General features: G+C 35.2%; 7 protein-coding genes and 1 pseudogene across 10 annotated transcripts; 6 read left to right on the top strand and 2 right to left on the bottom strand.

Moving 5' to 3' along the window:
- Nucleotides 1–1513: 1513 nt before the first annotated feature.
- Nucleotides 1514–4499, top strand: LOC132166105 (uncharacterized). Of its 2 annotated transcripts, none has more exons than XM_059576865.1 (5): nt 1514–1604; nt 1694–1987; nt 2734–2885; nt 3813–4157; nt 4289–4499. In XM_059576865.1, exons 3-5 carry the CDS (start codon nt 2842–2844, stop codon nt 4341–4343), a joined length of 444 nt encoding a protein of 147 aa, XP_059432848.1. In that variant the 5' UTR covers nt 1514–1604; nt 1694–1987; nt 2734–2841; the 3' UTR covers nt 4344–4499. The 2 variants fall into 2 exon arrangements, with proteins under 2 accessions (XP_059432848.1, XP_059432847.1); XM_059576864.1 differs by having other exon boundaries at nt 2731–2885.
- Nucleotides 4500–10980: 6481 nt separating this feature from the next.
- LOC132166108 (uncharacterized) lies at nt 10981–14708 on the top strand. Its single transcript, XM_059576871.1, has 4 exons — nt 10981–11080; nt 12779–12933; nt 13923–14270; nt 14403–14708. The coding sequence occupies exons 3-4, from the start codon at nt 13927–13929 to the stop codon at nt 14434–14436; spliced, it is 378 nt and encodes a 125-aa protein (XP_059432854.1). The 5' UTR covers nt 10981–11080; nt 12779–12933; nt 13923–13926; the 3' UTR covers nt 14437–14708.
- Nucleotides 14709–18628: 3920 nt separating this feature from the next.
- On the top strand, nt 18629–21397 carry LOC132166103 (uncharacterized). 3 transcript variants are annotated; one of them, XM_059576862.1, is made up of 5 exons: nt 18629–18756; nt 18855–19145; nt 19807–19974; nt 20682–21011; nt 21144–21397. In XM_059576862.1, the coding sequence occupies exons 2-4, from the start codon at nt 18921–18923 to the stop codon at nt 20712–20714; spliced, it is 426 nt and encodes a 141-aa protein (XP_059432845.1). In that variant the 5' UTR covers nt 18629–18756; nt 18855–18920; the 3' UTR covers nt 20715–21011; nt 21144–21397. The 3 variants fall into 3 exon arrangements, 2 of the variants coding, with proteins under 2 accessions (XP_059432845.1, XP_059432846.1); XR_009438543.1 differs by having other exon boundaries at nt 18649–18756; nt 19828–19974; XM_059576863.1 differs by lacking the exon at nt 18629–18756 and having other exon boundaries at nt 18782–19145.
- Nucleotides 21398–22304: 907 nt separating this feature from the next.
- On the top strand, nt 22305–26339 carry LOC132166473 (uncharacterized). The gene is made up of 3 exons (XM_059577288.1): nt 22305–23154; nt 25509–25844; nt 25962–26339. The coding sequence occupies exons 2-3, from the start codon at nt 25513–25515 to the stop codon at nt 26014–26016; spliced, it is 387 nt and encodes a 128-aa protein (XP_059433271.1). The 5' UTR covers nt 22305–23154; nt 25509–25512; the 3' UTR covers nt 26017–26339.
- A 3309-nt stretch (nt 26340–29648) lies between these two features.
- On the top strand, nt 29649–45838 carry LOC132165814 (protein argonaute PNH1-like). Its single transcript, XM_059576499.1, has 24 exons — nt 29649–29838; nt 30717–30806; nt 34864–35216; nt 35370–35578; nt 35726–35872; nt 35991–36124; nt 36238–36347; nt 39358–39464; nt 39569–39707; nt 39789–39905; nt 40292–40399; nt 40492–40563; nt 40669–40791; nt 40914–41073; nt 41356–41477; nt 41615–41752; nt 41833–41975; nt 42928–42990; nt 43609–43672; nt 43811–43946; nt 44201–44274; nt 44882–44976; nt 45061–45092; nt 45526–45838. The coding sequence occupies exons 3-24, from the start codon at nt 34875–34877 to the stop codon at nt 45693–45695; spliced, it is 2805 nt and encodes a 934-aa protein (XP_059432482.1). The 5' UTR covers nt 29649–29838; nt 30717–30806; nt 34864–34874; the 3' UTR covers nt 45696–45838.
- A 5244-nt stretch (nt 45839–51082) lies between these two features.
- LOC132165525 (protein SLENDER RICE1-LIKE 1-like) lies at nt 51083–53026 on the bottom strand. The gene has a single exon (XM_059576133.1). It carries the CDS (start codon nt 52805–52807, stop codon nt 51197–51199), a length of 1611 nt encoding a protein of 536 aa, XP_059432116.1. The 5' UTR covers nt 52808–53026; the 3' UTR covers nt 51083–51196.
- Nucleotides 53027–61434: 8408 nt separating this feature from the next.
- LOC132165523 (GDP-fucose transporter 1) lies at nt 61435–63228 on the bottom strand. The gene has a single exon (XM_059576126.1). It carries the CDS (start codon nt 62642–62644, stop codon nt 61589–61591), a length of 1056 nt encoding a protein of 351 aa, XP_059432109.1. The 5' UTR covers nt 62645–63228; the 3' UTR covers nt 61435–61588.
- Nucleotides 63229–66679: 3451 nt separating this feature from the next.
- Nucleotides 66680–68938, top strand: LOC132166315 (pentatricopeptide repeat-containing protein At1g31430-like; annotated as a pseudogene).
- The last annotated feature ends 1799 nt before the right edge of the window (nt 68939–70737 follow it).

Below are 70737 nucleotides of genomic sequence, written 5' to 3'. Positions count from 1 at the left end.
TTGGTGAATAGAATCATATTGTGATCAAATTTTCTAAAATACCCTTATAATACAAATACAAGTTATATTATTAAGGGCTTTCATTCTTTTTTTTTTTTTTTTTTGAAACATAAACAATTTTACTATAATTTCTTTTTTCTTTTTAATTATGTTAGGTATATGGCCTTTTTTTTTTTTTTTTTTCAATTATGCTACAAAATTATTTATATAAAAAAATATAGTTGGAGAAAATAGAATCAAACTCAATCTTGAAATCAAAAAAATATAGTTGGGGTATGTACAAAGAATCAAAAGATATAAAAAAATAGATTATATATTTGTATTTTATAGAAAACTTAGAGATTCTGTTTCTCCGTCAAAGAAATAAAAATAAATAAATAAACTGAGAAACGTTACAGAGAAACATAATAAAAAAAAAAAAGGTACATAAATTAAAAAAAAAAAAAAAACAAAGAGGCGGAGAGAAGCAAATCAGAGAGAAACGGTACAAATAATCCAAAAAAAAAACTGTATCAGAAGAATCAGAGAGAAAAGAAAAAAAAGAATGAAATATAGAACCATAGAAAAGATAAACAGAGAGATAGAGAAAGAGAGAGAACGAAATATATAAGAATTGGATAGAGATAACGAAATTTAATTCCCACATGTGGGGTTTTTTGTGGCAATTTACACGATTAATTTAATCCCACATGAAAGAATTAGGTAAGCCACTCAGTTTTTAGTGGCTCAACTACGCCTGTGTGTATGAGATTAGTAGTCTCATGAAAATAGACTATTCTCAGAAATAGAGTCTTACCAAACAAAAGACTAGCTATACCTAGTGTTAGTTAATCCAATTCAAGGGTCTATTCCGTAAACTAAACGGGACCTAACTTTTGACAAGTGTTATGAGCAGTAATTAAATCTTTTGGTCATACAGTAGCAATAACTTCAATATCAAGTTGGTTATAACAGTGTAATAATAAAAAGTTCATGAGAATAGCAAGAAACAAAGGTAAAAAAGGGCTAGATTCAAGCTAAGATCCAAGAAAGCCAAAATGGAGAACCTCTCTGGAGAGATATTTTTGCATCTATGCATTCTCGTAAGAAGTTTGAAGCAAGAGCAAATGGCACTCCATGTTTATAGAGATGTTTGATAAGTAGATTAGCCTCGGAAAATAATAAACAGGAAGAGGATCAATCTCACATTGCTAAAAATATGGAACCCTCCAAGCTTGCTTTTCTACATGAGGATCAGTCCCTTATAGACTTATATGAGTCCACAAATTTAGTGATAAATTCATTGAATTTGTTAAAAAAATAAAGAAATATGTTTTCCATTTTTCTTTGTTTGGGCTTTTTCTGATTTCTGGGCCTTATTTGATTTCACTGTATTCAAGCCCATCCAAATACAGTTTGGGCCTAAAACAGGTAGCATGGGCCTATATGGATCCAGCAAGGTGAGGAATTTGGAGTGTAAATAATAATAAAAATTGAGATAGTGGAGTCTGGAGCTTTTGACAAGTGTCCTCCTTATCAGTTAACTTATTACAGATCGGTCTTCGAGGACTTCAGTTTTAGTGAGTGACCCTCGAGATTCACGCTCTGGACAACCCTTCTTGAAGGTAGAAATCCTTTTTGTCTGAAACATTTTTATTGTTGCTTTCTCATTGATTCAAGTTTTTCTTGCTCTCAAACTCCTCATACTCTGCAGCTTGATCTGCGTCCTGACTAGCCTGATCCAGTAATCCTCCCTCTTCCTTCCGTTGTTCTTGCCGATACGCATTCTGCTGCTCCCCCCTTGGCCCCTATGGGAGAGGACATTTCTGGTCAATTATTCGTGGTGTTGGATCGCGCGGGTGTGGATCTCGATGAAGGTGCTGCTTCCGAGAACAACAACCTGTTACGGCGGTGGTTTGGGCTGCAAGCGTTGGCGATAGCTGAAGGAGGATCTGGAGCACTCAGCAGTGTCCTCCGTTGACGAGTGAAATGGCTTCTCTTCAAACAGGTTGGAATCTTTGACAGCGGGTAAATCGAATGGGCTTCATTCTGTTGACTTGGGTTTGGCTAAGGCCACAGCTGTGCCAGGAGGTCCTCTAAGCCCAAGATCTGAGCCATTTAGGCCCGGGCCACCATGATAGAATGGTAATTAAGGACACCAGTTTTCCTGCACAGCCACAGCCCACAGGGCCTTCTAGAAGGGAAACGGATCCTCTCCCTTCTCCATCGAGGGGCATTTTAATGGACCTTATCCATTTCATTTGGAATGGACAGATCCGTCCTCTTCTAGAAGAAGAGGAGGAGCGAATGAGTGATGTCACTTAACGCTTTTTTTCTTTCGTAGTCTTTCTGTGTCTCTCTTCCAGAGCAGAGCAGATAAATTCTAGAAGAGTGGTGTTTTATATAAAAGTTTAATATACAATTCCGCTGCTTGAGTCGATTGCAAATTGCAATCCTATAAATGTTGTTCATACGGACAAAAAAAAAAACACTAAGAAAAATTGTAATTAATCATCATTAAAATTTATTAAATATAATTATAAAGAGATTAAAAAATATATATTTTACTATTTTATTGTATCATTTTAATTTTGTTCCTCTTCGGTCCTCACACCATATCTTGGCTCTGTCACTGGTCGTAGACTTATATGAAAGTGAGTCAATGATAATGACACTACATTTAAATGATTAAAAATGCGTAAGCACGTAACAAGTCTAACATCGTATTCTCTGTATCTGTATTGGATATAGCAGTGTGATTGTCAATCTCAGAGTAGAGAGAGAGAGAGAGAGAGGGCAGTTGGGGGAGGGAGGAGATATCGACAAAGTCCCTCGCTGCCGACCTTCAGAGCTTGTCTTCTGATGCTGTTCGAGGAAGACCTCCTCAGAAACGAACACCGAATCAGGTATTCCTGCTGTAACCCCATTTGATTTATACCTTATCTCTTCATTTTCTTTGAATAATCAGCTACAAGGATCCATGCACATGTCTTTTGTTATTTTTCTGAGCCTAAAAAAGGCCCTTCTCCGAGAGGATCCAGTTAGGACAAATCCTAAATCCTCTCCACTTCATCTTTTCCAATTATTTCACCCACGTTGTTTACGAAGTTATCTTTCTTTATTTTTCAACGCGTTTTTTTTTCTTCTTTCTTTCTTTCTATGCCATTCCTTGTGTGGGAGGGGATCTTTCTCTATGGGACCGGTGGTTTACAAACGCGCCAAACGGACATGTTAATGAAATTATCTTGATCTTCTCTTTCCTCACTTTTTTCTTTTTCTTTTTCTTTTTTATTTTTTTATTTTTTTTGCGTTACTGATGAGGAACCCCACAGACATTTTGAGAGAGAGGGATCAAGATCGATAGTCATATATTAAATTACTCAAAAACCAAAAAGACATCCGATGACGACATGAATTTAGTCATATGGGACAGATTCAGTTACAGGTAGTGCAAATTTGACGCCAAAAAATAAAAAAATAAAAAATTTTGCCCCTCAAATTTGCACTAACTTGATTCTCTCCATTGGAAACGGATCATTTCCGGTCGAAATCAACTAAATAAGGTCGTCTGCTAATAAACAGTAGCATAAATTTCTATAAGCTATACTCTTATAACGGTGTGATATGCAATGTTATCAACTTTATTACTGATATTGATGGTATCACCAACCCTTAGGTCATGGATTAACCTTTCTTCTTTCATAATTATTATTATTATTATTATTTTTGCTGAGTTATCCGAAGATATTGGATGATTTGTTTGAAAGTTCAAAGTTTAAAAGTGGGTCGATCTAGTAACTTTTTTGTCTTATTTTACATTTATTGTGTCGCAGTTCCATGGACAAACAGCCCAAACTCTTTTCAAGAAACACTAGGGTTGAAAACGTGCATGATAGAGCAATGATGGTGGAAGTGAGACAGACTTCTCCCGATGTTCTAGTGATGACTGTGGAAATTCCACCTGGTGAGCACGAATATATTTGCCATGAAGATATTCCCGGTCCCGCTGGAGGCCGCCCAGGATATGTAATTGTTTACATTGAAGGTGCCAGGGAAATGAGTAAAAAATATATTCATCCTATTGATATTATGGCAAATGAGAAACTAGAGTTGAACTACTCGAGTGAGGGGGGTTTCACCATCACCCTTACCAGGGGAAATTTCATCCGGAGGCTCGGGTACTTTCCTAGACTACAACCTTTGATCAATTTCCTTTCATTGTTCTTTATACTTCATTTGCTGTGTTAATATATACACTTTTTTCTTATTCTATTGTTTACTTACGTTGTGGTGGTTTCAATTTTCACAGGTTTATTATCCGATTGAAACGAGTAGCTCAACAGATTAAGTCACTGGGGAAATAGATTGGGGACGCCAGATTCTTAAATCATCACTTCTTTCCTTGGTTTTCCATAGATTCTCCATGTTGCATGATTTTATATATTTGCTTTGTGTTTCCTAATTGTCTTGCTATAAGCTAAAAGGTTACTATGTTTCAAGCTTTTATTGGCTTTCTCATTGATTTTTGTTTCATTTTAGCGATTGTTGTTGGAGTTAGGGGTGCAAAGGCGGTTACGGTTAGCGGTTAGTGGCAATAACCGCTAACCGTAACCGCCCTAGCGGTTAGTAAATTTCACTAACCGCAACCGCTAACCGCCTAGCGGTTAACGGTTAGCGGTTAGTGGCCGGTTAGCGGTTAGTGAAATAGATAACCGCCCGCTAACCGCTTTTTTAAAATTGGGCTTTTTTTTTTGGCTTTTTTTTACCCTCATTTTTTTTTCTTGTATTTTTAATATCTTCTTGGGCCCAATTGCTATAAATATTTGAATTGTCATTGGATCATATGATTAAGTGTTGATCTTATAAACTTACAAACAAACAAAAATACTTCAATTGTAGTTATAAGTAACACATTGTTTAATCCAATGTCAATTACTTAATTTGATATTATATGAATCACATTGTCATTGTCATTGTACATGAATAATTGATTAAGTATTGGAATTGTAATTGGATCATATAGTTAAATATTTATCTTATACATTTATATTATTCAATATGCATATAATATATATATATATATAATTCAAAATTGTTCAAAATTGTTAATTTTCTTTTTTTTTTTTCTTTCAAAAAATGGTTAAATTTCTTTTTCTAAAAAATGTTCAAAAAATACATTAATACTTCAATTGTGATTATAAGTAACACATTGTTGAATCTAATGTCAATTACTTAATTTGATATTATATAATCATATAGTCTCATTAAATTATATCATATGATTCATATGATTAATTATTTAAATTCTTATCATATTTACTTATAATCTTTTTTCTTTGAATTGAACTTAATATCTAATGGTAAATGGTAATGTTCAAACTCCTAAATCCTAAATTCCTAAAGTATCTAATAATGCTTTAATTAAATTGTAGACTTGTAGTTATAAGTAACATATTGTTTAATTCAATTGAATCAATTGTGATTATCATTGTACATGAATCATATGATTAACTTGTAGACTTATGACTTATGAGTTATGTCATATTATATATGTATTATTTATTATTATATAATCATATGATTTAATGATCAAGTCATCATGTGATATAATCATATCAATTATAGTGATAATATATAAATTACTAAAATTATAATGATAATACATTAATACTTAAATTATGTTTATAAGTAACACATTGGTCATTGTTTAATCCAATGTCAATTACTTAATTTGATATTATACGAATCATATCATCATTGTACATTAATAATATGATTCACTTGAAGTCTTGAATAAAGTATTTGAATTGTCATTGAATCATATGATTAACTATTGATATTATACATTTATATTATTCATATACATATGTAGACTTATATAGACTTATAGGTTTATAACATACATTGGAAATAAGTCTCTAGATATTTAATTGTTGTATTAGTATGAATTAGTATACTTATGAGTTATGTCATCTTATATATGTATAATTTGTTATTATATAATCAAATGATTTAATAATCAATCTCATGTGATATAATCATATAAATTATAGTGATAATATATTAATACTCAAATTGTGATTTAATTATTTTTTAAAAAAAAATTGTGATTTAATGATCAAGTGATTATATGATATAATCATATAAATTATAGTGATAATATATTAATACTCAAATTGTGATTTAATTATTTTTAAAATTGTGATTTAATGATCAAGTGATTATGTTATATGTATAATTATAAAAATATATTATATAAAAAGGCGGTTAGCGGTTAGCGGTTACGGTTAGTAGACCCAATAACCGCTAACCGCTAGGCGGTTATGGCGGTTAGGCGGTTAGCGGTTAATGCGGTTAAACGGTTAGGCGGTTAGGCGGTTGGCGGTTATAGCGGTTTAACCGCCCGCCTTTGCACCCCTAGTTGGAGTGAAGTCTTGGATTCAAGTTTATAGATTTGATTTTATCTGTCTTTTTAGTTTTCTGCTTGGAGTCCTAGCTAGATACGGTAGTGATTACTGTGTATAACAGGTTCCCCTTTTGGTTTACGGGGATTTCCAAATTCATATTCAATGTTCACTATGTGTTTACTGCCGGGCACACAGTCAGATCACATTCAGATCTGACGGACATTACAGTGTTGCTCCTCTTTTATGATTCTGTTCTAGACATTTACAACGCTTTTCTCTTTGTTGTGACTCACACGTCTTCTTATAATTACAATGGGTGTCTCATGCGGCAGTTATCTACTATCTTGTCTAAAAAAAACAGCCACTTTTGGCTGGGCTTCAATATTGGCCGGGCTACTCGTATGCCCATTACCAGTTTTTTAGCTTTATTTGTGCATGTAATGTTTATACTGGGGTCAATGTAGGGGGTGGTGCTTTGTTGTTGTTGTTTTTTTTTTTAGAATTAAATATCTTTTTGTCTGGTTTAACAACTTTATTCGACAAGGGATGATAGTCATGATACGCATTGATTGACGAGTCCTGGTCTATGTGGCTTTGGGATAATAAATGGGTAGCTTTGTGTGAGATTTTATCTTTGTTGTCTCTTTGTGGTGGAGTTCTACCGAGCTTCTAAAAGGAAGGAGTTTTATATGTGCCTTTTGTTAATGGGCTTTTGAGTTGTTTGTTGGGCTCCTGTATCGGATTGCTCAGGGATTTGGGCATGTCTCTTTTAATTACACACAACGTGGTAAGGTGTTTAAAATAAGTGGGCTATGTAATAGTACTAGTAGCAGCTTATTTTTAATTGTTTTTAAGCTTAGGGTACAAAATTATTTTTTTGATTTCTTATGAAAATATATTTCATAATAGCTTTTCTTTCATTTTTTTACAAAATACAAGTTTTCTATCTACCCTTACTTGTATGTTTTTACCTTGTTTGTTCACTTTTCCATTGGTATATGAACTATATATAGATTTTGGTTTGGTTTTTGTTAATTGTTAGGGAAGCGTGTGATTTGTAAGTTGTTGGAAGGGGGAAAGTGTTACATTTTTAAAGTTTGGTGGTCCAAGTGCCTGAGAGTTATAGTTTGTGGATGTGGACACCAAAGCTATCCATGATGTTTTTGTCATTTTCTTTTTCTGTTTCAGCCCTTGGATTTTGTCATGCTTCATGATGGTGATGTCTCATATGCATATTTTATGACTCCTCTAGTAAATTCATATCAAATTGCATTTTTAAGATATAGCATTCATCAACATTTTTGTAGGCTAATACATGGCACTTTTCCTCTCTTTCAAAGAATATAGGTATAAGATTTGTGTACATTATAAAATTATGTAAGATAAAGGTACTTATATTTTTTGCAAACACAAAAATAGAAGATACTAATTTGATGGGGAAAAAATTTATAGTTGTATAATGGTAGTTTTATGGATTTTTCCATGGTGCTTAATTTTAGATAAATTCTCCATCATTGATAGTGATGCATGTTCTGGGTATGGTTTTAAATAGACAAAAACCTTTCAAATACTTGAGAAGGAAAATTGGTATGTTCTAATAATCACTATATTTAATTGTCTAGAAGCTTGGCAATGCTTTGTGCTTCTTACCCACTTTCTCTTTATCAGTCGATGGATCTTGGTGTGCTCTCAATACAGTCCACTTTTAACAGATCCAATCCACATCTTTAAACATTAGCACCTTAATTTGTCAGGAAAAAAAAATTAAAAAATAAATACATAGTACCTTAAGATAGAATTCATTACAATTTTTTTTTTAAAAAAAAAAAAATTTATATTACCATTTTTTTTTCTTTTTCTAATTTGAGTATGAGGACACTGGACCTGAATTTCATGAAGAGAGACCCAATGGGCTCTACAATAAAACAAGTTTTCCAATTAAAGAGAAGGCACATGAATTTCTGATATTAATGTTCTTGCTTTTTGTCCTAGTCTCAAAACCAATAGCAGAAGATGGATCATCTATCACCTTTGATTGTATAATTTGCATGACATTAGGACGTAGGATGCACGCATACGAGTAATGCTATTAAGAAGCATAGTGTGCTTACATCAACCGCTATGAGAGTAATTACAAACTGGGAGCACCATCCTCTTGGGATTTCGCATAAACCTCCCGGTAAAAGCTTTTAAACTTTTTAATCTTCATACATACATATACGTATATTTTTATATTGCTATAAGCTTAAAGGTTACTGTTTTAATTTGAAGCTTTTCTTAGTGAAAAATATACCAAAGAATCCAAAGAGGGTTGAATAGGTGTATGTAAAAGTAACATGAAATTTAAAATTTAGCAATGACACAAAAATCACAAAATATAAAATATAAAGAAAGCAGTAAATCAATCAAAACAAGTAATTTAATGATAAAGTGGAAACCTTCTGAAGAACTTTTTAAAAATAAAATAAAAAACTAGAAAATGAATTAGAAATTATAAGATGTTCGTACTTACAAAACTTTTGCAATTGACACATGACTATTGTTCCAGACAAGCGACTCACTTGCCTGTTATCGCGGTAGTTCTCTCATAACTTTTGGATAATTCTTCTACCTGATTTCCTTTACCAAAATTCTGATAGATTGAATGTTTTTTATGAAAGAAACACGGCTTTTTAGGTTTTGTTTTAAACCTAATTGGTTACTTCCAATTACATAAATCAATAGCACAAACCAAAGTAAGACAATTCCAATTTTTATAGGAACTTTTGTACTAAAAACAATGGCATCTTCAATTATAGCCCATTTAGGATGTAAAATATATATTTTCTCACCATCTCCATAGTGTATGAGACAAACAGGGCCGGCTCAATGGCTAGGCCATTGAGGCGGTCGCCTAGGGCCCAAAGTTAGTAAGGTCCAAATTTTTTTTTAATAAGGCCTAACAATTTTTTTAATTTTATTTTAACTTAAGGCCTAATTTTTTTTTTTTTTTTAAATAAGGCTCACAACTTTTTCCCATAAAAATTTAAGGCCTCTAAAATAATGCCCCAATATAATAAGCCCATTATAAAATAAGACCAATTAACCCAAAAAAACAAATATGCCACATCAATTTTTTTGGACAACTAGTTAAAAGTTAAACTTAAAAGTCATGAAACAACAATGAGAATGAAAATAATAATAATATTATTAAAATTAATATTATTTAATTAATATTTAAATATTAAAAAAAATAAGGTCCAACTTCAAAATTTCGCCTAAAGCCCCCAAATACATTGAGCCGGCCCTGGAGACAAATGTATGTATTTTCAATTAGGGTCGTATGATTCTACCATATATGTCTTTGGTTTATCAAAATAAAACTGTAAGAGATAAATGCACAATGTATTATGGCCTTTTAGTCTCTTAGAAAATGGTGCTCTAAGAGCCTTTTAAATGTAGTTTTGAAAACTAGGTTTATTAGAACAATTAAGAGACCAAATAGGAAAAAACCGCGCGCAGCAACATTCGAACAGTTCAATCCATCGTTCGAACGAAACTAGTTATTTTAAAACCTTTGTTCAATGCAGCTCAATAAACGGCAACCTCTCAATCTTCAAAGCAGCATGCCGTTTGGACGGTGTACCTAACGGTGGCTTTAACTCTTCAAAATAAAACACTGTATTCAAGCCCAGCCAAATCATATTTGAGCCTAAAACAGGTAGGATGGGCCTGCCTCACTCTACACAACCTCGGCCTATATGGATTTTGTACTGTACGTATTGGATAGGAGGGCAAACATGTAAATAAAACGAATCTTGGCAGATTCTATCCGGACGTTGACAACAAACCACCTCCTTAAGTCCTTTATCAATTGACAATTATCATCGATCGGTCTTCGCAGACTCTCACCGACTCCTCGAGCTTCACTCTCTCGGCAACCCTTCTTGAAGGTAGAGGTGGAAAGCCTTTCTCACAACTTTTGTTGTTGCTTTCTTTCCATTGATTTCTGTTTTTCTCTATCTCAACCCTCCATGCGGCTAGCCTGGTCCAGTGGTCCTCCCTCTTCTTTCCCCTTGTTCTTGCCGTTATGCAATCTGGTGCATGCTCCCCCTTGGCCCCTAGCCCCTAGGCCTAGGGGAGGACATTTCCGGTCAATTGCTTGTGGTGTAGGCTTGGATAGCTCAGCTGCATGTGGAACTGGTGGCTGGGGCTGCAAGCGTCGGATCTGATGCGGCGCCGGTGGCTTCTCTTCAAACGGTTAGAATCTTGGAGTGCACAGGTCCAAATGGGCTGCCTGCTTATGACTTGGGTTTGGCTAAGCCCACGGATGGGCCTCTTAGCCGAAGATCTGAGGCAGGCGGGACCCACTTTGACTTTGCTGACATCAGCCCAATGATTATTGAACGACACTACGTCACGCTTGTTATGGGGAGGATTCAAGATGCATTTCGTCCTCAGCAAGAAATATTTTGCGGAACGGCATCACTCCCCGCACGCCAGCTCAGCAAGGGAAATACTTTGCGGAACGCATCACTCCCCGCACGCCAGCTCAGCAAGAAATACTTCGCGGAGGACCGAGCGGAACGCATCACTCCCGCATTATATAATTTATATATAGTAGGAACGCTAGAACGGAAGATCAACAGAGCAAGAGAAAAGAAAAAAGGAAACTACAAAATCCTTCGCTGACACCAATCCTCAGAAACGAACAGGTATTAATCCTGCCTTAACTCCAGTTGATTTATACCTTATCTCTTCATTTTCAACTATCATCCCTCTCTTTTCTTCTTTGCTTTTGTTATTTTTCTGATTGCAATTTGATAGAACCCGCTGCTTCCTATCGAAGAAGCTGAGCTTCGAATGGGAATCTTCAATGGTTAGAAATTGCCTTTTTTTTTTTTTTTTTTTGGTTGCTGTGTTGTTTGGTTTGTGTTTTGATCTTAATGAAATTACTCATTCATCCAAAAAAAAAAAAAAAATGAAATTGCCTTTTCAGCTGTAACACTATAGGTATTTCAACCACGTTCTTTACCAAGTTACCTCCACATCTTGATCTTCTCTTTCCTCACTCTTTTTCTCTCTTTTCTTTTTGTCTTTGATGAGGAACCTCACAGACTTTTTGGGAGGGAGGGTATGATGAAGATCAATATTCATGATTATGGGATCTTTAACTTCTCATATATTAAATTACTCTTAGAACCCCAAGGGGTTGGCTTATGGCATCTATAAATCAAGTTTAAAGTTCAAATCCATTTTTGTGCAAACAATTTTTTTGGAAGCGCTTTAATTTGCACGGGTTCAAGGCTTGCTCGATAAGAGTGGGGTACACCGTACACAGAGTGGTCTTGCCTTAGACAGGCCCGTCATCGTAAAAAATAAAAATAAAAATAAAATTACTCTTATAAATCCATCCATCCATCACAAAAAGACCCAAAAAGACATCCGATGCAAAACTATAAATGCAGGATTGATCTTACGTTTATTTCCTATTTTTAGAGAACATGGGAAATATGTATAAATAGGTAGGTCATTTAGAGGTAGCCTGGGCCTCTTTTTGGAAAAAGGATCTTGTTTGGATTATTGGGAATAAGATTCTTGGAGAAGCTAACACTAAAGTTAATGACTATTCCATTTTTAAAAATGAATAGCTTTTATTAGGAGTGCAAGAATGTGGAGTAGAATAGCCTTGGTGGTAGAGTATATGATAAGGATCTAACACTTGGAATAACCATTCTTATGGCCAATGAAGGAATTAATGACTCCCTTCATCTTCATCAACCCAACTGCATGCAATTCATTTACTTGGAGTACCTCTATAGGATAGTGATCATTACTTTGTCTAGAATCAAATGGATCAAAATTTTGCTTCTTCTTTACTTTGGAAGTAACACTCTGCACCCTCTATAACAACACAATGCAAATGAATAATGTATTTGAGTGAAGACAAGCTTGTCTCTCTAAATTGACCTTATCCATTTCATTTGGAATGGATAGATCCGTCTTCTTCTAGAAAAAGAAGTTTACAATTCTAGAAGTATATGAGTGATAATAGTGTTTTATTTCAATATACATTTTAGTATAACAATTAACAAATGACGCACGACTCTCAAATTTTTATCATTATACATAATTTCTGTTTTTGTATTTTATAGTTTAACATAAGTAATTAATCATCATTAAAATTTATTAAATATAATTATAAAGAGATTAAAAAATATGTATTTTACTATTTTATTGTATCATTTTAATTTTGTCCCTCTTCAGTCCTCACACCATATCTTGGCTCTGTCACTGGTCGTAGACTCATATGACAGTGAATCAATGATAATGACACTACATTTAAATGATTAAAAATGTATAAGCCCGTAACAAGTCTAACGTCATATTCTCTATATCTATATTGGATATAGCAGTGTGATTGTCAATCTCAGAGCAGAGAGAGAGAGGGCAGTTCGGGGAGGGAGGAGCGATCGACAAAGTCCCTCGCTGCCAACCTTCAGAGCTTGTCTTCTGTTGCTGTTCGAGGAAGACCTCCTCAGAAAAGAACACCGAATCAGCCAATCAGGTATTCCTACTGTAACCCCATTTGATTTATACCTTATCTCTTCATTTTCTTTTAATATTGAGCTATAATCCCTCTCTTTTCTTCTTCTCTTTTTTGCTTTTGTTATTTTTATGATTGCAATTGTTACGATTCTGTGTCCCACACCACATGTCTTTTGTTATTTCTTTTTTTAGCCTAAAAAAGGCCCTTCTCCGAAAGGATCCAGTTAGGACAAATCCTAAATCCTCTCCACTTCATCTTTTCCAATTTTTTCACCCACGTTGTTTACGAAATTATCTTTCTTTATTTTTCAAAGTGTGTTTTTTGTTTTTTTTTTTGTTTTTCTTCTTTCTTTCTATGCCATTCGTTGTGTGGGAGGGGATCTTTCTCTATGGGGTTTACAAACTCGTCAAAATGATATGTTTACGAAATTATCTTGATCTTCTGTTTCCTCACTACTTTTTTCTCTTTTTTTTTCGTTACTGATGAGGAACCCCACACACTTTTTGAGAGAGAGGGATCAAGATCAAGAGTCATATAATAAATTACTCAAAAACCAAAAAGACATCCAATGAAGACATGAATTTAGTCATATGGGACAGATTCAGTTACAGGTAGTGCAAATATGACACCAAAAAAATAAAAAAATAAAAAATTTTGCCCCTCAAATTTGCGCTAACTTGATTCTCTCCATTGGAAACGGATCATTTCCGGTTGAAATCAACTAAATAAGGTCGTCCGCTAATAAACAGTAGCATAATTTTCTATAAGCTATACTCTTATAGCGATGTGATATGCAATGTTATCAACTTTACTAGTGATATTGATGGTATCACCAACCCATAGGTCATGGATTAACCTTTTTTCTTTAATAATAATAATAATTATTATTATTATTATTATTTTTGTTGAATTATCCGAAGATATTGGATGATTTGTTTGAAAGTTCAAAGTTTAAAAGTGGGTAACTAGTAACTTTTCTGTCTTATTATACATTTATTGTGTCGCAGTTCCATGGACAAACGGCCCAAACTCTTTTCAAGAAACACTAGGGTTGAAAACGTGCATGATAGAGCAATGATGGTGGAAGTGAGACAGACAACTCCCGATGTTCTAGTGATGACTGTCAAAATTCCACCTGGTGAGCACAAACATATTTGCCATGAAGATATTCCAGGTCCCGCTGGAGGCCGCCCCGGATATGTAATTGTTTACGTTGAAGGTGCCAGGGAAATGGGTAGGAAACATATTCTGCCTGCTGATATTAGGGCAAATGAGAAACTGGAGTTGAACTACTCGAGTGAGAGGGGTTTGATCACCATCACCCCTATTAGGGGAAATTTCATCCCGAGGCTCGGGTAGTTTCCTAGACTACAACCTTTGATCAATTTCCTTTCATTGTTCTTTATACTTCATTTGCTGTGTTAATATATATACTTTTTTTCTTATTCCATTGTTTACTTACGTTGTGGTGGTTTCAATTTTCACAGGTTTATTATCCGATTGAGACGAGTAGCTCAGTAGATTAAGTCACCGGGAAAATAGATTGGGGACGCCAGAATCTTTAATCATCACTTCTCCCATGGTTTTCCATAGATTCTCCATGCTACATGATTTTATATATTTGCTTTGCGTTTCCTAATTGTCTTGCTATAAGCTAAAACAATGTTCTAAATTCAGATTGGATTTGGTTTATAGGGATTGGATTTGGATTTGGATTGGATTTGATTTCCTAATTCAGATCACAGTGTTGCTCCTCTTTTATGATTCTGTTCTAGTCATTTACAGCGCTTTTCTCCTTGTTGTGACTCACAAGTCTTCTTATATAATTATGGGTGTCTCTTATACATTTTGCCCACACACAAACACACGGATATTTTCCTTGTTTTGATTTTTGATTTTGTATCTAACAGCGTGGATTAGATATTTAAAAGGGAAGCTGAGAAGGTGCTTAATTGTTTCATATAACACTCGCTAGCAAATTAGCATTTAAAGCATTTTCAAGTCCAGGTGAAGCATTCGTTGTTCTATAAATTTTGCTATTAATTCTGATTGACCAAATTCGTTTTTCTTAAAAAGAAGGGTTATAAGTACTTGGTGAGTATTTCTTGAAGAGGGTGGCCCAACTACCTTGGAGTTGCAGGGTTAATTTAGGTACTGGCAAAGTCGTCTTTTGGATGGTCGAATCATCCTTTCGAGGTTTCGCCCAAAGGGGTGGCTCGGTCTCTAAAAATGTTTATTGTATTTTTTTATTTTATTTAAAGGATAAATATGATAGGCAATTTCTAATGAAAGGGATGACTAGTGGATGAATGTGGAAATGATAATGGAAATAGTATTGATAATGAACTCCAATTAGGGTTGGAGACAAACTACAAGTGAATCCAATTGAGGTTGTACAAAGATGTAAGTCTAATTCATTCTTATGGTCTTTAAGTAGAAATACATAAAGCTTAAAGTGATAACACCTAAAGTTCTAATATTCAAATTCAAATAAACTCTAATTCTAATAACCTAATCTTAATATTAAATAAGCTAATACTAATTTAAAGAATTTAATCCTAGTTAAATTGGAATTGCATTCCAATTCAACTATTATTCTATCTAATTATTACTTTATCCCTATCAGGTAGATAAAGACCTAAACTTCTAATATTCAAATTCAAATAAACTCTAATTCTAATAACCTAATCTTAATATTAAATAAACTAATACTAATTTAAATAATTTAATCCTAATGAATTGGAATTGCATTCCAATTCCTATCAAAATACGGTATTGTATTTCTTAAAACCAAAGCATTTTTGGTATTTTAAATAAAACATTCACACATGTGGGTCGGGTGACATCTTCCATCTATTTTAAGATAAAGTGCCAATTAAAAAAAAAAAATAGTAGTTTGAGGGAACAAGTGTCACAAATAGCATTTTAAGGTACAAGTGCAAATGAGTTGTCGGTTTGAGGGATAAATTTATTTATTTATTTTCTCTTGTTTTGAGAAGTAATTTACAATTTACGTTTAAAATGTAATTAATCTAAATTAATGAAGATGCTGCATTTAGGGAGATTTCAAACGGCGCGCTAAAGAGAGGCATTATTATTCTTATGAAGCGAGAATGTTTTATAAAAAGCATGTGCAAGTCTTTGGTGTGGTAGATGGTGTTTTGATGTTTTATCCATGTGCAAGTCAACTGTAATTGGCATGTGTCGGCTGAAACCAAATCTTGAAATTCGGATGAATATGGAATAGCGTGTGTGATGTTGTGTGAGATTTTATCTTTGTTGTCTCTTTGTGGTGGAACTCTACCGAGCTTCTAGAATGAAGGTTTTTTATATGTGCCTGATCCTTTATTTTTTATTTTTTATTTTTTGGACGTCCTGATCCTTTGTTAACGGGCTATTGAGTTGTTTGTTGGGATCCTGTATCGGATTGCTCAAGTAGATGTCAATATGTCATCATGTCACATTGGAGTAATTCTAAATAGCTTATTTGTATTCTATTAAGAATGATATGGCTATTAAAATTATTATTGGGCATGTGATTGATCATTATTAAATTTTGATCTAAGAATGATTTTAATAATCACATCATTTTTAATAGGCCATTTAAAATTACTCTGTCACACAGGGTTTTGAGCATATCTTTTTTAATTACACACCTTGTGGGCAAGGTCTTTAAAATAAGTGGGCTATGTAAGAGTACTAGCAACAGCTTTTTATTTTTATTTTTTATAAGTTTAGAGTATAAAATTACTTTTTACTTCCCTATGAAAATATATTTCACAATAGTTTTCCTTACCTTTTTATATACCATTAAAATATTATTTCTATACAAAATACAATTTCCCTATCTACTCTCATTTTTTTCACAAAATTTCAACACAATCCCCAATTAAAGACAAAGAGATAAAAAATGAGAGAGAAAAGATGAATGTTTATATTAAAATAATGTACGGGGAACATTGTACATTAGGAAACATCGTAGCAACCCTTGAGAGTTGGTTAAATGTAAGAAATCTGATGTGAGTATGTTTTTGTAATTTTTCTGAAAATTTCCTAAACATAGAAAAGTGAATTACATATAAAGCATCTGCAGCTAGTGTGCTCTAATAGGTATATTAGATGAGTGACACGTAACAATTGTATGAGAAAACCACATGGCAAAGGAATGGTTACAGCAGGAAGTAGTCAATTAAGATGTGTTTTACTTGCTTGTAATAAACAGTTGTAACCGAGTGTGGCTAGTAATTCTATTAGGAAAGCTGTTAAGTAGTTGGGCGAAAAATGTAAGTATAAAATGTTGAACTTAGAATGAAGCCTTATCAAAGAATTTGTAGAATATTTATTGGTAACTTTGAAGGTTTAAGCATTCTCGAAATGCTTAGTTTTATACAAATAGTTTATATTTCTACCAATTCATCATCTAGCTTCTTTCTTTTTCATCCATTTTAGTCAATTACAGTGTGTTAGAAGTACAACACTGTTATAGAACACTACCACATCAATCTATTAAAATACGAGTAATGTGTAACAATTCTCAATTTTTAGAGGTATACTCTTATAACGATGACAAAGGCATTGTTATTGATTATTTCAACAGTTATCAACTATACTGTTGATGATGGTATCACCAACTCATAGGCCACGGGTGTTAGCCTTCTTCTTTGATAATATTTTTTTTCTTATTTTTGTTGAATTGTTCGAAGGTATTGGATGATTTGTTTGAAAGTTCGAAATTTAAAAGTGGCCACTAACTTTTCTTGCTTATTTTACAGTTATTTTGTTGCAATTCTATGGCCAAACTCTTTTCAAGAAACACCAAGGTTGAAAGAAAGTAGTCGCTTTAGAATAAAGAAAAATGGCAAGCAAGCTCTACATTAATGAAGAAGTCATACACATTTTTAGATTGTTTCTCCTTTGTTTTTTAGTTGGTCCGGCCACCCCCAAGGGCCAAACAATTTTTATTTTTATTTTTTTAGATTTGGCCATTAGGGGTGGCCGGATCACCCCCAAGGGCTATGGGGTGGCCGAAGCCAACCCCCAGCCCCAACTGGGGTGGTCCGACCACCCCCAATGAGTGGCCAGTCACTCCATAATTTTTTATAATTTTATTTTTTAATCATTTTAAAAAAATATATATAATATTTTATTATTATTTTTATTAATTGGACAAATCTCCTATTTATGTTCTTATGATCTCTCAAAGAGATCCTGACAATTAATTGGATATTCTCCGATCCATAATTATTTTAAAATAAAGAAAAATGGCAAACAAGCTATACATTAATGAAGAATTCATACACATTTTTAGATTGATCCTCCTTTGTTTTTTAGCTCATTTATAAATAGTTTTAGTTTTCTTTTAAAAATGGTAATTTAAGTTGGCGTTTATTTTGTTCAGATATAAGCACTCTATTTTTCGAGAAATGATAAAAATTATTTTTTTAATTATTTTTATTCATCTCTGTATAATAAGTGAGTAAATCAATCGAGTCCACAAATTTGATGACGAATTGATTGAATTTATAAAAAGAGAAAAGAAATATGTTTCCCATTTTTCTTCGTTTTGACTTTTCTCATTTCTGGCCTTACTTGATTTCACTGTATTCAAGTGAATCAAGCCCAGCCAAATACTGTTTGGGCCTTAAACAGGCAGCATGGGCCTATATGGATCCAGCAAGGTGAGGAATTTGGAGTGTAAATAAAATGCGAATATATATATAATTAATTGAGATTGTGGAGTCTGGAGCTTTTGACAAGTGTCCTCCTTATCACAGATCGGTCTTCGCGGACTTCAGTTTCAGCGACCCTCGAGATTCACGCTCCCGACAACCCTTCTTGAAGGTATAAGGATCCCTTTATTCCGAAACATTTTAATATTTTATCGTTGCTTTCTCATTGATTTCAGTTTTTCTCTCTCTCAAACTCCCCATACTCTGCAGCTTGATCTACGTCCTGACTAGCCTGATCCAGTGATCCTCCCTCTTCTTTCCGTTGTTCTTGCCGATATGCATTCTGCTGCTCTCCCCTTGGCAGAAGACATTTCTGGTCAATTATTCGTGGTGTTGGATTGCGCGGCTGTGGATCTGGATGGATGTGCTGGTTCCGTGAACAACAACCTGTTACGGCGGTGGCTTGGGCTGCATGCGTCGGCGATAGCTGAAACAGGATCTGGAGCAGTAAGCAGTAAGCAGTTTCTCCGTCGACGAGTAAAATGGCTTCTCGTCAAACAGGTTGGGATCTTTGACAGCGGGTAAATCCAATGGGCTGCATTCTGATGACTTGGGTTGGGCTAAAAGCCTATGTATGGGCCAGGTGGGCCTCTAAGCCCAACATCTGAGCCGTTTAGGCCCGGCCCACCATGATAGCATCGTAATTAAGGACACCGTTTTCCTCCACAGAGCCTTGTAGAAGGAAAACGGATCCTCTACAAAACATATGTTTTACATCCGTCTTCCTTCTAGAAGAGTGACATGCCAGTTGCCACTCACGCATTATGCAGTCTCTCTCTCTCTGCTAGAGCAGAGAACAAAAATTCTAGAAGGAGAATCTTAGTAAAACAAATGGCGCACGACTCTCAAAACATGACGGCCAAAAATCAAGTTTTTATAATGTTTGTTATTGTATTTTATAGTTTAACATGAGTAATTAATCATCATCATTGCCTTATCTGTGTACAAAATATAGTGTGTTTAAAATTTTACTGTACAATTTCGCTCGAGTCGATTGTAATCCTAAAATGATGGTGATGTGATACTACACGCACAACTTTTTCTATTTATTTTTATTGTTGTTAACTTCCAAACTTACACCATAAACTAAAATGAAACCATTTATATATTAAAATAATTAAATATGTGTAAGATACCTCTTATGGCTCCATCTATATAACAGTCTAAATTGTCAATCTTGGAGGCGTGGAGTACACAGAGAGAGAGAGAGAAAGAGATAAAGAGATCGAGGGGGGAGTGGGAGCTGGGTGGGGGGAGCCAAGTCCCTCGCTGCCTACCTTCAGAGCTTGTATTCTGTTCGAGGCTGACCTCCTCAGAAGCACCGATTCAGGTATTCCTGCTGTAACCCCACTCGATTTATCCCTTATCTCTTTGAATATTGAGCTATCATCCCTCTTCTTCTTTTTTCTGATTGCAATTGTTACGATTCTATGTCCCACGTCTTTTGTTATTTTTCTGAGCATAAGTATTTCGTTTTAACCGTCGTTGATTACGAAATTATCTTGATTTTCTCTTTCCTCACGTTTTTTTTTTTTTTTTTTTCTGCGTTACTGATGAGGAACCCACGGACTTTTTGAGAGTGGGATTAAGATCAAGAGTCATATATTAAATTTCTCTTATAAATCCATCCATCACAAAAAAACCCAAAAAAGAGATCCGATGAAAAACTATAAACTCTCTGTTTTTCTGTACATTTAAGTTGAAGATTTCTACGATCGATGAAGACATGACTTTAGTCATATATCATCTGACCTTCATTCATCATACGCTACTTAAATTAGCATGTCATAATGTATGATGCTCATTATGTTGTCATGATGGCCACATTTAATTGTATATTTCCAGCACTTGATTCCCTAAATACCCCTTGGCTAATAAACAGTAGCATAAATTTATCAACTTAATTACTAATGATATTGATGGTTTCACCAACCCATAGATCATATATAATTGGATGATTTGTTTGAAAGTTCAAAGTTTAAAAGTGGGGTAACTAGTAACTTTTCTAGCTTTTATTTTACATTTATTGTGTTGTAGTTCCATGGCCAAAGTCTTTTCCAGAAACACTAGGGTTGAAAACCTATATCATAGAGCAATGATAGTGGAAGTGAGACAGGATCCTGGCAATTGTCTAGAGAAGATGGTCGAAATTGAACCTGGCAAGCACAAATATGTTTGCCATGAAGATATTCCCCTTGGATTGCGCCCTGTTCGAGTATTTGTTTACATTAAAGATGCCAGGGAAATGGGTAGAGAACATATTCTGCCTGCTGATATTAGGGCAAATGAGAAACTGGAGTTGAACTACTCGATTGAGAGGGGTTTCACCATCACCCCTATTAGGGGAAATTTCATCCCGAGGCTCGGGTACTTTTCTAGACTACAATCTTTGATCAATTTCCTTTCATATATTGTTCTTTATACTTCATTTGTTGTGTTAATATACACTTTTTCTTATTCCATTGTTTACTTACTTTGCTATGGTTTCAAATTCCACAGGTTTATTATCGAATTGAAACGCTTGGGAAATAGGCTGAGGAGATTCTGGTGACGTAACTTAAATCATGACTGGTGATGTCAAGTGTATAGTTAATAGACAAAAGAACCTTTTGAATATTTGATAAGGAATATTTGTAATTTCTAACATCTAAGTACTGTTTCAAACACTGTATATAATAGCGTAGAAAATATGGGAAATGATTTGTGGTGCTTACCCACTTTCTCTTTATCAAGTGATGGACATTGATGGGACATGCTTTGTGGTTCTTGATGTTACGTGATAGAGCATGTTATTTCTGAATGGTACCAGGTATTTTGGAGTAAAAAGTGCACAATAGCATACTATTTGAAGCGTGAATAACAAAGACATTGATAAAATGCCCAATACCATCTTAACTTGCAACACACAATCAGAAATTCTGCCTACAACATGAATTTTTTATTTTTTAATATGTCTGCACAAGAGGGGGAAGAGGAATTTGAATTAATGATTTTCACTTCATGAGACGTGGTCCTAGCCGATTGAGCTATCTCTTGAGGATGGCCTACAACATGATTTTATACTCAACCCAAAACAACTTTCATTTTGGTCTGATTCAAGCACTCCATTGTGTTTTTCTACATAATTTCATTTTCTTCTACTCTCCCAGAAGTGTCTTAAAATTGTGACATGTGGCGTGAACCCTTTTTTTTTTTTTAAAAGGCTAAACTAGTTTTTTAACCAATTTTTTTAAGAATAAACCGGTTTTTTCTTTAAAAACCGATCATTAATTGTGTTAATTATATTTCAAGAGTTTTTCATATATAAATTATTCAATAAATTAAGTATTATAAATATTCGAATCAAATAAGAAAACAAATAGTATAAATCAAATTATTATGTATTAATATGTTTAGTCAATTTAATATGTATATTAATAATATTACATTTATTCTCACTTTCTTACACTCATTTCTTGACACTCATAAATCATTTTAAACCACCATTAGATTAAAATCTAATAAAAATTGAGCTGATGATTGATTACTTCTTTTCTTTTGTTCTTTTGTTCTTTTTTTTTTTTACATCGATAATTTATTTGAAATTTTTGGACATGAATAAGCTTTAAGGTCCGTAGCGGCGTAGTGGTTATCGAAGAGGCAATCGAGTCGCTTAGAATAAAGAAAAATGGTGAATATTTTAACCATTGCAAGAATGCTGTAACATTAATGATGAAGTCATAAGCATTTTCAGATTGATTGTTCCTCCTTTCATCTTTGGCATTTCTTGCATAAGGTTTGCTTCAATTCTGCGTTGACTTTCTACTACTCTCTACATTATTTTTCCTTTTTGTTCTTTTTTAGATTGATTGTTCCTCCTTTGTTCATGAACCACATTTCTCTTCCACTGACCCCCATATCTACTACGGCTAGATCTGCGTCCTAAGAAGCCGGCCTGATCCTCCCTCTTGTTGCCTTTGTTCTTGCCGATGAGCATTCTGGTGCTTCCCCCATCGGCCCTAGTGGAGGACATTTCTGGTCAATTGTTTGTGGTTTTGGATACTGGATAGCGCGGCTATGGATCTGGATGGAGGAGGTGCCGCTTCCGTGAACAACAACAGGGTTACCGTGCCGGCTGGGGCTGCAAGCGTCGGACCTGATGCTGTGGCGTCTCTCTAACAGGTGAATCCAATGGGCTGCATGTTGATGGCTTGGGGTTCGGCTAAGGCCACAGCTGGCCCAGGAGGGCCTTTAAGCCCAACATCTAAGGCGTTTTGGGAGGCCGGCATAGAGGAAGACGTGCGTTTTATTTTTTATTTTTTATTTTTATGAAGAAAGAAAAAACACGGATTCCCGTCTGGCGCCTGGGCCTTCCTCCAACTGACACCTGTCATGCACGCTCATGCATGTGTGTATAAACTGGTGAGGAATCCGCAGTGCGAAGACTACAGAGTCCCCCGGCGCCAACATTTGGAGCTCGCATTCCGGTGCTGTTCGAGGAAGACCTCCTCAGAAAAGAACACCGAATCAGGTATTCCTGCTGTAAACCCCATTTGATTTATCCCTTATCTCTTCATTTTCTTCGAATATTCAGCTATCATCCCTCTTCTCTTCTTCTCTTTTTTGCTTTTGTTATTTTTGCCCAGTGTTGACTTCTTCTGGAATTTCAGCTTGTTTTTGTATATATTCCTAAGAGGTAGAGCTCAGTGTAACTTTTTCAGGAAAATTTACATCTTTTTCTGAAAAGCATTTTTATACTTGAATATCGGAGACAGTTTTTAAATCCAAAGTTTATGTTACCATAAAGGAAAAGGTAGGGAAAGGGTAGAGCTCGGTGTGCTTTGAAGATTGACTTAATGAAAGCTTATGATTCCTTGGAATGGGACTTCATATTCAAATGCTTACTCTGTTTTGGTGTGCCTACTGGTTTCGTTGAGTGGATCAGAGAATGCATAACAAATCCCATATTCTCTGTGGCTGTGAATGGGACTTTAGTGGGCTATTTTGAAGGCAAGAGGGGTTTGACAAGGGGATCCCCTTTCCCCTTTTTTTTTTTGTCATTTCTATGGAGTTTTTTTACTGGATTAATGCCAGAAGTAGCTGTGGAAGAAGACTTTTGACTTTTGAGTTTCATTCTAGATGTGCAATCGTATGGAATTCTATATGAGAAATATGGTTTTAAGGCTATGTGTGATGCTAGTAATAACCTAGAAGTAAAGGTCTCGAGTGTGTTGAAAGAACAGAGATTGTGTTGGCACCCGGCAAGGTCAGAAAATTTAATTCTTATACTAAGCAAACTTCATCTTGTGCCCATTGGAGAGATGGATCACATGTGTGGACTGTCAAAAGGGTGTTTATGTAACATCCTGGTCCCATATTAGGAAGTTGAGAAGAAGCCCACATAGGGTGGGTGGTTTATAAAGATAGTAATGGGTACTAAGTCTCACATTGCCTAGTTAATAGGTAAAACTGGGCTTTATAATGAATTCTAGGGAAGCTCCAAATTGACTAGTTATATTGTGGTGATAGCGCAGATGTGGCTAGCGCTTTTCCCTGGGTCGTTACAGTTTATCATTGTGTAGAAACTTGGGAAGAAATCCGAATTAAGTTTCCAAAAGTATCATGGTGGAAGCTTATTTGGTTTTCCATGGTCATCCCTAAAGCTTTTGTGCTTTTGTTGACCATAAGGGATGCTTTGTCAACAGGGGTGAAGATGTTAAAACGGGGTTATCAAGGTGATGCTGTAATGAAGATAGAGGCCACATTTTCTTTCAATGTGGTTTCAATAAACGTATCTAGAAGGAGCGTTTAAAATGGTGTGCAGTTGATGTTATATATACAGATTGGGAAGATATTCTTCAATGGCGTATATGGCAATTGAAGAGCAATTCAATGAAAGCTGCACTCTGTAGATTAAGTGGGAGTGCTGCAGCGTATCAACTGTAGAAGCAAAGAAATGATATTATAAGGCATGGAAACAATATCAGATCAGAAGAACATGTGCTTAGGCAAATAAAATGGGAAATAAGATCAAGGGTAACTGCGAAGGGGAGATTTCGGAAAACCAGTTAGAATGTAATGCTGCACAACAGTTGGGACATTTCTGATCAATTGCTTGTTTAAATCTCGTTAGTAGGTTGAAATTAGGATAATTTAAGAGATGAGGTTACGGAGCTTACCTGCTCTGAATATGTAGGTTTCACATTTTTAGTTGTTACTTATCAAAAAAAGTTGCTAAGAGTTGTATATGCCAGTCTTTCTGGTTTGTGGTACTGCAGCTTATAGTTTTTTTTTTTTTTTCTGGTTTGCTGTACTGCAGATTTGTTTTGGTTTTGGTTAGAGTTTGGGTGTATAGCATGTTATAGTGTTTGTTGTTTGCTTTATTTTGCAGCTTGAGGTCCAGCTTGTTTAAAAAGCTGGAGTGGTTAGTAGCAAGTGTATATGCAGTTTTCTTTGTTTTGTGGTGCTGCAGATCAGGAATTGTGCAGAATATATCTAGTCTGTTGTATCACAGCTTTAGATTCTGCAGATTTGTTTTGTTTTTGGTTAGAGTTTGGTTGTAGCAAGTTGGAGTGTTTGTTTGTTGTATGCTGTATTTTGCAGCTTGATCCAGTTTGTTTAAAAGTTGGAGTGTTTTGTAGCGTGTTTCTTTAATGAAATTTTCATTCATCGAAAATAATACACTATACACTTATAAAGATGAGATAGGCGATGTTATCAACTTTAACATTGATATTGATGGTATCACCAACCCCTTCTTCTTTGATAAGTTCTTATTGTTTTGTTGAAATGTCTGAAGTTATTGTATGATTTGTTTGAAAGCTCCTAGTTTAAAAGTGGTCACTAGTAACTTTTCTGGCTTATTTTACATTTATTGTGTTGTAGTTCCATGGCCAAGTCTTTTTCACGAAACGCTAAATTTGAAAATGCGGCTGGTAGAGCAATGAAAGTGGAAGTGCGACGGGATCCTGGCAACTTTCTAGAGTTTGAATTTGTAATTCCATCTGGTGACCACAAATATATGTGCTATGAGGATCTTCGCATTGAATATAATCGAGACCGTCCTGTAGATGTAGTTATTTACCTTGAAGGTGCTAGGGAATTGGGTGAAACACATATACTACCTGCTGATATAAGGGCAAATGAGAAACTCGAGTTTAACTTCTTGAATGGTGCTATCACCATCACCCGTACTAGGGGACATTTCATCTCAAGGCTCGGGTACTTCCTAGACTACAACCTTTGATGAATTTCCTTTCCTTGTTCATTTGTGGTGTTAATATACACTTTTGCTTGTTCTATTGTTTACTTGCTTTCATGTGGTTTCAACTTTCACAGGTTAATTATCAAATTGAAACAAGTAGCTGAACAGATTAAGTCGCGGGGGAAGTAGATTGGACAGATTCGGAGGAAACATAAGAAGTTCTATGAAAATGATATCACATACACATACTTGTATGTTTTTACCTTGTTTGCTCACTTTTCCTTTGGTATATGAACTATATATAGATTTTGGTTTGGCTTGTGTTAATTGTTAGGGAAGGGTGTGATTTGTATGTAGTTGGAGGGTGTTACAATTTAAAGTTTGGTGGTCCAGAGGGGTGTAGTTTGGGGGTGAAAAGTGTGTTTTCCTTATTTTTTTGGTGGAGATGAGGACACTAAAGTTTTCCATATTTGTTTGTCTTTTTCTTTTTTGTGTGATGTCTCATATGCATATTTTACGTCTCCTTTTGTAAATTCATTTCAAATACCATTTTTAATATATAACATTCATCAACATTTTTGTAGGTTAATAATTGGCACTTTTACTCTCTTTCAAACAAACGCATAAAGAGGAGATACTAATTTGAGGGAAAAAAAGAAAAAGGAGTAAAATTTTATAATGGTAGTTTTATGGATTTTTCTCCATGCTGCATAGTTTTAGATAAATTCTCCATCATGGATAGTGATATTATGGGTATAGTTAATAATAGATAAAAGAAAGCCTTTAAAATATTTTAGAAGTGAAATTTGTAGTTTATAGCATTTTTTTTTTTTCTATTCAAATTCGGGAAGAAAGAAAGGGATAACTAATTATATAAAGTGTGCTTTCAAAAAGTCCACTCTTGAACGGATCCAACCCACATCTTAAAACTTTTTTTTCCTGGCCCACATCTTAAAACTTTTTTTCTGGGCCACTGAATGTTGTCAGGAGAGGGCCTGAATGAAAATATTACAATTTTGAAAGGAAAAAATTAACAAGAAGTTCTAGGGAGCCAAATAAATAAACTCAAAAAAAATTTCAAACTGATGTGGCAGACTGTAGGTGACAGACAAGGGAGAGAGAATTGTATTTTTTTAATTTAAAAACTCTTGCCACATCAGTTTAAAATTTTTTCTGAATTCATTTATTTAGCTTCCTAGCACTTAGCAAAATTAACAATTTTATACTTATTGGATTTGCATCTTCGGGCCATGCATCTTCACCATTGCTTTGGGCTATAGTAAAATCCACTAACAAGTAAGTATCACACCAAGCTACCCTTTTTATGGGATTTGCTTGTCTTTGCTGGACAATGATTACAAAAGATATATTCCACATCGTTCACGACAGAGCTACAATTATGTTTGGCAACAAAAAGAATGTTTTATAAAGGAAAAAAGGTAAGGAGGAGAGAGTTAAAAGGTTGTTGATGATGTGTAAATTATTTTACTCCATCATCAAAAGTTTGCATCACTAGTCCCTTTCAAGGAGGACGACAAATTAGATTTCAAACACACTAGGTCTAATCCCCCTGATAATGCATCTGTAAAGTTCATTATTACTCTACAAATTGCAGCTCATTCACCTCATCATGCTGCTTTTAGGGAACATCTGGTCAGAGTGAGTGGCCGGGATCAATCCCACAATCCAGTTACTTTGATTCACTTCATTTTATCTTTTTCCCAATCATTTACATTAGAATAATGCTTATATCTCATAAAGATCAGTCATTATTTAAAAAATCTAATAGTCGATAGGCATTGTCATATCAGCTGAGTATGATAATGGTACGATAATCCAGTTGATGTAGTCGTACTAATTAACCTTTGTTAAAAAAATAAAAAAAAATAAATAAAAAAAGGTGATAGGCACTCTCACATTAATAGAGTGAGATAATGATAGGATAACTCTTCTGACATGACAGTACTAATTAACTACTATTAAAAAAAAAATTAATAGCTAGTTGATACTGTACTTATATTAATATAATGAGATAGTTTCTACAAGAAAAATATAGTTTCTAACCTTACTCTTTATATAAAGAGTCAAAGTTTATATATATATATATATATATATGCAAGGCAGTAATTTTATTTTCTTATTCACAAAAGATGAATTGATGATTTAATTAGTACTTTAAAAGTAATACTTATTTGACAAGACCTCAAGTTGGATGGTATATAAAAGATTCTCCACGTAGCTATAAGACTTTTAACATATGAGATTCATTTTATTTGATAAATAATTGCAAGGAGGAGATTCATAATTATGTGAACTTCCAAATGCATATTAAGACTCAGAAGAGTTGCTAGAATTGGAAAACTCGTGGGAGGCCCGGTGTGAATAAATTTTGTTGAATCAAACTAATTTTTACGTACCATCAATTGTGTAAATTTGTTGATCTCAATCTCTCTTATTATTGTTATTAATTAATTAATTGGTGTTTTTTTTTTTTTTTTTTTTTTTTAAGAAGAACAATTCAAATGTCATATATCATATCACAGAAAGAGTGGTTTGCTCTTTCAAAATTACATCACGGATACAATCTAGGGTTTCCTTCAACCAATCCTTATTCATGAAAGACTGTTTTGCCACATTTGCTAGCAAATGGGCTGCACCATTAACATTTTTATGAACAAAATTACATTTTCACCCTCTAAAAGATTGCAATATGTTCTGCGTATCCGCAACTACATGTCCAAATCTTGTCATGTTAAATTTCTGTTGAACATATTGCCTTTGTCACAACTTGGACAGGATTAATGTGGGGGAGGAATCAACCTCGTTATGTTAACATGTTAATTTGATGAAACGTAGCTAGTAAAAATATTATCAAGTTGACTGCCCATAAAAATTTAAGTATTATTACACTTTGTCAAAGGACAATTTTGCCAAATGACATTTGTTTTGCAATTTGATGAAGTTGTCCTCACAAATTTCGTATTCATAGGCAAATGTTAAGCTTGTAAAATATTTTATATAAAAAAAAAAAAAAAAACCAATTCTTATAAAGTGATGTGGCACAATATGATTGAGAATGAGATTAATCCTCATATTCTAAAGGTAGTAGAGAGAAATATCAACAAGAATTAAGATAGTTTGGCATATAGTATACGTCTACACCCCTTTTTTTGGTTACATCTCTCCTTAATCATTTATATTTATAGATAATGAGTATGAATATTACATGTCCCTTCGATCTACTTTTACATTAACTCGACCATGTTTGATCTACTTTATTCGATCTTTGAGATTTTGCAACTCTTATCTTAATACTATTGTTCATATCTTTTGCAAATCCACATTTCAATCTATAAAATCCATACGTGAGTTATATGGATTTAATTGTGAATTTGCCTATCTCTTTTACTTATATGATGAATAATATAATAAAGAATATATAAATAAACCCAATATAAAATAAATATATTATAACAAGTAATGTTCCAAATTTTTATTTATTTCATAATACCGACGTATATATCTGTCCTTGTGTTATCATAGCCAAATCAAATTAATTGAAACGAAGAAGTGTTTTAAATGCTTTAAAAAATACATACATCAATTGAAAATGTCATCAATCATCATTGTTACGTATGATGAAATGTTATTGCCATATTGTATTTTTTTGTTTTTAATGAATTTAGCCGTCAACAAATTGATTGAGGCTGTAATGGACTCCGTATAAAAGTCTCGGAAGTCGTGCCTACCTCACCTCCTCCTTTTTAAAAGCTAAGCAGAGACGTTTGGTCTCTCTCAACTTCTCTTAGCTAGATATTTCTCTCGCCGGAGCTCCTTTTTCCGGTGACATTTCCCTGACACAAAACCCTCTTTCTCCACTCAATTATTCAGCTAAATCTTTCTTTATATTTGACACACCTTCACCCAAGAAGGAAAGGAAAAACAGAACCAGCTCGGAAATGCACTGAAAGCTTTGCTGAGACCACAACATCTCGACTACTTTCTTTCAGAGTATGGAATCTCACACCTTTATCCATTTCTTTAATCTCTCTCTCTCTCTCTCTCTCTCTTTCTCTCTTTTTCACAATTCAGTCTTTCCATTTATCCAGTTTTCTTCTTTGCATTATACACAAAAGCGATGTTGTTTTTCCAAATGCATTCAATCTATACACACCTCCTGCCACTCTTTCTCGTTTAAAGCACCTTTCTCAAAGGCTGTGAAAATATGAGGAGAATGATATTAATTGCACGCACACTTTCTTCCATATATAAAAAAAAAAAGTAAGCCAATACACCAAGACAGAATGTGGGTTTTGATTATTATAGCCATAGAAAGTAACATTTCCCAAAAATACTCCACCCCCTACATTCTTTATACTCCCACAGCCTGTCTCCGACCGCCGACCACCTTGTTCTTTGTTGCTTCTTATCAAAGTTTTTCTTCAACATTTCATGCATGATGAGTTGATCACTCTCCACTCTCTACTCTCCATTCTCCAGGTCCGTTTTGTTGGTGTTTTTTTTTTTTGAAAAAGTTTGTGCTGTTGTAAAATTCAACCGTCCAGCAGTTTTGTCTTAAATACCAAGAGATCTTTCAGATCTTCTACATAAATCTCGTACATGATCTTTTTGGTGTTTTTGTGTAACTTTTTTGTCAGCTAAATATACCCACAAAGACCAGCCTACTCACTAGCAAGTCAAATCAAATCTCTGAGACTTAATTGTCACCATAATGTCATGCCGTTTTAGCTTCACATTCATGTATATATATTCTCCTCTAGATTTCTGACTCTTTCAGTCTGAGATTCGGCCTATATATCCAGCATTCAGTAGCCGCACTTTTTTATGTATATATATTTATTTGTTTATTTTCCCGCTGTTGTTTGCAGAGTCGGCAACTTGGCGTGGCGGAGTTCCTTCTATGGGAGGCAGATAGAAGCATTAAAGACGAGAGCACAATACATTGCGTAAAGCAAAAGGTTTGTGACTTCTGCTGTTTCTCACGCATTTCTTTCTTTTCTGCATTTATTTTTCTCTCTCTCTCACACACACACATACAACAAAGGATTTCTCTCATGATTGAAATGGGTGTCGGTAAGAGTAATTATATTCATCATTTTTCGTGTTATATAGTCTTTAAGATTGGATTTTTTATAATTTTTTTTTTAAATTTGAAATTTAAAATTCATAAATTTTAATCGTTCATCTCGTTTAAGCGGTTAAAATGAGTTGAGGAGCTGAAGTTTATAAATTTAAGAATTTCAAATTTAAAGGAAATTAACATTTCATGCATAAAAATTATTATTATTATTATTTTTTAAAAAAAAAATTAAGATCACGTCATGACATTAAAGTTGATGAGAAGAAAACAATGAAATTATTTGGCGTTTGGTTTCCGACCGTATAAATCTTGTGGAGCCGGAAATTATGTGGATGTTGGTCTCTGATTTTCTGTTCTGGGCAAGTACGGATACTCTTCTTTGTGTCATCCTCCCACGTGACCAGAGTTTGGAGCTGGAGCGGTGGGGGTTTGATTTGATGGGTGGGGGAGCACGATAGGTCTCCCTGCGCTGTTCTCAGGCTTCCTAATGGCCGGTGGCGGTGATATCTCGTGCGTACACTTCAAATAACCTTTTTGAAGATACTAAAATGATCAATGGGGTCGTAGTTTAGCATTTTTTTTTTCCCCACAAACAAATAATTGTAAAAAAAATTATATTCGTGTGAAATTCTTTAATTATTCGAGATTAGGGTTACTTTTAATTTTTCCAAAAAAAAAAAGAAAAAGGGTAAAATATAGTTTTATAATGCTAGTTTTGTGATTTTTTTTTCACTTTGCATCACTTATGATAAAAATTATCCTCATTGATATTAATGTAAGGATTTAGATAATAAATTGAGAAGAGTAATTGTAGGAACAAAACTACTTTTTGCTGTCCAGGCCCTTGGGTTGTGAATGTGATTATTATTCTGACTTTCGAGTCGAGGATGATGAATTATCGGCTTGGGGTTCTTTGCTCTCAGGGCCGAAGAATATGCGCTACCTATGTATTAGATTGTGTTTGTTTTGGTGTAGATCTGTTTTTTAAACCTGTTTTTTAGTCATGGGTTAGCAAAAGTTTTTAATGTAACTTTGGCTTCAGCTGTGATTTGCTTCAGAGTTTTTTGCTCTGTTTATAAGAGCTCTTGCCCACAACCTTCTTCAATGGATGAATGTGGTAACCTTTTTTCAAAAAAAATAAAAAGAAAAAACTATTTTTTGCTTTGCTATCAAATATATTTTACAATAGCTTTCCTTGCATTTTCATATACCATTAAAATATTATTTCTTTACAAAATATAAGTTCCCCATCTCCTATCACATTTTTTACAAAATTCTAACACAATTTTTAACGAAAGACAATAAGATGAAAGATGAGAGAGAAAAGATAAATATTTATATTAAAATAATGTATAGGGAAACACTTTTGGTTTTCTACACATTGAAAAACACTGTAGCTATCCAAGGGTATTGGTTAAATTTAGAAAAACCAGTGCTCTGACTAATTGATTTAAGAATCAGTCCTAACTAATTCTTAAATCAATTAATGTTAAAAAAGAAAAATAATTAAAGAATTAATTGTAACTGTCACATCAATATTATAGAATAATTGTGAAATAGAAATGTGGTTCGTAGCATTTCTCTAAACCAAAAACTTATAAATATTCAAAAAGGAAAAAAATTGTAATTTGTGGCATCAATCCTTATTATTAGAGAATGATACGTTACATGTACCACATTTTTATTATACAAATATACTACAACGCTTATATGGCAGTTTTAATTAATCCTTGATCAATATTTGTTAAAAAAAAAAAATCAAGAATTATCTAAAACTTTCACGACTTATAAAATAATTATATAATAAAAATATAATTTTTAGCATTTCTTTTATAATTATTTCCAATAAACAAAACATATTTACTCCTATACCAACTTCTCCCTTGCCAATATGTAGTAAAGCCTGGCAGTGGTTTGTGTTTCTTTTGTACAGTTAGTCAATGGATCTTGGTCGATCCGGAGAGATCCCTGGTGGTACAGAATTGTACCTGGTAATACAGACAATTCGGATCATGTGGGTACATTGACATTTTGACCCGGATTTGATGAGCTTTTTAAAATACGTGTCGTACTTAACTGTCGTGTTCCAGCACCAATAATGTTTTTAGTTCATAGTTATAAATAAGGTTGCACTGTAGAAAAAAAATTGATTAATGTAAAAACAAAAGTAAGAATTTTTTTTTAATAAAAAAAAAAAGAAAAAATAAGAATATTTAGTATGAAAAAATGGAAAAAAAAATTATTTTTAATAATTTTTTTATTTAAATAGTAATAAAAAATAATTGATGTGATGTAAAAAGTAAAAAAATATTTAAAAAAAAAATAAAAATAAAGTGAATAGTATTGAAACCAAAAAGTTTACCAAAAGAGCTAAATAAACTCTAGCTAGAATCCCACCAAGAAAATCAAAGGAGACAACTTTTTCACTCGGGTGAAAGGGCTATGAGTGGGACAACTGACAAGACCTGCATGTGATTATTCTTCATGTCATGTGATAATCCCATGGATGTTGTTAATACAATGTACAACATCTTCATCAATCGTCTACACTTGTGAAAAAGCCACAAGTTTCCATGGAAAAGATGAATCTTTGGTGGTACAAACTGACATGATCTGTAGCCACGAGAAAGAGTTCATGAGCCGTGGCAGGTGAATAGAGAACAAGGAAAAGAACAAGACAGACTCGGATACATACCCCATGGTGCCATTTACCCTTTTTTTTCTTTTTTTTTTCTTCTGTCTTGTCGCTGTAGCTGTGCTCCGGGATGAGTTAAAGCTCCTCTATGTTCGCTGAAAAGGAATTTAAGTGCCATCTTTTAACTTGTACCTGCCATGGACTTCGAGTAATCCAACTATTCCCATGGGACCAGAAGCTCAAAGGGTGTCTATTTTGACAGTAATTATTATCTAAATAGTTAGCAATTTAGGTAAAGAGATTGTTATGATTACACTTGTAAAGTTTGTATCGTCTTATGATAAAATATAAAGAAAATAAGTAGTTAATATATTTAAGTGAACTCAAGTCTATTTGTACTTTTGTTTACTCCATTGGTGTCTCTCTTTAACATAAATAATATGAAGTATATATTTATAAAGTATTGTAAATGCATTTGTAAGTGTTTGAATTTTACATTGAGGAAATATAAAAGAAAAGAATAGTTAATATAACTAAGTGAACCTTAGTTCATTAGCCTTTTAGCTTAGGCTTTTGAACTAAAATTGTGTTCAAATAATTATATTAATGTACTATTGGTAAAAACTTTTTTCTCCCAACATAAAGTGCTAGCAATTTGGAGAAATTTTTTTGCTGTGATGCTTATCTGGATTAACCCACTAGAAATATCAACAAATTTACAGAGTCAACTATAAATGGTGGGATTTGGTTATGCCTATCGAAGAAGACAAACTAAGAAAGCCAATATATATTTTGGAGGGACGTAGCTGGGAAAAAAGTTTTTTCTGCTTTATTTTGGTATACATATTTAATTTTTGTTGGACCAGTTGAATATGTGTGGCGTGGACGCTTACTTTTGCATGTCTGCAAGAGAATATACAGCGCTGGGGCAAGAGAAACACTGTCGAGATATGATGCTAATCCTCTTCCCTTTTTAGCTGCTTTTCAAGCTTGTTGCAGCCGTTACAATGCTTTTTGTCTTTCCCACTTTTACGTTTTTTTTTTTTTTAAAAAAAAACTTTTTTAAACAACTCTGTACGCTCAGAGTTTCTGATCAGTGAAAATGTAATGGTTGTGTCATAACCTTTGAGCTAAAATCTTGAAGCTACCATTTTGTCATATCTTTCCTATTGTAGTGCAGCCTCTCTCTCTCTCTTTAACTGGTAAATATAGTGCTTGAAATCAAATGCTTTAAGAAAATCCAGCTTAATTACTTGATCTTGTGCGTGTCGTGTTGATTAATGTTCTCTTTGTTGAACAGAAGTGGCCCACATGCATATGAAAGACCCTCTGGAGAGCCCTGTGATAATTAGGGAGCCTCTACAGAGCTCCATGAATCAGAAGACATCATCACAGATGGTGCTCAAAAAAGAAGATAGATTGGAAGATACAAAGAATATTATAGCAAGGAGAAAGGGAAGGAGAAGATGTAGAGGACCCAGAGTAGAGAAATTGCAAGAAGCAAAGCTTGAGGCTGGAGTGGGGTCCCTAGCTCCATGCAAAACCCTCATGTTACATCGCAGACCTGGCTATGGGCAGCTGGGGACCAAGTGTTTGGTTAAAGCAAATCACTTCCTTGCAGAGATACCAGGGTCAGATATATGTCAATATAGTGTAAGTTTTGCTTATATTCAATAGCTAAACTATTGAAACTTAAATGATTAAATTTATTATTTTCTATAAGCTTAAACTTTTGAGATAAGTGGTGGACTCACATCCAAATTTAATGTACATATTATCATGACTTAATTATGTTTGTGAGTGCAGGTTAAAATAAACCCTGAGTTTACTTCTCATAAATTGAACAAAGCTATCATGACCCAGTTGGTGAAACTTCATAGAGAGACTGAATTAGGAATGAGGCTCCCTGTTTATGATGGAGGAAGAAACCTTTACACAGCTGGGTTGCTGCCTTTTACCACAAAAGACTTCATCATAGTATTGTGTGATGATGACGAGGGGGCATGCTATACAAGGTTATCTATTAATCATATTTGTTTGTATATATGAAACTTATTGTGTTCTTAATTGAATGATATTTTGCTAGAATTTATGGTCTATTATATATTTTGCTTTTCCATTCAAGTCTATTGGAGATTGACTTGGCTAATTAATCATGTCAGGGAACGAGAATTTAAAGTGACAATCACTTTTGTAGCTCTAGCTAGTATGCACCAATTACGTGAGCTTCTTGCAGGGAAACCAGTTGATACCCCTCAAGTAGCACTTACCATAATTGATATTGTGTTAAGGCAACTAGCAGCCCAAAGGTACATTCCAGTTGTTCTATTTCTTTAACTTTCTCTTCTTTGTTATTTTCAATTAAGGCTACTGCTAATGGATTTCCAATTAATTTGTAGCTATATACTTGATTGTGGGTGCGTGTAGGTATGTATCAGTTGGCAGATTTCTCTATTCTCCTGATATTAAGAAACCACAGAAGCTTGGTGGTGGCTTAGAATCATGGCGTGGCTTCTACCAGAGTATAAGACCTACTCAAATGGGACTCTCCCTGAATATCGGTGGGAGTTCTTCTACTTCTAGATTGTTTTCAATCTTTTGAAACTTTTTTGTACTTTAATCTGTCCCCAGAAGTTGACATTTTGCATTTTTCCCTTTGTTGCTTGTCAATCAGACATGTCATCAACTGCGTTCATTGAACCACTCCCTGTCATTGATTTTGTTGCTCAAATTTTGGATAAAGATGTGTTTTCAAGGCCATTATCAGATGCAGATCGTGTAAAGGTATTGTACTCTATGGTTTGGGAACTAAGTGGTTTTGTTCTCCATATAGAAGCAATTCTGTTCACAATTCTATACCTAATGGTTCTTTTCTAGCTAACTTAGAAAATCCTGTAAAGGTTTTATGCTGTGTTACAACCCTAAACACCCAATCAATCATAGGCCTTGAACTTTCAAATGCAAACATCAAAGCAAGAGTAAGTGCTACACCTAACAATAATGTATGAATTGTAATAGCTGATTCTTCAGGCTTCTTAGCTCTGTTCTCTGGCAGTTGTCTATTGTTGATGCTTGTGACATTACCCATCAAGTTGTTCGGACCCAACATTATTTGTTTCCTTCGCTAAGTAGGACAGAAATTGTTGAGCACCGACTTCTTGTTATTATTGTTACAAAAAGGACACTGCAAAAGATTTTGCGTGGTGTCAAATTAAGATTTGGAAGATAAAAGGAATTAAAAAAGTTCCGCAGATTTAGTCAATTTTGCCAATGACCAGTTCAATGATAGTGAATTTAGCGCAAATCTTCTTTCAACTTCTCCAAGTACAGATTCTCTTATACATTCTTGGATTTGGATTTCATTTGCTCATATCATGTGTTTGAATAGGTAGTGGTTTGAGACGTTTAAATCTTGTAATGATGGTACTGTTCTTACGGGTAATGATGCTATGTGTAAGGCTATTGAAATAGGTACATAAAAGTCAAGATGTTTGATGAGGTTGTGAGGACACTTACAAATGTTAGATATGTTCTAGAACTCAAGAAAAATCTGTTATCTTTAGGCACATTGGATTCTTTAGACTATAGTTATTCAACCAAAGATGTTGATACAATTGTGTCGTATGGGACTTGGCAATTTAGGTGAGCATGATATGTTTGAGCTTCACAAGCAAGATTTGTTGAAATGTATGAAATCATGCAAATTGGATTTCTACAACTATTGTATGTTTGAGAAGTAATGAAAATTCGGCTTTACAGTGGCATCTCATACAAGCAAAGGTGTTCTTGATTATGTTCATTCAAATGTCTTGGGACTAGAGTCAGTATCTTCAAATGGAGGTGTGTATTATTTTTTTAGTTTCATTGATGATTTTTCAAGAAAGGTCTAGGTTTACTCTATAAATCACAGGTTAGGGGGTTTTCACCATCTTCAAGCCATGGAAAGCGCCAAAGGAAAATCAAACTGGAAGAAAAGTGAAATATTTTAAATTTGATAGTAGATTGTAGAATAGGGACGCTAAATATTTGGAGCACTGCAAAACAAAAGGCATTATTTGTCACTTTTCGAACAAAGTGACTCCACAATATAATGGAATTTTCTGAAATGATGAACAAAACATTGTTGGAAAAAGTGAGATGCATGAGGTTGAAGGCAGGATTGTCAAAACGTTTTTGGGCTGAGGCAGTTAATTATACAAGCTTCATCACCAACCGATCTCCATCTGCAGGGATTGATTTCAAAGTTCTAGAAGAATTATAGTCAAGTAAATAGGTTGATTGTTCAATTTTGAAAATATTTGGTTGCCATGCATACGTTTACGTGCAAAATGGAGAACGGTCAAAATTAGATCAAAAGGTAAGAAAGTGTATATTTTTTGGTTTCGAGACTGGGGTTAATGACTATAGGTTATGAGATCTGGTTTCAAAGAAGAAAAATATTAGTAAAGATGTGGTATTTGATGAGTCCTACATGCTAAGAAAACAAGAAAATAAAGTATCAAATAACAACCAGAAAGAGCAGCAAGTCATAGAGGTGAAGTTTGATGATTAGAGTTCATCCATGGATAAGAGTACTAATAATGAATAGTTTTCTAGACACTCACGGCACCACGAAGTGCCTTATTCTTTCGCAAAAGGCAAAGAGAGACATGATCAAAAAGAATCAGAGAGGTATGGATTTGAGGATACGATTTCTTTTGCTTTAGTAGCTGGAAGTGGAGATCCATCGTGTATTTAGAATGCTATGAAAAAGAGGTGAAGTTACAACACAAATGTAAAATTTAGGAGTTGGTACAATTCCCTAAGGGAAACAAGGCTATATAGTGCAAATGGGTGTATTGGAAGACAGAGTTAGCTAAGAAAGCGTTGTGGCCAACGGGACTGATAGAGAAGTGTTGTGTTATGACTTAAGCACGTCCTATACTCATGTTCAAGAAATTCTTGAAATTAAGTGATACTTGTAGATTGTGATTACTCTTTGGGGCTTGGGCACAGGCATCTTGAGGAAATTCGTATTACTAGACTTGATGGGATTCAAGTCATGGTTAGAATTTGTTGACATTTGTGACTTTAATCCATCAAGTTGGTGGGACTTAACATTATTTGTTTCCTTCTCCAAGAAGGAGAGGAATTGTTGAGCACTGACTTTCATTCCTTATTGATGTTGGTTTTGACCAACTTTGCCCATTATAAAAGCATGCTCTTTGGCCAGTTTTCAAAGTACGATAGAGTGAGAAAGAATAGCTGCATAGAGAGAAAAGAGAAAGGGAGAGAAACAAAGTTGTTGCTTGTCCCAGTAAAAGAGAAGTTTGTACTTTTGTTTTCTCCTTTGGGGAATAATCTGTTTTGTGTGAAAGTGAGATCTAAGTGTATTAGGACTTTGGGTTTTGAGTTGTTTGCCGTCCACTATTTTTGTACTTAAGGTTTGGTTAGTGAATTTTTTCGTTATTTCCTCCACCTATGGACTTACTTCACATTGAAGGAATCACGTAAATTTGTTTTGTATTATTTACCATAATTGTGGTCTTTTGCACAACATCTATCTACATTAAGATGTATCTCATTTGAATTCAGCCTTAGTACTGGTAGACATTCACTTTTTGTATTTTGGTGTTCTTGTGTGTGATTGTTTTGTGTTATTTGAATTAAGTACCTATATGTCGTTTCTGCTCTTAGGATCAACCAGTAATGTACATCAAGTCCAAACTATAGATCCTTCAATTTTGCAGATAAAGTTGAGAGGAAATATTTAAATTATGTCTAAACAAGTTACTTTTGTATCAATGATGTGCAGGTTAAGAAAGCGCTTAGAGGGGTCAAAGTTGAGGTTACACACAGAGAAAATGTTCGAAGGAAATACCGAATTTCAGGGTTGACATCACAGCCTACGAGGGAGCTAATGTATCCACATTTGCCCTGCTTGCTCTTTGCTCTCGCTAGTTGTTTTTGCTTTTTTCTTATTGTACTCTTCTGGAAATTATTTCATTTTTTTTCCCTTTAAACAGTTTCCCGGTAGATGAGCAAAAGAACATGAAATCCGTTGTTGAGTACTTTCAAGAGGTGTATGGATATACCATTCAATATTCCCATCTACCTTGTCTTCAAGTGGGAAACCAAAAGAAGGTGAACTATTTGCCAATGGAGGTAAGCTCTGCTCAATATTTCAAACCTTGTGCATGTAGCAATCTATTTTCTTTAAGCCAATACATATGAATCTTATTACAGGCTTGCAAGATAGTTGGCGGACAGAGATACACAAAAGGGCTGAATGAGAAGCAGATAACTTCTCTGCTGAAAGTTTCATGCCAAAGACCCTGTGAACAAGAAATGGACATTTTACAGGTGCGGTTAGGTGCTACTTATTTGAAATTCATAGCTTTATGTTGGTATATGTTGTGACAAATTGATATTTTGGGTCATAAGGAAGTAAAAAGAATAAAAGGATAAAATAAACCAATCACACAAGACATCAAGGTTTACATGGTTAAGCTTGAAAAGTTTATGTCCACTAGTGGCTTCTTCTTGGAGGATACCAAGCCATGTTATCACATTAACTTTTCTACTCATAATGCGTTTACTTGCTTGATTGAAAGAGTTGCCCTCAATATCAGTCAGGCGAAAGACAAATTATTGGGCATTGGAAATAATAATGACATCATTAAGGTGTAATTGGTCTAGGATTCAATTTTGATGCCAAAGATCTGACATTTTTCCTATTGTCTTTGCAGACAGTTCACCAAAATGACTATGAGCAGGATCCCTACGCCAAGGAGTTTGGTATCAGAATAGACAACAAGCTTACATCTGTTGAGGCTCGGGTTCTTCCTGCCCCATGGGTAATTTTCAAGGCCACTTCACTACTTCATGTGACATTAAGCCTTGTACTGCCAACAAGTAGTTCATTGTATCCATTTTCTTTTCTTGATAGCTAAAGTATCATGATACTGGAAAGGAAAAAGAATACTTGCCTCAAGTTGGACAGTGGAATATGATGAACAAGGTTAGTTAATGTCTACTTGAGAAACTTAAAAACTTAACAGAAAACTGATCTCTGGATTTTAAATTCAGATTACTGGTATCTGATAGAAGGTTTGCTTTAATGCAGAAAGTAATAAATGGAAGCACCATCAGATATTGGGCTTGTATCAACTTCTCACGAAGTGTCCAAGAAAACACTGCTCATGGTTTCTGTCAAGAGTTGGTTCACATGTGTCAAATCTCTGGCATGGTAATCTTTCCTGATTTAGTAAGACTGAGTAGTAATACTGTCTAGAAATGAGTGTCTTTTTAACACCATCATTCTTTTTCTACATTTATAATCCTCTTTTGTTTTTTCAACATTCATCTCAGGAATTTAACCGCAACCCTGTAATCCCAATATATTCAGCTAGACCAGATCAGGTAAAGAAGGCCTTGAAATATGTGTATTATGCTGCTACAAGCAAGCTTGAAGGAAAAGAGTTGGAGTTCCTTATTGCCATTCTTCCAGACAACAATGGCTCTTTGTATGGTATGTTGTTAACTTTTGTCATTAGGGTGACATTCCAAGTGTATGGTTACTACAAGCATTAGAGATCATAAGGTTACATAGTGCTAAAAGAAATGTATTTCATTTCTCATGCTTGGACCTTTTAATATGTCTGTAACATGCAAACTTAACTTTTGTTCCTAGCCTTCAACATCTAAGTTGTCATGTAAAACTACTCAAATTTTCCAAATCTGTTGTCCATAACTCTGTAAGATTTGATATGTAACTTGTACTCTGGCTAAAGGCTGCATGATGTGCTTTCAGGCGATCTGAAACGAATTTGCGAAACGGAGCTGGGGTTGATTTCTCAATGCTGCCTTACGAAATATGTCTTCAAGTCTAGCAGACAGTATCTAGCAAATGTGTCCCTCAAAATCAATGTTAAGGTTTGTCATAATTGAATTACTTTCAGGGTTCTACTAGCCAAATACAGAGCTTGCTACATGGTCAATATTTGTACTTATTTGACTCTCTGAACTCAGATTTAGTGATTTCTTTTTCTTTTTTACTTATAATTTTTTAGATGGGAGGAAGAAATACAGTGCTTTTGGATGCTTTAAGCTCAAGGATACCTTTGGTTAGTGACATTCCAACGATAATTTTTGGAGCTGATGTTACTCATCCAGAGACTGGAGAGGACTCTCATCCATCTATAGCTGCTGTAAGCATTTTAAAACCTCTATTACTAGAAAGGTTATGTTTGGCTCCAATTTTGAGCATGCTGGCTATTGTAAAACACAGGTTGTAGCCTCCCAAGATTGGCCAGAAATTACAAAGTATGCCGGGTTGGTATGTGCACAGCCTCATCGAGAAGAACTTATCCAAGATTTGTTCAAAACCTGGAAAGATCCTCTACGGGGTACGGTTACGGGAGGCATGATTAGGTACATATTTTGAGTAATCTTTTCATAAATGTGCATGACTTGGTTGTTGATGTGTTGTGATCACACCATAGTTTAGTGTTTGATTAAACAAAATCTGCAACTTAAAAGACTACCCCATTTAAAGCAATCTCAAGGGAACTACTAAATTTTCTAAAAGACAGAACTAGGCTGGCAACTCTTTAAAACATCCAGATCTGAGACAAGAGTGGTTAAATTAGCTAAAACAATTATTTTTAACTATTTTCTCAGGGCAAGTTCTTAAAATCCTAACAAATTTTTTTGTAATTAAATTAATCAAAAGTTTCCACTTTAGCATTGTACTAATTTATTGCATGTTACCAAGTTATATGTTGTGATGACAAAGTTTGTAGCATTTAATTGAAGACAATAAATAAATATTTTAAAGACTATAGTGGTTTACTTTTTAAAAGCTCTGGATATCTTTTGTTGACCTCAAGTTTGGAAAGTTCAAAGATAAGGCTTTATTGTAGTAGTACTTTTTTCCACTGGGGTTCCTGAGGGTACTTGGTGATGTATGTGTGGGTCATATCTTCTATTTGCTTTCATACTTTTTTTAAGTAGATAGAATAATGATATATATATATATATTGCTAACTTGTATACTTACCTATGGGTCTTGAACCCAGGACCTGCCCCTTAACCTTGTTCTTAAAAGAAGTTGAGATTTTGTTTGAGCTAGAGCATAGAAGTAATGGTTTTCAATACGAGGAATGTTAGGCTTAAAAACAAATTTTATAAAAGAACTTTTACAACATAATTGAAAATGAGATCAATTCAACTTTTAAAAACCCAATCATATTGTGCCACATCATATTGTAAAAGTTTTTTTATAAAATTTATTTGTAAGCCTAGCATTTTTCTTTCAAATATATAGTTGTGTTTATTGATGAGAAATCATGCCTATTAAAAGTTTGCTAATTCTTGAGGGCAGGGAACTTTTACTTTCATTCAAGAAGGCTACTGGACAAAAACCACTAAGGATAATATTTTACAGGTAATTTGATTTAATAATCTATTTAGACTTCCACTCAAACTTCTATTTTTTTCTTTTAACATTGTTAAAATATTTTCTATGTGTGACTAGTCTAGGGTTTTTTGTTCACCACCCTTTAATTCCTCTATAAATATCATTCATTGTAATACAATTCAATATGGTTCAATAGTAAAAATTGTTAAACTACCATTTATCCCAAAAGCTTAAGCTGATAGGAAGAGGTAAATTTAATCATTTAACCATTACTTTAATACTTCTCCTCTCGTGTAGGCTCAAACTCTATTTTAATAGGTGATACCCAACATGTGAAATATTTAATTTTAAAATGGAGGGTGAATTGACGGAGTCAAGGTTCGATCTCATGACGTTTGACTTTGATACCATGTTAAATTATCATTTATTCCAAAAGCTTAAGCTGATAGGAAGAGATAAATTTAATCACTTAACCATTAGTTTAACAAATATATAGCCCTAATTCTCTCTCTACTTTCGCTCTTTCTCTTTCGCTTTATATATTTCTACAAACATGTTTTAGATGTTGATAAAGAAATTATTGTCGAACTGGCAATTAGGTCCAAGAAATAGCTAAGCTTTGGCTTTTATATATAACATCTGTAGGGATGGTGTCAGTGAAGGACAGTTCTACCAAGTCTTGCTATATGAACTCGACGCCATTCGTAAGGTTGGTGAAGTTCTTATCCTCGCTTTTATCATAAATGCTCTCCCTGATCTTACATTCTGGCATGTCTAGGTTTTGCGTTTTTTAATGATTTTTCAATTACTTATAAAAAAAAAAACAAAAACATTCTCACATGTCCAGGCATGCGCATCATTGGAAGCTAGTTACCAACCCCCCGTAACATTTATTGTGGTTCAAAAGCGGCACCACACTAGACTCCTTGCAAGCAATCACAATGACAGAAGTAGCATGGACAAGAGTGGAAATATCTTACCAGGTAATGCTCTTTCTCTGATAATATCTGGGATTTGGTTGAAGGAAAATAATTACTTGGGCTGGAGGAGCTAGCCTAATCTTCCCCCTATGATTTTGAGCTTGGCACACATGAGGTAACTAAGTGAGCACATGCTTTGGGCCAGGGGGTCTGATGTGATTCTGCAGAAAAGTTAGCTATAGCTCTCTCCAAATGTGATGCAGCTGTTATTCTTGAGTCATATATTGAATTATTGTTGTTTTGAATTTCAAATATAGGTACTGTGGTGGATTCAAAGATCTGTCATCCCACCGAGTTCGACTTTTATTTGTGTAGTCATGCAGGAATCCAGGTACGGTTTTGAAATATACTAAGAGCCTGTTTGAAATTGCATTTGAGAAATAGAGTTTTTAAGTCAAAAAAACTTTTTAAACTTTTGTCAAAAGTGCGTTTTGGTCATTGTTAGAGTAAAAAAGTAAAAAAAGTACTTTTTGCTTTTGAAATTTTTTACCAAACATGTCAGCTTTTGTTTGGCACGACTTTTAAGATGCTAAAAATACTTTTTAAACTCTCTAACGCAATTTCAAACAGGCACTAAGAATTTGTTTAGAATTGCGTGAAATAGAGTTTTTTGTTTATAGAAAAAGTTTTATTTTCAAGCTTCTATCAAAACACATTTTTGGACTTCTTTAGAGTAAAAAAGCCAAAAAAAAAGTTCACCAATGGACCCAATTTTTTGTTTGACACTACTTTTTAAGTATTAAACCCAATCACAAACAAGCTTTAAATAGTTCAACATTTGAGAATTGGACCATAATGTAGTTAAAATTTTCCAAAAACCTCAGAGAGAGAGAGTTGAGCATGCAAGGTGAAATTTATATAGAAGCCTAGCCAGCAGGAAGCTGAAGCATATTTGAAGTTTGAACTTATGTTTATATATTGGAAATGGCATTTGACAGGGCACCAGTCGACCTGCTCATTACCACGTTCTCTGGGATGAGAACAATTTTAGTGCTGATGAAATCCAATCTCTCACCAACAACCTGTGTTATACGTAAGAATTTTGGTTCCCCTGCTGCTTTTGCAACTTAAACTTCTTAATTATTGTCAAATAATCTGGTTAATGATTCGGTTTCAGGTATGCTCGATGCACTCGATCCGTTTCTATAGGTAAATTTTTTGACTCATTGTTTACAATCACGACAAAAATTCCCAAGTTTAGGGACGTGTAGCTTAGGGTCGTTTTAACAACCCTATATTGTGTCATTTTGGAGTCAAAACGACGCCACTCAAAGAGGCGTTGTGTAAACAGTGAACGAGAGGTGTCGTTCTAGGGACAAAACGACGTCCCCCACTTGCATACACTTTTTTATTTTTTTTAAGAAATAGGGGTGGGGTGCGGCTATGGCTAGGGTTCTTAGGAAAATATTTTTCAAACTTTATTTTATAAAGTTAACGTACTAATCCATTTAATTATGTTAGTCTAATTAATGATATTAATAACCATGTGATCCACATGACAAGGCAAGAAACAAATTAATTAATGATAATGTCTGTGACATCATGGCAACGTAATACGTACGATTTGTTGTGGATGATGCAGTGCCTCCTGCATACTATGCCCATCTGGCAGCCTACAGAGCTCGATTCTACATGGAACCTGATCTGCATGAGAATGCTAAAATGCGCACCACAAGGACTTCAAATGGGTCATGTGTCCGTCCCCTGCCACCATTGAAAGAGAAGGTCAAGAACGTCATGTTTTATTGCTAGAGACATAGGAGGAAAAACTTGTACATTATGTTTTTTTTTTTTTTTTTAGTGTGTTTAAATTGTAGAGAAATTGTGCATGAAAATTTTGAGAACACGTTTAATTAATAGGGTTTAAGAAATGAAGAGTTTACTAGCATTGTGCTCGTGCTTCTTAAAAAATATTAAAGAATATAAGTACAAAAAAAAAAAAAAAAAAATTTAACAAACTAAAATCAGTGACGGAGGAAGGGGGGGACTGGCAGGAGCCCGGGGCCTCCCAAATGACAAGAAAAAAAAATTTCTAAGGTAAAATTTTTTTTTTTTTATAGTTTTTTTTTTAATTATTGCTAATTGGCCCTTACTAGCTAAATTTTTTAGCCATCGGCCTCTACCCATTTGCAAGGCTGGCTCCGTCTCGGACTAAAATTATATATTTTCACGCAATATGATTTTGTTTCTTTATATTATATCTTCTCTTTATAATATTTTATACAAATGAATTCTCTTGTATAATTTTTCTATTTTCAAAAAAAAAAAAAGAAAGTAAAATACAAATAGAAAACAATACGTTTTCATTTGTCTTTTTGTAAAAGAAATATCAATTTGTTGGCTTTTAAATACGATAAAAAGAAAGATAAAAATTTAAAATTTTCACTCTTAAACATTTGACTTGTGAAAGAAAACAAGTGGCCTAATAAGCAGAATCTTGATAGATTATAATAACAATAATTAAAAATAAATTTCTCACTTTTTTTTGTACAATATAAACTACAAGCTTTGAAATTACATGAGAGTTGAGTGTCAAAACTTCATATATCATAATTAAAAATAAATAAATAAAATAATAATAATAATAATAATAATGAAAACATCAGAAACTTGACAGAGACTGGCATCTGTGGGAGTACTTGTTGACGGGTCGCGTTGATGGAGTTAAATCCATGGACCTGCTTTTTCTTGTTTGGTTAACTACCCATTCTCTGTGATATCAATATATCATTGGCTATTTAATGTTCAGGGGCCGACTCAAGAATTAGTTTGTCTTTTTTTAAAAAAAAAAAAAAAAAAAATTATATATATTTTCTAAGGTAGCTCTCAAAAATTAATTGATTTCCCTCTTTAACAAAAAAAAAAAAAAAAAACCATAAATAAATAATAAACACATGTTAGCCGGCCCTAGGTTTTCTCTCTAGGAGAAAAAACTTATGGGGAGGATACTCCCTCCTCCCCTCCCCTCCATTTTTTTTTTCCAGTTTATTTTTTTTGGATTTTCCAACTAGTTCATTTGCTCTGCCCATCCTTTTGCTTATGTTAGGCTGCCTCCGTCCACCCTCCACCGTGTTGCGCCACTCTTTGCCTCCCTAAAATCAGTTGTACTTTATATCTAGTTTTTCAAATCTAGATTTAACATCTTCAATTGGTTTTGCTCAGCCCTACGCTGACCCACTGTGCTCGGGGCTCCTCAACTACCCATCGGCGCAAAACGGCTCCATCTCTTCAACCACGCGCCGATGCGCTTCGCCTCCCTCACCCCGATTGTTGAAGTTGTTTGTTGGGTTTTTTTTTTTTTTTTTTAAATAAAGGTTTGACTTATCCTTATAATTACTTTCAGGGTCGAGGATGATTAGTTTCTGTATGAAAAAATTTCTCCATGACCAAGAAAATAAAAGTTGGAAATATGGACTATCTATGTATTAAATTGAAGAGTAATGTTATAAGTCATTTTAAAATTACCGTTGAATTTAAAATATAATTTATTGACTTTTTATCTATTAGTAATTTTAAAGACACATCACATTTGTGAGGACTATAAGAGGACTTTTAGAAAACTTATAACATTAATTTAAATTGAGTGAGCTAACTAAAGTTTGGATATGGGTTAACGAATGTTGAAGTCATAAATATGACTTAATTGTAAAGTTTTTATGTTTATCTCTATGACGTTGTAACCTTATACCTTTTGTTATGATTTACCAAAATTTTATATTTTCTGGTATAAGAGCTTTAGATAATTAATAAATAATAAAGACATGTTGTTAGTCAAGTAGTGTACCAATAAAGATTCGAAAGTGGGGCTATAATAATTATAATAATTAGGACAGTTAACAAATGTGATTCAGTCTGCTAAGAAAATAAAATATGTGGACCACGATTACCTTAAAACACCGTAGGACCCGCAGGTTTGAAGGCTCTTATTATGTGTTCCTTTAATTCATGAGAGGTCTTTCTCACACAAGATTTGACCCATGAGAGAGAGAGGGGGAGGTAATATCGTTGTCGACACGTGGGGAATAATTGACACGTGAATATGTTGGCCACAGCTTGGGTAAATAAGGTGGTCCCCATGTGTTTTAGTAGAGTGTGGGCCAGAGCCCGCAAGTTGGTCAGGACTCTAGGAGGTCCCGAAACGGGATCACGTGCAACAGTGAAGAAGGGAAAAGTATTGTGGGCCAGGGTTTCGGGGTGTCTTCCCGTTACGTGCCGCATCGAGTTACCCCCGGGTCATCACTCTTTCATTTTCATGGCCTACGAAGCAGCCAATAAGCCATGTGAGCTCTCTCTATCTGCTCAGCCTGTCAGCCAACCGCCTGCAACTCTGCTCTTCACCTTTCTCGCTAACAGCCATGTGAGAGCAGTCTCTTTGATGAATCGAAGAGAGCCTGCATATTTTAATGGGCCTTAAAATTGTACATAAAAAAAAGGAATCTGTATTATATTACGAGAACAAAAAACCAGTTGCAATTTGCAATTAAGTTGTTCTTCTCTCTTTTATTTATTTAATTTTTCTTTTTCTTTTTTTATAATGGGGTCCCTAATACATCAAGATTTTATCTGTCTGGCTTTCACCAGGCAACCCATTGTGAATGCCGGCTGGCAACATTATTCTCGCAAGTAATGCTATAAGGAAGACTTTTATTTTTTTAAAAAATAATGTGTTTTTTAAAATTACCATTAGATTTACCGTATCATCTTTGAAGGGATAAAATGAGGACAGAAGTATTTTTTCTAACATTACTTTACTCTATTCCCGCGTTTGAGGAAAAACTTAACTAGATTGCAAAGCACAAAACCACTCATGTTACTTAAACTAAGTTTAAACCTTGATGTTGGCCGTAGCTTTCTTGGAGAACCTACACTCTTGTCTCCTTCGATTATAGTGGCAGTTGGCATTTAATGCCAACTAATACGTAATAAAGAGAGGATTATTAATTTATTTAGAACATCTATTGCCATTTTTTTTTTTTAACATGTCCGCACAAGAGGGAGGAGGGGGATTCGAACTAATGACATTCATTGCCATTTTTCAATAACCATGATCAACCGACAAATTACACGCAACCCAATTATAAGACAATAAATGACAAAATCGTACGAGAGAGAAATGACCTTTGATTTTTTTCACTCATTTATTCATTCATATGAACACACACTTATGCAAGAACTTCTTCTCATTAAGAAAGACTTTGCCAAAGCTATCAACTGATTTAGACATCGAAGATATTTTCGCTGGTTCACCCTAACATGTCTATAAGCCAACAAGAGTTCATTCCGGTGATTCAATATAAAATAATAATATTCTATAATAATATAAGAAGAATTAGAGTTCTCTTATAGTCTTTCTAAATATTTTAAATATTAGCAAAGGTAATGATATGGTTGCGTGTTTTATGAGGGACCTCAGACCTCTTCTACAAAACCCACAAGCTGGTCCGGGGGTGAGTCATGCCTGAGACAGCCTAAGAAGGAAGAAACGTTAGGTGAGAGGCAGAGTTGTAGGGCGGACAGGTTTCTCATGTGACCCAACCGACTCAACCTCTTTGCTGATTACTACGTTGGCAAGTCCCGTTTGGTCCATGTTGGGCAAACCCACATGCTCACATCTACATCTACATCAACTCCCATGCCCTACTTCTGAGCCACAACAGATACGCTATTAGACCCCCCAAGTAAATGAGAAAATTAATATAAATTTCACATTAACGAAAATAAATTCTAATTAAATTTCTTATATATATATATATATATATATATATAATGAAATCTTAACATCATAGCACGCCAGAGCAATATTATTCGATATTTAAACCAAAATAATAATCATGTCACATTGAATTCAGGGGTATTTGACTCGAACCCCCCAAAAAAAAAAAAAAAAAGCAGGGGAGGTGCATTGGACCAAGTCTGTTAGTCAAATATATTCATTACTCTGCATTTAAAGTCCAACGGTAATAAGTTAATAACACTAGAGAAAGAGTAGATTCAACTGATCAAGTAGTTTTTCGTCTCCTAATTATCCGGTAATTGAAATTTGGCTGCCCATTTAGGTAGTACAATGAGAATTCAAATAAAATAAATGGTTCTTAAGATGTCTTGAATTCAAGACGAAGGGTCAATAAAACCATGGCGAGAGCATTATTAACAAAAACATGAAGAAAAGAATAAAATAAAATAAACACTATTAGCTAACTATATTGGGTTGTTGGAATATCAAACGTCTAATGGGGGGCAGCGAGGCAGGTGGAGGTCTCAATCCCAGCAAATTGCCTGGGATGAAATTATTGATGTTTGGTCACATGTAGTAGTCAAAGCCCTATTAGACTAGGTTGTAAATTACACCTCCAAAGCAAATCCTAATATGGAAAAATATCTGGTGCGTCTGTCTCTCTCATCTTCACTGCCCCTCTGCACGAACATCGGTCCATTTTGAATGGCAGCTAGTCACAGCTCCCTTCCCCACGCACAACCACTTCCTGCGTTGACTGCTCATGGATTTTAAGAATATGCTTATTTATTTTCTAATATATATATATATATATATATATATATATATATATTATGGTATTTTAGTTTCTAGAATGACATGGAAAAGCTAACCACAGGAAACAATTCGAAATCCACATATCTATCTGCTAGCTTGAGTAGAAATGTTGAAAAGACCACCATGTATGCCTTTTCAGCTAACTTGATTAATTTTTTTTCACGCTTGATTTCATTATCTAATTGGACACCACTTTATTGACTCAAACCGACAATATCTTCCAGCTTATCTTTATTTTTTTTTAGTTATTTTTAAACAACCTTTTTACTGTAGAAATCTTCTTAATCAGAAAATTTTCAGATGCAAGTCTTGATTTACCTAAATCCCATCCCTCATTCTTGGCCCTTTTAACCCAACAAGATCCTCTCGACTTTATTATTCATTTCATGATTAGAATTTAAAATTTTGTGTATTCAATAATAAAACGTGTTAACATTGACTTCATATATTCCTGCTTTATATTTCGATTCTCTACCATAAAATAGATTCTATCTATGGAATCCTATTCCTTTTAACCAACTTACTCTATTCTATTTTGACAAATTATACGGGGATGGGACACAATGTTATGGGCGGCTGGGCCTAAATATAGATGAAAAAGGTGACGTAAAGCATTTTACCTAAAGTAAAATTCTTTTGGCAGTAAAAAGTAAAAAACAAGAAAACTGTAGACTGAAAAAGTGAGGAATAGAAAAGAAAAAATTTACAGCGCATTATGGTTACTATGATGATTTACTATCCCAAGTGGAGGGTTTGCGTCCGGCACGGCTTGCCAAGCCGAAGCCGCGATGAGAGGCCGGCTGTGCCAGCCAAGCGTCAAGCACCCTTCCTTTTCCTCTACGCAGTACCCCTCAGCCGAGAACAGAGTGAGAAGCATACTGGCTTGCTTAAACGCATTGGATCCTAAGTGCGATGGCCTAAATCCGGCTTGTCCAAGCCGAGCTCTCCATTTTCCCAACGGCTCGTGCCGCTCCACCCGAGCCAAGCCTTCACAGCACACCACGTTGCATATCTCTCTCTGTATGTATATCTCCGCCAAGGCTTTTTCCGGTTGGAGTGCACAACCCTCGAGCGAATCGAACATGGTCGAATAGTAGTACAGAGCCTCTGTGAACCGGTCCATGAACCCGGGTTGATTATGGTTCGCTTCTTGCTCAATTACTGTCATAATTTTCGGGTTCAAGTTCCGGATCCATCCAAGAACTACTTCCACCGGCGAATTACGGGTCGAGTCGGACCCGAGAAGACGGTGGAGCTGCATGATTGAGTTTACGGCCACAGCTTCTTTGGGGCCCACCTGGAGCATCCACGGCTTCACGTCCTCGAGCCGCGAAGCCGCCACGCCCCGGAAGGCGAACCGGACGTTGACTGATCGAGCCAACTCAGCGAGTCGCAATCCGACTTCGCGGAGCGAGTCACGCCCGTCCGGTGAGGGTGGGCCAATGCCGGTCAGCCGGAGCAAAGGGGGCCCACCGGGTCGTAGCGCCAGGGCTTGTATCAGAGCCGGCCACTGCAGGCCGTGCATCAGGTTGAAGTCAATGACGTGGACGCAATCGTGACCGTCGAAAGCTTCTAATATTGCTTGGTTCGCCGTGAAGTGAGCGAACTTCAAGTACGGACACGCCTCGTAGAAATGATGGTACAAAACCTCGTTCTCGTAAAGCGAGGCGGAGCCAGAGCCGCCGAAGCAGACGCTCTGCGGTGAGAAAATCCGGCGTCTCAGCGCATCGATGAAGTAGTCGGCGACTTTTCCTATACCGCAGCTTGTGTTGACTCGCGTGAGCAAAGCCTGCATATCTTCGATCAGCGAACCAGCGAATGCGAGCTCGCCACGTTGCACGGATTCCGCACACGTCATCAGCATGTGGACCAGCCTTATCCCGGAATCTTCTTCCATCGCCGTCACGACAGTGAACTGATTCAGTTGCTGAGGCGCATCTTGATCCGTCCACGCAGCGTCACTCAACACCGTATGATTGATCGCGGGGGCCACCATGAGATCCGGAAGATCCGGAAGATCGGACGGCATAGATGCGGTCTGGTGGAGTTCGGAGAGGAGGGAGTCGACCCAAGAGGCAATATCGGAGGGGTTGTAGTGGACCGAATCGGAGGCGAGGTTGGAAATCTCGGCCGGAGAGTTGACCATGGCGGTCTCGAGGCGTTCGAGGCGTTGGGCCACATGGCGTAGGTCGGAGGAGCGGACCTTGTATCCGGCGCCGGCAAGGAGGCCGTCAATCTCGGAGGGTTTGGCACTGGAGGAGGCGGAGCTGCCGCTTCCGCCCCCGGACGACGTTGCGGAGTCGTACGGAGACATGATTGAGGGATTGAGTGGAAGCTTTGGGTGTGATCAGATACGAATTGCGCCTTCGTGGGCTTCGTTGATCATTCCTAGACCTTGCTGTACCTTAGAGAGCGCTTGTGTTTTTGTGTGTATAATATGTGAGGAGTGATATTGGGAGTGAAAAGTGACAGCTGAAAAGGGGAGGAAGCGAAGGCCTTGATCTTTTTCACAGAGAGAGAGAGAGAAATAGAGGGGCTGACACGTAATATACAAATTATGTATGACCACGAAATGTACCTTTCCATTAAACTTTACTAACCGAGGAATGCTCCAAGCCTACTACTAGTAGTACTTCTATTTTTTTTTTTTTTTAATCACATTTTTATCCTATGACGTGGCAATTCTGCTGAAAATTTTAAAAATTATATTTTTATTTCATATTTATTCTACCATGCTAATAATGCAGTCCCAATTAATCGTTGGACTAATTTTTGTTAAAATGAAATTAAAAAATTAATTAAAATTGTCACGTCAATATTATAAATTTGACCTTCCTCAATTTATTAATCTAAAATGGGGGCGGGTGTTTGTATGATCTTTTCCAGGGAAAACATTTTGATTAGCAAAGCCAAACTGGTTTTAATATGAAAACAAGGTTTGTATATGGAGCCCAATTCTAACAAGATTTGACCTGAAAATAATAAGATTTGGATATGGAGTACAAACTCAGCTACCTGTATTTTTAAAATCTCCAATATTTTGAAAAGTGCTTTTTTTAAAAAAAATAAATAAAAAATTTATGAGATACAAGTTGAGATATGTTTTTGATACGTCCACGTTTGAAAATATATATATTTGGGCTTCACTTAACAGAATTGTTTGGTAAATTTTTTTAAAAATGTTTTATATTTTCAAGAAAACAAATAACAAACACACTTCACTGTATTGCTAAAATTAGTTTTGTGTGCTTTCGTTAGATTTCAAATCTCTTCCAAGAGTTTTAATTATTGCAGGGGGTGCTTACAACCCTCTCAAAAGGGCATGGATTGAACAGACAAGATCGCCCTCTTGTAACGACAAGGGGTGAGTATCTTTTTTCCACTTTCTTATAGAGGGGGTGGCCCGTAGGACCCTTTTATGATCTCCGACCCCTTTTAAATGATACGAGTTTAGATTGAAATGGACCGTAATTAGCTGCTTAAATTATTAACAATTTGAGCAGTTAAATAAATTTTGATAGATAACTATCTAAGTTGCTGTATAATTCGCTCTCACCCCTTTCCCTTTTTCCGCTCTTTTCTGTATTTTTATTTTCTATAAAAGAGGCATTTTTTTAATTTTTTCAGCACCTAGCCATATCGTGCAAGAAGTAGCTAAGTGTATAGGTAGACATTGTATATTAATATGTAGCTTTTGGCAGAGGGTTGCAGAACTGTTAGGGAGTCGACCAAAACAATTCTTCAAATCAAATTTTAAAAATCCACCTGAAAATGACCATTTAACACATCGAACGGCCAAAAATTGATTAATAAAACTAAACAGAATTGATTATATTCTTTTTATTAGGGGGATTAATAATTAAATTTATCTTAGCATAAGATGGAGAATATTATTTGATGCCCTAAGGGGGGGGTCTGGATTGGGCAACGCTACACAAGTTGAGAGTGCAGAGTCCAGACTTGGAATTCAAAATGTGCTAGTGGGAGAAAAAAGTAAAATGAACTTTTTTGCAAATATATTGAAACATTGTCTGCAGACGCAATTCCAAAAGGCCATAGAAAGACAGTGATATCAATTCAAAAACCCTGGATTGTGTTCTTGATTTCCTACCTGAAAACTTTTTGATTTTGAGAAACATAAATGGGTCCAGAGGCAAGTGCCTTCTCTGCTCTCTGAGAGACCCATTCCCCACACCAGAAAGCTCAAGCTCCTTTTACAACTAATTCAATTTACCTTTAAAAAAAAAAAAATAAAGCTTGCTTTTTTTTTTTAATGAGTACCAACAAGTACAAACAATTAGCAAAAACTCAAGAAGAGGATCTTTTGAAGGCAGAAAATGCAATTATAAATGCTGCCAGCGAAGCCGGTTGTAACTCATGGTGAGTATCAACAAAGCATCTCTAGCAAATATTTTTAAAATGGTTCATAATGTTAGAGTATATTATGGAGTTCAAGAATAGCAGTCACAGTATAAAATTATTAGTGACTTACAATTGAAAAATATCATTGAGTCATACTTGAAGATTATCACTGAGTTTCAGTTGAATAGTTGAAAATTATCACTTAGCTAATCAAGCTAGAGTAAAAGCCTATTTGTATCCAATATGATTCTCTTATAAATAGGAACATGTTATATTGTAAATATTTTCGCGGAGAAATAAGAGCTTAATTTATCCTTAAGGCTTGATCTTGTGGATGTAGATCATAGACTGAACCACGTAAATTTATGTGTCACTATCTTATTATTTTCGCATTGTTATTTATTATTATTTCCGCATTATAAAATCTTACATACCATGAAGAAATTCGTGGGTCTAATGCATCTCATAAAATCGGTTCAATAAGAGAGAGTTGCTCATTCCTTATAAACATGCCCAAGATCTTCTCCACAGGCAATGTGAGATTATTCCTCAACACCCTGCCTCACGTGCAAGCCAGTATTTTTCTTGGTCCTTGTCATGGGGTAAGTAGTGTGAGTTCCATTCGTCCTGTGGTACGCTCTGATACCATGTTAAATTTAACATGATATCAGAGCCAAAAGTCCTAAGATCAAATTTTGAACTCCATGGTATACTCTAACACATAATGCCATCCAAAATATTATAACTAAGCCACAGCTTTATAGGAGGATCTTTAAAGACGAAAAAGACAATAAAAAATGTTGCCAACAAAATTGATTGTAGCGGTTAATGGACTATTGGAATATATGAGTATCCAAAAAAATTAAAAAAAAATATTTTAAATTAACTCCTTGCTTGCTTCTGGGAGAGTTAGGAAGATTAAGGGGTAGGTTGTTAGGTACCTTAAAGTAACAGTATTGCCATTAATGGTATGGTGTCACTGTAATGGCCAACATCCATGAGGAACCACGTGTCAATGAGACACAGAAACAGGTGTCGTTGTTGCTGAATCATATATATATATATATATATATATATATATATATATATTCAACATCAGTTGAAGCAGCAACAGAAGAAGTAAATAAAGTATGATTTTTTCATTACATAATTATTGAGGGTTGAGACAAAAGGGGAGGATTCTTATTTTAGTTTGATATGGGGAACATGGGTATTTTAAAAAAACACGTTGAGATCAAAGAGGAGGGAGTAGTTTAAAGGGAAAATCCAATCTTGAGCGTGACTCAAGAATAAACATATATTGAGAGGGAAACAAACCTCGTGATACCTTCCATTTAATAGTCCAATGAGTCAATTCTGAGACAAGGGTCTCCTCTTAATTCTGATGCCTCTCTATTTTTTTTGTGCCCCTCGAGATTACAAAAATGTTATGTGAGCACCCTCCACTCCAAGTTCCAGCTCTATTGCTATTTTATATATTATTTTCTCACCCCAGCTCCCCATGATTTGGGAGGAAATCATAAATTTTAAAAGTTATTAAACACTATCAATTATTGAGGGAGAGATGATTATTAGAAGTTGATTACCTAAGAGGCTTTTCACCCCAATATCAATTTAGGTTTCTTAAAAGCTTTTTTTTCAATACAATCTTAAACAAATTCTAAAAAACACTATTAAAACAATATTTTCTTTGGTAAGACCATAATATGTACGTGTAGAGCACTCACATCGAGTTAATTGGCTAATTCCAAATTAAAATATGTAAAATTGGCTAGCCTTGAAGCAAAATATGTTTTTTTTTTTTTTTAAAAAAAAAAAGAAAGTTGCTGCATCTAAACTGGCCAAAATATTCATTGAGCAAAAAAAAAAAAGTATTTAAATGGAAAGAAATAATGATTATTGGAAAAAATTAATATAAAATTAAACGAAATAGTGAGAATTAAAAACTAAAATAGAAAGCGGAATATAAATATTTTTAAAAAATGAGTAGTTAATTACTTAACTAAAAAAAGTTAGGATCCTAGGATTCTCTTCATTTTATTTGAACGAAGTAATATCCGGTTAGTTATATTAGAGGGAATTCTAATGCACGAAGCATTTATTTATATAGAATGTAGTAGAAGTGGTCCTTTGGATTACGGAAAGCTTGGGACCAGAAGTGAAAAAGCTCAAATTAAGATCATTGGAGATCAAAGCCAGTTCATGTGGAGTTGGAAGATAAAAATGATTTTGAAGGACAAGTTGTTTGAGAAATAAAAAATAAAAAGAAAAAGAGAGAGAGAGAGAGAGAAATGAAGAGCCATAGGGAAATGAAATGAATACTCTGCATGGAAATTATTGGATTTCCTGAAAGAGGAGCAGTGGAGTGAGGTGGTCCAGAGGATAACATGGAATTTGGGACCATTTTGAAATTGAATTGCCCAAAAAAGCACGAATTTAAGGGTAAACAAGTGTAAGAATCGAGGACCCCAAATAGAAAGTGGCCACGTAAGCAGTGTGGGAATCAAAAACCCAATTGAAATTTCTTTTATTTTTTTTTAATTTTCTGGTCTTGCTTTTGAGAGAAGAGGGAATTGGGACCAGAGCATTACCTTGAGAACATGTGTTGTTTGGGACAGAGAGGCCTCTAATGTGCCTCCATTCCGTTCTTTTAGCTGACACTATCACGTTATTGCATCTCTCTGTAAGCCTGTATTTCTTCTTTTTTGCTGGGAAGGACAGGATTTCATCTTTTTTCCATATTTGTGTCTCTCTGTGTTTCTCTGTGAGAGTGTGAGAGAGAGAGAGAATATGGGTGGATGGATGGATGGAGGAACAGGAAGATAAACAGAATGATTGAAAATAATGTTGCCTCTCATCTCTAATATTATTCAACAGCTGCACGCCTGCATCCAATGGCCTACAATTAGGTGGGTGTGGTGTGTGAGTCCATTGTCCAAGTTGAAATTATGAGTTTCAAACTTAACTTCCAACTCTCATTATATTATGTATAATTTGAGTTATTCCAAATGGAAATCTACTATTAAACAACTGACATTTCTCAATTGTATTCTCCAAATATTTCTGTGTTCAAGTCCCTACTACTATTGGTAATGTCAGATAGATGGGATCTCCCCCACTGGTGGCATGGCATGTGGGATGATCTCCTTTACCAATTCTAAATGAAAAATGTTATCGTGTAATAAAAAGACTATTTTTGACTTATAAAAGTCCTAGGTGGTAAGAGGTCACAAACTCTATCTATAGTTGTTGTAGCCCTACCTACTGATGAGGCTTATAGCCTCTTGCAACCTATGCCTTTTATGGGCAAAAAATGATCTTTTTATTACACTATAGCATATCTCATTTTAAATAATGTTGATGTGGCAAAATGACTTGGCATGGGGACACATGGCAAACATTGAGAGGTCATGGCGTGGCAAGTAGTTAAATTTTTGAACGAAACATGAACATAGACGAAAAAAAAGTTGATGAGACAACCTTAGTCACCATGTATGATAATTTTGAAAGCTGAGATAACTATTTCATAATCCTTCAAAGCACAAAAAACAAAAATAATAATAATTTAACCCTTAAAAAAACATATGACATGTGGCCATTTTTGTCATTTAAGAAAATAAACATTCTCAAGGCCAAGAAAATGTAGATTCTCCTATCTCTTGAAGGGAATCCACATTCCTAACAAAAGGGGATCGAGAGGGAATCAAATTCCCTTGGGTTTTTGAATTTTTCTCCCTTAAGTTCAACCAAACGAGATAATCTTTTAGGATTTTCAATAATGTATCTAATATTTATTTTCAAATTCATAACTGTGTTTTGTTTGCCTATTAAATAAACAAAAACACCTTGCATTTACAAAGAGTCATATCTCTTATATATACTGCAACTTTTGCATTAATACATGTTGATACATAGGATGTGTATCGTGTACCGGTAAGGTCCTTCCATTAATGGGCCAGCCCCGCTACTTTATTAGAATAATGGATAATTATACGAGATGCCCGTGTTTCATGCAACATAAATTTAAAACACTTTTTTTAAAAAAAAAAAAAAAAAAATCTTCATTCATTTACGTGATCGCGGAAATCACGAATTTGAATTTTCCTCACCGCTTTCCCTCTCTTTGTAAGACATGTTCAAAAAATGGGGCGGGATGACGCAAAAATTGGCACCTTCTTAATGTAACTCGAGCCTTCCTTTTTCAATCCAACATACCAAAATGTTTTCAACCCCCTTTCCTGTGATGCATGAAAACTATTTTCTTTTTGGTCCATCTCCAATTGACTGACCATCCAGGCATCCATACCCAGTCTTGCCATAGCCTCTCGATCTTTTGGGTGAGTTACTTGTCTATAGGTACTAGTGCTCCATGATTTGTGTTAAAAATAATTATTTTCAAATGTACTTCGACGACCATCGATCAATCGATGCATGTGGCACCCATCAATAGTTCAATCAATGACTTGATCGAAAGATCAATGCCCCACCTACATCAATACCGTTCGAACAAAAGTCAAGGCCGTTCTAAAAATGTTGACCATTCGAATATTGTTCAGGTACCAATACCAGCCTAACAATGTAGAATCTTTAATTGGCTACATTCAACGGTGCATGATCATTTTTTTTTTTAAAAAAAAAACAAAATATTACTTAAACATGTTTATTAGAAAGAAAAAAAAAAAAAAAAACACTTGTTTATTATTAGTTCCTACCATTATTTATTTATTTATTTTTTACATGTTCATATAAGAGGAAGAGGGAGAATTCGAACTAATAACCTCTGCTTCATAAGGAAGAATTCAAAACTAGTGACCTCTGTTTTATAAGGCGTGGTCCCCAACCGATTGAGCTACCCTTTAGGGACTAGTTTCTAGCATTATTGTTCTACTGGCATTGCATATTGGATATCAAATGAGTTCTCTTCAAGACTGGGCCATTTTTTTGGCCCATTTTTTATTTGTTTGTATTTTCTGCATTGTATTGCTATTTTGAGTTTGTTATTGAGAAGCCCAGGGACGGAGGAAGGGCGGGACTGGCAGGGGCCAGGACCCCCCAAATGACAATATTTTTTTTTTTTTTTTTTTTAAGGTAAAAACAATTTTTTTATGGTTAATTTTTTTTTTTGCTAATGGGCCCCTGCCCATTCTCAAGGCTGGCTCCGTCCCTGGAGAAGCCTAACCCTTTTTCGGTTTTTTTATTTCTTTTACCTTATCTTTATTTGCTCTGAAGAAGAAGGAAAAAAAAAAAAAAAAGTTTCTCTTCTAAAGATCAATGAAAAAAATAAATAAATAAATAAGTGGGAGATAGGACGAAGTGAAAGACAGTTCTAATAAAATTCTGGGGGGGGCCGCTACTGGCTAGGACAACTGAGAGTGTTGGGGGAAGGGGGGGGGGGGGGGGGTGGGGGGCTTCGCTACTGGCTGGGACAACTGGTAGTAGGAGGAAGTTTCTCTATGAAAGCCAACGCATTACTATATATTACTTAAAAGGATATGTCACATGCTTTACCGTCAAATATCATGGAAAATGGCTAGGAAAACAAGAAGGGGGAAAAAAAATTAAGAAACAATTGAGTTAGAGATATCTAACATATTCATAATGACTTTCCACAAAGTGGTGATCAAATGTATAATTTGTACAAATATTTGTATTTTCCAATTGGATCCGATCCATTCATTTGTAAAACCATTTACTCTACCTTTTTTTTTTTTTTAACACAATTAAACATTGTTCAATTCTTTGACAAAATGAAGAGAAAAAAAAAAAAAAAAAAAAAATCAAAGCCTAAAGCCTAAACCTCATATTCTTCACCAGAAAAAAGAAAAAATTGTAGCATATGTAGATCATGCAAAGCAATATAAAAAGAGAAGATCCTCCTGCTAATGCCATCCACAGCAACAAAGGTTTTCTTTTTTTTTTCTTTTTTTTTTCAGATCAACCTGCAGACAGTCATGTGCAGGCAAGGGGTTACCCACAGGCCACAAGCCACCAAAAACCTTTTTCACTCTGACCACATTCACGTGACATCAGAAAGTCAGCAAGAGGCAGGACAGACAGGATCAGCCTCAAATCTACGACCTCGTTTATTGAGAATAATTTGATGCTTTCCTATATAGAAAGAAGAAACAATCGTTCCACAAACAACAAGCTGACCCGGCTGAAAGGTCCCCCAGTTCAGTTGAGCCAAAAAATAAGACAATATAGAGAGAAAAACGAACTACTTGCAATCAAGTTCTTAAGTCTACTGAAAGAAAAGGATTAGTTCCTGATATGGGAGATGTTGTAGATTACATCATCACTGGAGTTTTAGTTGAAATAGATCTCTGCAACATACTGAAGAAATTCTTTTCATTGATATATAATCATTAATTTATGGCATAGAATTGCGTTGAAGGCCACTAGCCTACTACAATACAGGAAGGCCTTAAAATCAATCTGGCGGGGGGGTTGCTTACTTGCTTTATCTTAGCCAAGAATACATGCAAGATGCAACCATTACTCGTGAAAGCAGTATGAAATCACCAGAGAATTGTAAAGAACCAAAGCAATATCATTTGGCAATGCAGAAACAAGCCTGGGAAAATGCTAACAGAAATCATATTCTAAGGAAAATAATAAACATGATCTGATACAGAGTTTCTTAAATCTTTAACACTAGACATAAAACTTCAAACACCTACTCAGCCTCTTCGTCAATGGGAAGAAAAAAAAAGAAACATAGACCATAAATTTCTCATACAGAAGCAAGTTTACCAGACACGCCCTTTCCTTGATTCTCATCTCCAAAATCATCTGCATCATTCTCGCTATCAGTCTGCTTCGACGATGCTGTTGACTCACGCTGCGATGGAGCACTGCTAGCTCGAGTAACTGATTGCTGATAAAGAACTCCACCAGCAAGCGTAAAGAGAAGGCACAGCAAACCAAATGGACTTGCATGCTTATCCCAAATTGTCACATTGATGGCAACTGTGAGAAACTTATTAACAACACCAGTCACTGTAAAAGCTGTAGCAGAGATCGCCTTCCTCGCTGCAAACCCAAAGAAACTGATGGCCAATCCGAAAACACACGACAATGATACTGCAGAGAATGCAACGGGTTCATACCAATTTCCAGAGTTAGCTCCCAACGCAGCAAACACATCAACATACTCTCCCGTAAGAAACCAAAAGACCGGAGCCATCATCAGCGACAACAAATTATTATACAACACAAAACCCCAAGTGTTCAACCCAAGATTTGTCACCATATGTTTGATGTAAACCATCTCAGTAGTAATTGTCACCAAATAAGCAAATGCCCACGAATATGCAGTCAAAGTAAAGCCCGAATCCGTGGCCACATACCCAACAGCTCCACCCAATATAATCAACAACGCCACAAACGTGAGCTTTGACGGGCATGGCTGTTTCCTAAACGTTGTATCCGCTATAGCAACCAACAGGGGTGTCAACGATCTAAACACTATAAACGTATCCACATTTGCGTGGCGAAGAAGATTTGTGTTGGTAAAGATTGCCAGATAAAAAACCATAGCGGCTGGCAAAAATTTCTTGGCAGTCTCTAAAGTAAATGGATCATGGTGCAAAAATCCTAACTTCCCCAAAACCCAAACTCCTAGAGCAGAGGTTAGATACTGCAATGCAGTCAAAAGGCCAGGGTAGTTGAATTTGGTAATGGCAAACTTGTTTATCACAGCAAGCAAGCTTGAACAAAGCGCGTACCCGACCACGAGACTGCTCGTGGCATAGTACTGCTTAGTCGCATCGAATCGAATCGAAGACATTATCAAATTCACTCTAATTTCAACAAAGATAGGCGCTAAATCTAGTAGATCTTCAACAATTTAAAGAGCTATAAAGCAAGATTCAGACTCAGAGAGATATATGAGTCAAAATCGAAAAGAAATGAAGTGGGAAACGACTTCATAGCAAAATCTGAGACGTGGGTATTTGAAATTAAGACGATCTGATAGAGTGGGAGAAAATTAATATCAGAAAATAGGACAAATTTCCGCCGAATTTCACTACCCTTATAGATTAATAACAGTAATAATCGAATAAAAGCAGAGATTAAAGCAAGAAAATGAAACCCAAGAGAGAGATTGAGGTACACATCACCGATAGAAACAGGAACACAGATCTTGAGCAAAATGGAGGCCGGTTGCGAATCGGAGACAACCCAGCTCGAGTCAGAGGACGAAAAAATATTTGCCAGACACAACCGGTGCAGCGCGTATATGATGAGTGAGAGAGCTGGAGCGGGTTTAGGCAGTCTAATCCAATGCAATGACGGCCTTGGAAGAAAATCAATGCCGTTGATTTAGTAGTACAAGCAAGAATAGAGGTGGGAGCCAATTTTCCACAACAATATGATGTTCTTTTGCTAAGCCAAAAAATAGGAACGTCGGTGGAATTATAGGTCGGTAAACGACTTCGTTTTCAGGGAATAGTGAAGTCGTGCTGACCGGTCTTCCTTCTGATTAGTAGTAAATCCGCATGTAATATTAGACCCTATATAAGATTTATCTACTAAATAAACTTTGAATTATCCTGTCACCCAATTGGGCAAGAAAATTTCAAATAAAATTTCTCAGTCAAAATATTAACAATTTAAACAAATAATTATTGTGAATTTCAATCCGTGTTAAATAGGCATCCGAGGTGGATTAAAAAAATATTTGGTTTAGGTGCTATAATTTTTTTTCTTTTTTAAATTCATCTTTGGCCCTTATTTTTATCTTATTTGAATTTAGTTTTTGGGTTTCTAATTTAATAGTATGGTCCTTAATTTTTGCCCAAACTTTAAATAGGTCCCTCCGTCATTTCTCGGTCAAAATTAATGGTGTCATATGTCAGTGTATCTCAATTGACACGTCAAAGTTCATATCAGCACATAATATCAATGCTATTGAGAGCCAAGTCACTTATAGAAAGAAAAAACAAAAAACAAAAAATATCTTCTTTTGTCGTCCTAATGTTTTGGATTTGTGTCATTAGAGGAAAAACTATTAACATTGACAATGACATGGCGGCTGATATGAGCTCTAACGTGTCAAATGAGAAAGTCATCACCTTTAATGGTAAAGTGATGGAAAAACCGATTTAAAATTTTAGCAAAACTTAAATGACTTTATTCTTGAAATTTAAAACTCATTGACTAAATTTAAATAATATGAAAGATTAAAAATAATTTTTTTCCCATAAAAAAATGTGAAATTCAATTTAAACCATTAATAAATTAGGTTAAAAAAAAAAAACCTTAAAATCGTCAGGAAATATTTGATTCCTCTCCCAACCCGAGCACGAGACTTCAATTTTCTGACAGCCCAATAAAGATGGTAATTAATTTTGACACAGATTCCCATCTATGACAAGAAAAAAAAAATGTCACTTATATAAAAGAAACAGATCTATTCCAATATAAAGTATTTTATAGTATTGATTATTTTCAGATACATGTCAATTTTAAAAAAAAAAAAAAAATTAAAAATTCTGATTATTTCAATTTTCAATGTTGCCTTTATATTTTTACAAAAATAAAAGGTTTATTAAAATTAAAAATATTTTTATATCTAAATTTTTTTTATTAATAACCTTATCATATCAAACCAGAACATCTATTTTAATGGAACTACAATTTTGGTCGGATGGTAAACATTCTTGTCAAAGAAATAAAAAGTCGGTGCTGCGACATTTATTGTGGAACACCAGCATCGTGCCCTTGTTAGCCCATTTAAGCTCACTAGGCCCAAATAGAGCACTTTTTTTGTGTGCCATTCTTTAGGCCCAGAGTCAGAGCCCTTTCTTTTGTACAATAAACAGTGCGTTGAAATAATTAACAAATAATTAATTGTTTATTGGGTTAAATACCATATTGTCCATGTGGTTTAACTTCTTTATTTTTTTTTTCTTTGAAATGAATCAGTTCAGTCTCATTTATTGATAAATGAGCATAAAGCTCAAATAATATAAAACAAAAGCTCTGAAGCAACCATAGCCGAAGCTACGAGGTTACAAGCGTCAAAGATGACGTATTATATTCCAGACTCAAACAAAATCCGCTAACCTATGACTAATTTTCAAATTAAACAGCAGATTTGTGCCAAACAGACTCAAACCAATGCATAGGTAGCTCTTATTCCTAGATACTGAGGACAGAGAACCCTAAGCCAAAGCTCATCCTCCTCAACCCAAAAGCTAAGATAACGTTTATATCCATAACCTAAAGGTCTGGACCAAAACAACAAACTCGAAAGTCATCAGGCGGTAGGGAGAGGTAGTAATAGCTAGCTCGACCGGCATCGAGAGAGGGGACCGAGCATTATTACAAGCAAAAACAAAAACGATTACAAAGAAACAAAACAAGACAGAAGAAATAACAAAAAAAGGAAAGCCAAACAAAATTACAGGGAAATAAACAACATAAAAAGCACACCAAAAGGATGACAACAGCCTGAAAGAAAAGCCGATCGCACACTCGCCGAAAACCGAAAATGGAAGGGGCGTTGGAAGCTCATCGAGTCATCGCGGTGGGGGCGCGAGAAAAGGCCCAGCAAAGGACAATGGGTAGCGGAGTACACGGAGGAAATCGGCGGCGCACTCAACTGGGGTGGGAAGTTTGAGTGAAACTCCAAGAACATCACCCACAAAGTGTGCCTAAACAAGTAGAAAAAACAACAAAAGCAAATACAGAAAGAAACAAAAACAACTAGGGACCAAAGGAAGGGGAAGAGGCAGAGAAGAAGAAAAAGGAAAAAAATTGCACAAAGAGCTAGGGGAATCAGGTAAATAGGCCAGCTTGATAAACCCAAAGAGGTGGAATAGGAGGGGAGGGGGGAGGTAGAAGAGGGAAAGGGGAGGAGGGCCGGAGAACAAAGGTTCTCCCCCTCCGATAGCTACTAGAGATTTTTTTGCTCCCTAGGGTTTACTTTTTATCATAGAAGGTACTTCTTGTTTGCCTAAAAACGGAGATGGTACCTCCATTTAAATTCTGTCCAAAATTTGACGGAATGCCACGTCAATATCAATAACAAATTGACACATGCCCATATAATTAATTAAAATTTAATAATTTCAAAAAAAATTAAAAATTATATTTAATTAATTTTTTTTAAAAAAAAAAAAATTTCCCCTTGGCCAGCCACCCCCAAACTTAAAAAAAAAAATAATAATAATTAAATATTAAATTTTAATGTTTTTTTAATTTTTTTTAAAATTATTATTTTTAATTAATTATATGAACACGTGTCAATTTTTTATTGGTGCTGATGTAGCATTCCGTCAAATTTAGACGGAATTTAAACGGAGGTATCATCTCCGTCTTTAGGCAGCCCAGCGGTACCTCCTGTGATAAAAAGTAAATCCCAGGGGACAAAAAATAAAAAAGTTAAATCACAAGGGGAATAAGGTATTTAATCCTATTTTTTAATTAATTATATGGACACGTGTCAATTTGTTAATGGTTCTGACGTGGCTTCCTGCCAAATTTTTGACATAATTTAGACAGAGGTACCATCTCCATTTTTATGTAAACCACAGGTACCTCCTGTGATAAAAATTAAACCTTAAGGGGCAAAAAATAAAGTTGTTAAACCAAATGGGAGAATAAGGTATTTAACCTTGTTTTTATCATCAATTTTTTTTTTTTTTTTAAAAAAAAATTAATAAATATTGATAACTTATTATGACATTTAAATTTATTGTTTTTTATTGATTTATAATCTTAAGATAATTAATAATTAACCTATTATTATATTGAGCTATTTCTAGCGAAAGATTTACTGTCCTTCAAAGCGACCAAGTGAGCCCAAAAGCCCATAGAGCTCTAAATATTTGTAATGCTCACAATGTTGAAATTGCACAAACCTCACATAGTACATGCTCAAGAAATCATGAAATCATCCATGATTTTCGGAGTGACCAAGAAATCATGCATCCAGTGGCTCCGAAACTGCAAATCCATGGCCCAGCTCAAACAAATCCAGACGCAGATGTTCGGGTTCGGGCTCCACCAAAACAAGGACACCCTCAACAAGCTGATGGTCTTCTGCACAGACGCATCTCTTGGGAACTTGCACTACGCGGAGAAAATCTTCAATTACATCCAAGAACCGGGCGTGTTCATATACAACGTGTTGATCAAAGCATTTGCAAAGAAGGGTAGCTTTAGAAAAGCCCTTTGGCTCTTTGGGCAATTGAGAAAGGATGGCCTTTGGCCCGATAACTTTACGTACCCGTTTGTTTTCAAGGCGATAGGGTGCTTAGGAGAGGCTTGGGAGGGCGCTAAGGTTCATGGGTTTGTTGTGAAGACTGGGCTTGAGTTTGACACCTATGTTTGTAACTCACTCATAGACATGTATGCTGAACTGGGCAAGGTTGAGAATTTCCAGCAGTTGTTCGATGAAATGCCTGAGAGAGACACGGTGTCTTGGAATGTTATGATTTCGGGGTATGTTAGGTGTAGGAGGTTTGAGGATGCTGTGAATGTCTTTCAACGAATGCGAAGAGAGGGCAATGAGAAGCCTGATGAAGCCACAGTTGTAAGCACTCTATCAGCTTGTGCAGCATTGAAAAATTTGGAGCTTGGTAAGGAAATTCACAGTTCTGTTGGAAACGAGCTTGAAGCTACTATTATAATTAGCAATGCGCTGTTAGACATGTATGCCAAGTGTGGGTGTTTGAGTGTAGCTCGGCAAATTTTTGATGAGATGCCAAAGAAAAATGTGATTTGTTGGACTAGTATGGTGTCTGGGTATGTAAACTGTGGTCAGCTGGATGAAGCTAGAGAGTTGTTTGAGAGGAGTCCAGTTCGGGATATAATCCTTTGGACAGCTATGATCAATGGGTATGTGCAGTTTAACCGTTTTGATGAAGCTGTGGCGTTATTTCGAGAGATGCAAATTAGAAGGGTTAAACCAGACAAATTCATTCTAGTTGCTCTCCTAACTGGATGTGCTCAATTGGGAGCTCTAGAGCAAGGAAAATGGATTCATGGATACATAGATGAGAATAGAATTAAGGTGGATGCAATTGTCGGCACAGCTCTTATAGAAATGTATGCAAAATGTGGGCACGTTGAGAAATCTTTGGAAGTTTTCTATGACCTAAAGGAAAAAGATATAGCTTCTTGGACTTCAATTATTTATGGGCTTGCCATGAATGGCAAGACAAGCAAAGCACTTGAATTGTTCTCAGAAATGAAACAAGCTGGAGCTAAACCCGATGATATCGCATTTATTGGTGTTTTAAGTGCTTGTAATCATGGAGGATTGATTGAGGAAGGCCGCCATTTCTTTAATTCCATGACCAAGGAGTATAAGATTGAGCCAAAACTAGAACATTATGGGTGCCTGATTGATCTTCTTGGTCGAGCTGGAAAGTTGGACGAAGCAGAGGAATTGATAGAAGAAGTCCCTAAAGAAAATAGTGAGATAATAGTTCCACTCTATGGGTCTTTGCTTAGTGCTTGCAGAGTCCATGGCAACGTTGAGATGGGTGAAAGGGTGGCTGAATGGCTAGAAAAAATTGAGTCAAGTGATTCTAGTAGTCATACACTTCTTGCCAATATCTATGCCTCTTCAGACAGATGGGAAGATGTAATGAAAGTGAGAAGGAAAATGAAAGATCTTGGAGTCAAAAAGGTTCCTGGGTGTAGTTCAATTGAGGTTAATGGAATTGTCCAGAAATGAGAGAAATATATTCCATGTTGGATAGAGTGGCAAGACCCTTGTTGGGTTCAGAAGAAAGGGAAATGGAAAAAGAAATTCTGCTTCCAACTTATTGGTGATGAACCAAGCTGCATTTCGGGAATGTTTCCAATCACAATTGTACGCTGAGAAAAGTTATGACAATTTGCATGCAGATTATATATTGTGCAGCCAGACTTCCATGATCACTTTTCTCAGGTGAGAGAGGGGTGAAGTAGCTAGTCAAAGACCCAGTTTCTGGAGAAGCTAAAGAGGCGACCCGTTCTGCTTTAATTGTCTTAAAACATTGGTTTTTCCTAAGGTGTAGGTACTATTAGAGGGATGTGGACCATGTGGTTCCCCCTATACAATTAATATTAACTCTTTTTGAGATATTTGTTTGCAGAATAACTCTATACATAAATAAGTGTGTTTAGATTATATATTTTGGGTCCCATGCATAGAAAATTAATTTTTCAAATTGCCCGTTATCGTAAAATCCAAAATTCTTACACATAAAAGAAAAGGAAATTAAAAGGCTAACAACATTCTCCTCAGAAAACGGCATTTTGCATAAGAACAAAGGTGAATCTTTTCTACTTAACACATAAGCCGCAAGAATCAAGTTCTAAAAAGTTAACTAACAAATTCTAATCAAGCAATTGCTAAAAGAAACACTTGTTTTTTTACATCTTCGGTGCATCTTCTGTCCATCTCCATGCATATATATAGTTAATTTGAAAAAAAAAATGTATGAAAGAAGACGGGAGATACACAAATAAGAGGTCTCAAATGCTAATATTTAATAATGATTGTTAGGAATAAATTCACACTACAAGTCCATCAAATTGTGGGCCCAACGGCCAAGAATAGGCCCATAAAATATTAATTAAATATTATCTATTTAATTAATCAATAGATAATATTTTTCCAATTAGGATTGCATTATCATAAAGAAATCTTATTTATCCCTTTTAATGCATGCCGCGGCAGGGGCATATCACCATCATCATCTCCATCTCCATGCTTCTAATTACACCATGCAGGGGCAAAGGCCTTGGAATTCATGAACAACATTTTCTCACTTACGTATAACAAATTAAGAAAGAAATGGGAAGTACATAGAAAAAGAAATGGAGTCGTCTTAAAAAGAGGGAAGAGAAGCCTAAAATGTTCCTGGAGTTGTCTTGGCATAAGTCATCCGCGTGGGGAGCGTGGATTGATGCTTGAAGAGTGTGCATCACCCAATGCCAATGACAGGTGCAGCAATCTGATTCATACACTTGGCAGCCCTAGTTGACAGCTCAGCAAACACGTTGGATCGATCGAGCATCTTTGGACAGTAGGTGCATGCATGGTCGGGGGGTCATACAATTAAAGCTTAAAAGATTTTTTTAGGCCATGTTGGTGGGGATGGAAATAGTACAAAGTTGTAGCAGATTCCCTCGTTTCTTTTTGGATTTGAATTTGAGGAATATTAAAGATTACATCAATATTAATGAAAATCATTTGGAAGGAGGGTGTGAATAATCAGCCTATTAGGTGTTTAATTCCTCCGACATTGCACTGAAATTACGGGCTTTTAATTTGAGTGCTTCTAGCAATCAAGAGAATGAACCGAACATTTTTTCATTCGATTGCTAGTCGGACCAAAAGGCTTTTACAACCACCAAAGAGTCATGTCCAAGTTTTGTTTTAAGCTTATCACTTAATTGATGGGATTAAGGATGCATACGTCACATGAATCTTTTTTGTCTTTCAGCTCACCATGCAGACAGCAATTCCACGAAAACTATTATAACATTAAGAAATGGCACATGCATGTTTTACTTTGATATGTTTGGACAAAAATCAAATCAAAGAAGCCAAATCTCATCTAAATTATAAAAATTAATCTCTTGAAATATTACTAATTTTTCAGTATATGAGCGGATCTCAAATCAAGATGGGCTAAGTACTCATAATTAATGTCTCATGATAATTGATCTTGATTTTCATTGATGCTGCTGCTTATTGGATAACTTGTCTATATATATATATTCAGCTCTTTTGTTTGAGGAGAACGAATAATCCTTAACAAGAGAAAAAGAAAAGATTTGGGGTGGCACAAAGTTTCAAAATGCCTCAGAAAGTTTTTCTCTAATCATTTACTCATAGATTATTGGACGCTAGCGCTACGCAGTAAGATTGAA

Source organism: Corylus avellana, chromosome ca11, assembly GCF_901000735.1.
Source record: "Corylus avellana chromosome ca11, CavTom2PMs-1.0".
NCBI lineage: Eukaryota > Viridiplantae > Streptophyta > Magnoliopsida > Fagales > Betulaceae > Corylus > Corylus avellana.
Note: the sequence above shows the minus strand (reverse complement) of the source record. Positions and strands in the feature narration are given on the sequence as shown.

Coding starts and splice junctions, on each gene's coding strand:
- LOC132165523 (XM_059576126.1), bottom strand. CDS start 62,644: ATGTCTTCGATTCGATTCGATGCGACTAAGCAGTACTATGCCACGAGC.
- LOC132166105 (XM_059576865.1), top strand. CDS start 2,842: ATGCTGTTCGAGGAAGACCTCCTCAGAAACGAACACCGAATCAG. Junction 2,886..3,812: donor AGAAACGAACACCGAATCAG/GTATTCCTGCTG, acceptor ATTGTGTCGCAG/TTCCATGGACAAACAGCCCA. Junction 4,158..4,288: donor AATTTCATCCGGAGGCTCGG/GTACTTTCCTAG, acceptor CAATTTTCACAG/GTTTATTATCCGATTGAAAC.
- LOC132165814 (XM_059576499.1), top strand. CDS start 34,875: ATGCATATGAAAGACCCTCTGGAGAGCCCTGTGATAATTAGGGAGCCT. Junction 42,991..43,608: donor CTAAGGATAATATTTTACAG/GTAATTTGATTT, acceptor TAACATCTGTAG/GGATGGTGTCAGTGAAGGAC. Junction 43,673..43,810: donor AACTCGACGCCATTCGTAAG/GTTGGTGAAGTT, acceptor TCACATGTCCAG/GCATGCGCATCATTGGAAGC.
- LOC132166103 (XM_059576862.1), top strand. CDS start 18,921: ATGCATTCTGCTGCTCTCCCCTTGGCAGAAGACATTTCTGGTCAATTA. Junction 19,146..19,806: donor AATGGCTTCTCGTCAAACAG/GTTGGGATCTTT, acceptor TCTATATAACAG/TCTAAATTGTCAATCTTGGA. Junction 19,975..20,681: donor CCTCAGAAGCACCGATTCAG/GTATTCCTGCTG, acceptor ATTGTGTTGTAG/TTCCATGGCCAAAGTCTTTT.
- LOC132166108 (XM_059576871.1), top strand. CDS start 13,927: ATGGACAAACGGCCCAAACTCTTTTCAAGAAACACTAGGGTTGAAAAC. Junction 14,271..14,402: donor AATTTCATCCCGAGGCTCGG/GTAGTTTCCTAG, acceptor CAATTTTCACAG/GTTTATTATCCGATTGAGAC.
- LOC132165525 (XM_059576133.1), bottom strand. CDS start 52,807: ATGTCTCCGTACGACTCCGCAACGTCGTCCGGGGGCGGAAGCGGCAGC.
- LOC132166473 (XM_059577288.1), top strand. CDS start 25,513: ATGGCCAAGTCTTTTTCACGAAACGCTAAATTTGAAAATGCGGCTGGT. Junction 25,845..25,961: donor CATTTCATCTCAAGGCTCGG/GTACTTCCTAGA, acceptor CAACTTTCACAG/GTTAATTATCAAATTGAAAC.